The 61,952-nt window shown below is 50.6% G+C and overlaps 3 protein-coding genes, 1 long non-coding RNA gene and 1 pseudogene across 11 annotated transcripts in view; 2 read left to right on the top strand and 3 right to left on the bottom strand.

Annotated features, from left to right (window-relative positions):
• Positions 1-812, bottom strand: part of LOC136317491 (uncharacterized) — a 6,360-nt gene extending 5,548 nt beyond the window's left edge. The window contains exon 1 of the long non-coding RNA XR_010727879.1: positions 360-812. This is a non-coding gene — a long non-coding RNA (uncharacterized lncRNA). The remainder of the gene's footprint in view (positions 1-359) is intronic.
• An 8,943-nt stretch (positions 813-9,755) lies between these two features.
• On the top strand, positions 9,756-10,681 carry LOC136316812 (parathymosin). The gene has a single exon (XM_066249031.1). It carries the CDS (start codon positions 9,895-9,897, stop codon positions 10,198-10,200), a length of 306 nt encoding a protein of 101 aa, XP_066105128.1. The 5' UTR covers positions 9,756-9,894; the 3' UTR covers positions 10,201-10,681.
• Positions 10,682-12,872: 2,191 nt separating this feature from the next.
• Positions 12,873-14,323, bottom strand: LOC136317144 (dual specificity mitogen-activated protein kinase kinase 7-like; annotated as a pseudogene).
• Positions 14,324-25,025: 10,702 nt separating this feature from the next.
• On the bottom strand, positions 25,026-42,349 carry IKBKG (inhibitor of nuclear factor kappa B kinase regulatory subunit gamma). 7 transcript variants are annotated; one of them, XM_066250238.1, is made up of 11 exons: positions 42,171-42,349; positions 41,146-41,260; positions 37,798-37,999; positions 32,835-33,046; positions 31,516-31,634; positions 28,766-28,918; positions 27,737-27,833; positions 26,538-26,681; positions 26,124-26,266; positions 25,857-25,918; positions 25,026-25,635 (listed from the first exon to the last, which is right to left on the bottom strand). In XM_066250238.1, the coding sequence occupies exons 3-11, from the start codon at positions 37,982-37,984 to the stop codon at positions 25,496-25,498; spliced, it is 1,257 nt and encodes a 418-aa protein (XP_066106335.1). In that variant the 5' UTR covers positions 37,985-37,999; positions 41,146-41,260; positions 42,171-42,349; the 3' UTR covers positions 25,026-25,495. The 7 variants fall into 7 exon arrangements, with proteins under 7 accessions (XP_066106335.1, XP_066106334.1, XP_066106330.1 ...); XM_066250237.1 differs by having other exon boundaries at positions 41,116-41,260; XM_066250233.1 differs by lacking the exon at positions 42,171-42,349 and adding an exon at positions 41,680-42,161 and having other exon boundaries at positions 31,516-31,631; positions 41,116-41,260.
• A 320-nt stretch (positions 42,350-42,669) lies between these two features.
• Positions 42,670-60,156, top strand: G6PD (glucose-6-phosphate dehydrogenase). 2 transcript variants are annotated; one of them, XM_066250231.1, is made up of 13 exons: positions 42,670-42,861; positions 43,756-43,883; positions 55,443-55,480; positions 55,571-55,679; positions 56,439-56,656; positions 57,150-57,308; positions 57,441-57,566; positions 57,929-58,022; positions 58,320-58,506; positions 58,784-59,019; positions 59,094-59,170; positions 59,277-59,369; positions 59,459-60,156. In XM_066250231.1, exons 2-13 carry the CDS (start codon positions 43,764-43,766, stop codon positions 59,547-59,549), a joined length of 1,548 nt encoding a protein of 515 aa, XP_066106328.1. In that variant the 5' UTR covers positions 42,670-42,861; positions 43,756-43,763; the 3' UTR covers positions 59,550-60,156. The 2 variants fall into 2 exon arrangements, with proteins under 2 accessions (XP_066106328.1, XP_066106327.1); XM_066250230.1 differs by lacking the exon at positions 42,670-42,861 and adding an exon at positions 42,948-43,152.
• Positions 60,157-61,952: the final 1,796 nt, after the last annotated feature.

Here is a 61,952-nt window from a genome sequence, read left to right on the forward strand (position 1 = left end):
GATTTGGGCAGATGGCAGAGGAAATACAGAGCCAGAAAGCGGTGGGCCATTCTCATTTAATAGATTCTCAGAATGGCAGACAAGCAAACAGGCAGGGGAAAACTGCTTCTCATGGCAGCAGGCAAACAAACAGTAAAATGGCTCCTCACAGTGGCAGGCAAGTGATCAGCCAAACACCGCCCTGAGAGCAAGCACATACACTATACACACATGGGTCAGCCAAGTGCTCATGCACTAATCCTGCAAAGTGCGCGCAAGCAAGCCTATCACAGCTGTTTTCCCTACATTTCACCCCTTTAGGGTTGCTTGTCTCCCAGGCTGTGGTTGCCCCGAGCGACTCTTTGCTGCTAGGATTTTACCTTCTTGGCAACCACCGGCCCGGCTCTGAGTCTGCAGACCGCAGTTGCAACCTGAGCCTCCCCTTCAGAGGCAGAGGAGTTGGAAATGCCTGCTCCCACCAAATCAGAGCCACTCCACATGCAGGAACGCAGCTCTGTCTTCCATGACCGCTTCAGCTCCAGCAGCTGCTGGCTCTCGACCTGAAGCTGACTCTCAAGCCCCTGAACCTGCAGTTGTTTCTCCAACAGCTGTCACTGCAAACGTTCAGCTTCCAAGGCAAAGTGCAACTCGTGAACCCGCAATTTCTTCTCCAGGGACCACTCCAGTTCCAGGCGCCACTGGCACTCAGCCTGAATCTCACACCGCAGCTCTCAGACCTGGTCAGCCTCCCTTTCCAGCACTCGCTCCGTTCACGCAGTCACTGCTCAGTATGCAGCTCATTCTGAAGCTTTTGACCTCACTCAGCTTCTTGCACAGAGCTCTTGGTTTCTTCTTGCAGGATTGTAAAGAAAACACCCAGCCCGTGGTCCCCAACAGGAGAGCCACCGGGAACAGCCACTCCTCTATTCCACCCCTCAAGGGTGTCGGCGGCTCCATACCGATCTGCTCCAAATCCTGCCCGCTATGCCAAATGTAATGCCGGTGGCCAAGGCCAGGCAGGCCCACACTGGATTCAGGCAGATGGTAGAGAAACTACGGAGCCAGAAAGCGTTGGGCCATTCTGTTTAATAAAGTCTCACAATGGCAGAAAAGGACACAGGAGGAGAAAAACCTCTTCGCTGGCACACAAGCAGCAAAAATGGCCCCTCACAGTGGCGGTCAGACAACCTGCACCCCACCGCCTGGCACACGTGCCTCTGCCACGTGCTTATGCACTAATCAAGCAAAGTGCTTGCAGCTGGTATACCAGGAAGCAAGCCTAACACAGCTGCCCCACAGTTCATGAGGGTGAAAGTCAGCTGAGCTGGTGGACCCCTGGGGCCCAAGATCTGGTGTACACTCTGTGTAACCTACACAGTAGGTTCGAGCAAACACAGAACTTTAAAGATGACAGGCTTGCCAGAACCAGCCCCTCCCTAACCAGGGGTGTCCACCTGGGCACCCATTCATTGAGTCCCGGGCTTAGTATATTGAGGTCTGTGAGCTTGGTCACAGGAGTCAGTTGCTCAGAGCCAGACTAACCTTACCCGAGTGCCTCAGACACAACCTGACTCAGGACCTGGCACAAAGTAACACCAGGCCATGGGTCCCAGTGACTTCACCATGTATTCCCTCCCCACATGCCCTGTCAGGGCTCCTCCCAGACTTGTGGCAAGCTTTGCCCCAATGTAATACCGGTGGCCGAGGCCAGACAGGTTCACACTGGATTTGGGTAGACAGTAGAAAAACTGCGGAGCCGCAAAGCGTTGGACCATTTCGTTTAATAAAGTCTCACAACAGCAAACAAGCACACAGGCAGGGGAAACTGCCTCTCAGGCAAAGAAACAGAAAAATGGCCCCTCAGAGTGGCGGGCAGACAATCCGCACATCCGCAACCCCCCTGAGCACGGGCACCCATAGCCTTATACAGGCCATACGCACGGGTGCTACCACGTGCTCACGCACTAATCAGGCAAAGGGCTTGCAGCCGGTAAACCAGCAAGCAAGCCTAACACAGCTGCCCCACACCCAGCCTCCGTCCATTCCACCCTGTGCTTTTCACACGCTGCTGGCAGGGCCTAATTGCTGAGATACAGGCCTGGAGGCTCATCCTTCGCATACCCTATCCAGGGCTCCTCCTCCAAGGTCACCTGGAAGGCCCAGCTCAGCCAGCTCTGCACAGGGCACAAGACCGCTCCTGCTCCCAGCCCTGGCATGCCAGGACAGACTCCAGAGACCCCCAACACGCCACAGAAGACAAGGGCTAGTTCAGTAGCCCATGGCATACTCATGGGCTTCTGTCTTCAGTGCCAACCCTACCCTGCTCCTCTGTCAGGGAATTGGTTTTGCTCAGCCCCCAGTCCCTGAGGAAACACTGACTGGCATTTTCAGTGCAAGTTAAAGCAGCTGCACAGAAGCTTTCTTTCTTTAGCTTCCTTCCCAAGCTTCTCATGCTTGTGCCTAGAGTCTCCTGTTCTTGCAGCCCCTACCCAACCTGTAAGTCTCTCTCCTACAGTAACCCAGGAAGGGGCTACTGTCCTACTCAAATAAATCCCTTTTTTTTTTCTTCATTTTTTCGAAGCTCGAAATGGGGAGGCAGTGAGACAGACTCCCGCATGCGCCCGACAGGGATCCACCCGGCACACCCACCAGGGGGCGATGCTCTGCCCCTCTGGGGCGTCGCTCTGTTGCATCCAGAGCCATCCTAGCGCCTGAGGCAGAGGCCACAGAGCCATCCTCAGCGCCCAGGCCAACTTTGCTCCAATGGAGCCTCAGCTGCGGGAGGGGAAGAGAGAGACAGAGAGGGAGGAGAGGGGGAGGGGTGGAGAAGCAGATGGACGCTTCTCCTATGTGCCCTGGCTGGGAATCAAACCTGGGACTCCTGCACGCCAGGCCGACGCTCTACCACTGAGCCAACCAGCCAGGGCCTCAAATAAATCCCTTTTAATTCTCATCAACCACTGGGGTGGAAAGCAATCCACCCACTCTTAGCCAGATCACTCATCTACTGTTCTCACACACAGTTCTCTGTATGCTTGAAAACTCACCTGGAAGCTGCTAGCATGCAACAAAGGCCGGGGTCCAAGCCACCCTTGTCTCTTGCCTGGATACCCGTTTCCTCATTTCTGCCTTGCACAATCTCAGATCATTCTCAACATGGGAGGCACTGGGATTCTGTTAAGATATAAGGTGGAGGCCCTGGCCGGTTGGCTCAGCGGTAGAGCGTCGGCCTGGCGTGCGGGGGACCCGGGTTCGATTCCCGGCCAGGGCACATAGGAGAAGCGCCCATTTGCTTCTCCACCCTCCCTTCCTCTCTGTCTCTCTCTTCCCCTCCCGCAGCCAAGGCTCCATTGGAGCAAAGATGGCCCGGGTGCTGGGGATGGCTCCTTGGCCTCTGCCCCAGGCACTGGAGTGGCTCTGGTCGCGGCAGAGCGACGCCCCGGAGGGGCAGAGCATCGCCCCCTGGTGGGCAGAGCATCGCCCCCTGGTGGGCGTGCCAGGTGGATCCCGGTCGGGCGCATGCGGGAGTCTGTCTGACTGTCTCTCCCCATTTCCAGCTTCAGAAAAATACAAAAAAAAAAAAAAGATATAAGGTGGAGGCCCTGGCCGGTTGGCTCACTGGTAGAGCATCGGCCTGGCGTGCAGGAGTCCCGGGTTCGATTCCCGGCCAGGGCACACAGGAGATGCACCCATCTGCTTCTCCACCCCTCCCCTTCTCCTTCCTCTCTGTCTCTCTCTTCCCCTCCCACAGCCAAGGCTCCATTGGAGCAAAGATGACCCGGGCGCTGAGGATGGCTCTGTGGCCTCTGCTTCAGGTGCTAGGATGGCTCTGGATGCAACAGAGCGACGCCCCAGAGGGGCAGAGCATCGCCCCCTAGTGGGTGTGCCGGGTGGATCCCGGTCGGGCGCATGCGGGAGTCTGTCTGACTGCCTCCCCGTTTCCAGCTTTGGAAAAATAAAAAAATAAAAAAAGGATATACCCTGGCCGGTTGGCTCAGCGGTAGAGCGTCGGCCTAGCGTGCGGAGGACCCGGGTTCGATTCCCGGCCAGGGCACATAGGAGAAGCGCCCATTTGCTTCTCCACCCCTCCGCCGCGCTTTCCTCTCTGTCTCTCTCTTCCCCTCCCGCAGCCAAGGCTCCATTGGAGCAAAGATGGCCCGGGTGCTGGGGATGGCTCTGTGGCCTCTGCCTCAGGCGCTAGAGTGGCTCTGGTCGCAACATGGTGACGCCCAGGATGGGCAGAGCATCGTCCCCTGGTGGGCAGAGCATCGCCCCATGGTGGGTGTGCCAGGTGGATCCCGGTAGGGCGCATGCGGGAGTCTGTCTGACTGTCTCTCCCTGTTTCCAGCTTCAGAAAAATGCAAAAAAAAAAAAAAAAAAAAAAAAAAGGATATAAGGGGGATCTTGTTCTGCTCTGTTCAGAACCCTCCAGTGGCTTCATTGCACCCAAACTCCTTCATATCTGACAACTCCTTGCTGCCCTAGTTGTATCACAGTCATTGTACACCTACCTACCACTTGTTCCCCATTGGTTAAAGAAGAGGGAAGGAGAGACATGGGCAGGCCAAGAGTGTTCTGGACCAAAAGAACGACATTAGACAAGACCAGGGTGAAAGGTCATGGTCTAATTAAAGACAGCGAGTATTTGTGACTATTCTGTGCCAGGTAGGCATGATTCCAAGAGCTGGGAATATTGCAGGAGTAGTAAGTAATGCAGGGAGTAGGAGAGGCAGGGTGAAACTTTAAATATTGTGGCCAGGAAATCGTGTCTGAGAGCATTTGAGGACCTGAAGGAAGTCGGGAAGTGAGTCAGGTGGAACCCCAGCACAAGAGAAGTCCAGACAGGTAAGAGTCAGTGCAAAGACCCTGAGGCAGGAAAGAGCCTGGCATTCTAGAAAGGGTGAGAAGGCCGGTGTGGCTGAATCCAGAATGAGCAAGTGGAAGAGTAGGAGTGGATAGAACCGGAGAGGAAAGCAAGCCCGATCACGCTGGGCTTTTCATGTCTTTGGCTTTATCTCTGAGTAAGAGTCCCCTTTGGAGATTTTTTTTAACAGAAGAATTAAATGATCTGACCTATGTTTTAAGGCAGGGATCCCCAAACTTTTTACACAGGGGGCCAGTTCACTGTCGCTCAGACCGTTTGAGGGCCAGACTATAAAAAAAACTATGAACAAATCCCTATGCACACTGCACATATCTTATTTTAAAGTAAAAAAGCAAAACAGGAACAAATACAATATTTAAAATAAAGAACAGCCTGACCTGTGGTGGCGCAGTGGATAAAGCGTCGACCTGGAAATGCTGAGGTCGCCGGTTCGAAACCCTGGGCTTGCCTGGTCAAGGCACATATGGGAGTTGATGCTTCCAGCTCCTCCCCCCTTCTCTCTCTCTCTCTCTTTCTCTCTCCTCTCCCTCTCTCTCCTTTCTATAAATGAATAAATAAAATAAAATAAATTAAAAAATATTAAAAAAAAACTTATAAAAAAAAAATAAAAAAAATAAAGAACAAGTAAATTTAAATCAACAAACTGACCAGTATTTCAATGGGAACTATGCTCCTCTCACTGACCACCAATGGAAGAGGTACCCCTTCCGGAAGTGCAGTGGGGGCCGGATAAATGGCCTCAGGGGGCTGCATGCGGCCAGCGGGCCGTAGTTTGGGGACCCCTGTTTTATTTTATTTATTTTTTTTTTTTGTATTTTTCTGAAGCTGGAAACGGGGAGAGACAGACAGACTCCCACATGCGCCTGACCGGGACCCACCCGGCACGCCCACCAGGGGCGAAGCTCTGCCCCTCTAGGGCGTCGCTCTGCCGCGACCAGAGCCACTCTAGCGCCTGGGGCAGAGGCCAAGGAGCCATCCCCAGCGTCCGGGCCATCTTTGCTCCAATGGAGCCTTGGCTGCGGGAGGGGAAGAGAGAGACAGAGAGGAAGGGGGGGTGGAGAAGCAAATGGGCGCTTCTCCTATGTGCCCTGGCCGGGAATCGAACCCGGGTCCCCCACATCGCAACCGGCCAGGGCTGGGGACCCCTGTTTTAAAGCAACCTAGCAGCTTCAGCAGTTCATCTGTCAGGCCAAAGGACTGGACTGATTCTGGCCTTTGCCACATGAGGAAGGAAGACCAGTCTGAAGTCAGGGCTCTAAAGCCCAGTGTACTGAAGATCAAGAGCTGAAGGCAGAGAGGACCCAGGAGCTCTGCACAAGGTTTCCCTCGAGTATTCAGGAGAACACTGATCAACACAGGCACGTGAAGAAACTACCCTATGTCTGAGAAACGGCTTCCAGAAAGGATTATAGGTAACTCGGCTCATTGCTCAAGCTGAACCTGGGTGAGCATCTTCCCCTACTTGCCAGAATAGAAGCCTCTTAATTCAGAAGATGTTAGGGAGGGACTGAGGCACTCAAAAGGATCTTGCCTCAGTAGTGTGGAAAATAATAATCCTTCACTAAAAGCTGCTCTGGTCTTACATAGCAAATCTTAAAAGCAAGACTCTAAAGAATCTAGCTGTTTCCAAATAACTACAGCAGTTGAGGGCCAAGTTCAGGAATGTGTTTAGTAATGCAAAAACATATAGCATGCAAGGCAAAATATCCAATGTCAGTTATCCAATCAAAAATCACTTGGCATGCAAACATTCAGTAAAATCCAATTCATTATAACGGGATAAATCCATCAATAAAAGGCATCCAGGGACCTGAAAACTATTATGCTAAGTCAAATAAGCCAGGCAAAGAAAGAAAAATACCATATGACCTCACTCATTTGAGGAATCCAATGAACAATGTGAACTGAGCAATGGAACAGAGGCAGAGGCGGGATCAAAGGGACCAGAGTGAAAGCGGTCAGAGGGAAAGTACAGTGTATCTGTAAAGTCATGGTGCACTTTTGACCAGTCACAGGAAAGCAACAAAAGACAATAGAAATGTGAAATCTGCACCAAATAAAAAAAACCCTCCCGGTTTCTGTAGGATGAGGTGGCAGCATGTGCGCATGCGCAGATGATGATATAACACTGTGTACAGAGGAGCAGCCCACGGCCATGCCAGTCGAGATGGAGATGTGGACGGTACAGAGGAAAGTTCAGTGTGTTCTGTGGCTCACTAAATTCGAATCCATGACCAAATGCAATGTGAATATCAGCGTGTTTATAACGAAGAGCCACCACATAGGAATAACATTACTCGGTGGGATAAGCAGTTGAAGGAAACCGGCAGTTTGGTGGAGAAACCCCGTTCTGGTAGGCCATCAGTGAGTGACGAGTCTGTAGACGCTATACGGAATAGCTACCTAAGGAACCCTAAAAAGTCTGTGTGTGAGCCCACTTCGAACTGCACTGAATAGGTATGAAACTGGGAGAGTTTTCCTTTTATTTGGTGCAGATTTCACATTTCTATCGTCTTTTGTTGCTTTCCTGTGACTGGTCAAAAGTGCACCATGACTTTACAGACACACTGTAGAAGAGAAGATGGGATCAGAGAAGGGAAAGAGATTAATGAAATTATATATACATAACATAGCATTATAGAGAACAGGACGGCAAATCCTGGAAGGAAGTGGGGAAGGCACTGGGGGGAGGGGGCATGGGGGGCTGAGGGGGAATAAGGGGGTGGGAGAAGATATATTCGGTGGGATACTTGAATCTATGTAAACACAAATTAAAATCATAAATAAATTTTTTTTAAAAGGCATCCAGGTAGAAAAGGAAGAAGTAAAACATCCTTTATACATATATAACATGATCATCTATGGAGAAAATCCAATGGAATCTTAGCGAGTGATTAGAACTAATTAGTGAGTTTGCAACATTGTAGGACACTTTAGATGGATTGTCCCATTTTTCATTATAAAATGTCCATCTTTATCTCATTATCATTTTTTTATTTTAAAATCAATTTTGTATTGGCTCTGGCCAGTTGGCTCAGTGGTAGACCGTCAGCCTGGTGTGTGGAAGTCCCAAGTTCGATTCCCGATCAGGGCACACAGGAGAAGCACCCATCTGCTTCTCCACCCCTCCCGCTTGCTTCTCTCTCTCTCTCACACTCTCTCTCCTCCCCTCCTGCAGCCATGACTCAATTACAGCGAGTTGGCCCCAGGTGCTGAGGATGACTACATGGCCTCCACCTCAGGTGCTAAAAAAATGGCTCTGGTTGCAATAGAGCAGCAGCTCCTGGTGGGCAGAGCATCGCCCTCTAGTGGGCTTGCCAGGTGGATCCCAGTCCAGGCACATGTGGAATTCTGTCTCTGTCTCCTCTCCTCTCACTAAAAAAATAAATAAATAAATAAATAAAAATAAAAAATTTAAATCAGTTTTGTATGATGTAACTTCAGCTACACCCGATTTTCTCTGGATGACATTTTCTTGGAGAATTGTCTTCCACCCCTTCCTTTGAGCCCATGTTTGTCTTGAGAGCTCAGATGAGTCTCCTGAAGGCAGCATATAGTTGGGTCTACTTTTTTTATTATTTAATTTTTATTTAATTTTTTGACAAAGAATCAGAGAGAGGGACAGACAGGCAGGGAGAGAGATGAGAAGCATCACTTCTTTGTTGCAGCACCTTAGTTGTTCAGTGATTTCTTTCTCACATATACCTTGACTGGGGGGCTGCAGCAGACCGAGTGACCCCTTGCTCAAGCCAGCAACCATGGGCTTCAAGCCAGTGACCTTTGGGCTAAACTAACTACCATGGGGTCTTGTCTATGATCCCACACTCAAGCCAGTGATCCAGGGCCACGGACCAGCATGGCTAGTAATTCTGGGTCCTGAGGGAGAACAGTGCAGAATTAAGAAAATAGACTTACCGAGAATAGAAGATGGGACAGGAGGCCTCTTCAATGCTGATGGCAATATCTGAGCACCATAGCCTTCAGTTTGCTTTATTATATAGCCATATGCAAATAAGGAAGTCTTTGATACAAAATCACACATCTGAGGCAAAAACAGGGATCCATTTAAGGCGTAAACAGGAATCCCCCTACCATGCATAAGTGAAATCAACCAACATCTGAACAAACAAAAGGTGAGAGGAAGGGCATGTAAATTGCTTCCAGCAACTTAAGCAAGCAAGTGAAGTGGAGCTATGGGATAAGTGCAAATACTCAGCTTCATAGCCAATATGGAGGTGGGGGAGAGAACTTAGCCTTTTGCTAAGCCTCAAATTTACAAAGGCTTTTTGCCACTTGCAGTCTACCACAACCCAGCACCCAGGCTGTTGTGGCCGTGTCTATGATCCCATGCTCAAGCCAGCAACCTGACACTCAAGCCAGCGACTTGGCACTCAAGCCGGATGAGCCCATGCTCAGGCCAGCGACCTCGGGCTTTCAAACCTGGGTCCTCCACATCCCAGTCCGATGCTCTATCCACTGCACTACCGCCTGGTCAGGCAGTTGGGTCTTGTTTTTTAATCTTTCCTGATATTCTGTGCCTTTTGATTGGTGAGTTCAGTCTATTTACATTTAGAGTGATTATTGATATAAGAGAACTTACTACAGCTTTTTCTTTTGGAAGAAAAGGGAGGGGTTTTAGTCTCAAGTGTCTAAGGATTTATAAACAAGAGTGTTTGATTTTAAAAAGGGAAGGGGCCAGCGGCTGGTCGGCGGCAGCTCTGCGGGGGCGGGGGCGGCGAACGGAGGACTAAACAACAGCGGCCGGAGCGCGCGGGCCACCGCCCGCACCGCCCTTCCGCCCGCTCTCTGGACGGCCGCAGCCCTGCGGGTCTCCACCCCAGACCTAACCCCCGCCCCACCCCGCGCACCTCTGCCACCTCTTCCAGAGACCCAGCGTGCTGAGCGGCTGCCACTGCCGCTGTCGCCGCCGCCACCGCGCCAGGTTTTGGCTGCGGCCACCTTCCGCCGTCCAGGGCCCCTCCGTCCCGGCCCCGGGACCCCGGCTCCCCGCTAGCCCCGGCCCCAGCCCCATGTCGGAGAAGAGTGTGGAGGCAGCGGCCGAGCTGAGCGCCAAGGACTTGAAGGAGAAGAAAGAGAAGGTGGAGGAGAAAGCGAGCCGGAAAGAGCGGAAGAAAGAAGTGGAGGAGGAGGAGAATGGAGCTGAGGAGGAAGAAGAAGAAACTGCTGAGGATGGAGAGGAGGAGGATGAAGGGGAAGAAGAAGATGAGGAAGAAGAAGATGATGACGACGAAGGGCCCGCGCTGAAGAGAGCTGCTGAAGAGGAGGATGAAGCTGATCCCAAGCGGCAGAAGACAGAAAATGGGGCATCGGCATGAGCCCCCCTGCCAATGGGCTGGGGTGGGAGGTCCCTTAGGGCCTGGAGATGGGGGCAGGAACCATGAGTGCAGCCACTCTTCACCTGGCTCCTTACTCTGGGCCCTGTACCAGAGCTGCCACGCTCTTTCTCCCCAGCCTCCTCATGTCCACCTCTCCAGACGCTGCCCCCCCCCCATTCTTCTACTTCCTGACCTGTTCCATCTGAGTTTCCCAGCTGGTTCCCAATTGCCCCTCTCCCTCTTTTTCTCTCTTCCTCCCTCCCACCACCCCCAACCCTCCTCTGTTAGCCTTTCTTTCCTAATCACTGCATCCTAGCCTCTTGTCCTGTCCATCCCTACCCTGCCTGATACCTGGGTCCCCCTCACATCCCCTTCTCTCAGACAGCGCCAGGCCAGGGTGGGGCCAGGGTCGGGACCGAACCCCACAGCAGCCCTCCTCACCTCCCCTTTTTGTATAATTTAATAAAGAAATGGTCGCGCTTCTGTTTAAAAAAAAAAAAAAAAAGGGAAGGGGCGCCTGACCAGGCAGTGGCGCAGTGGATAGAGTGTCGGACTGGGATGTGGAGGACTCAGGTTCGAGACCCCAAGGTCGCCAGTTTGAGCGCAGGTTCATCTGGTCTGAGCAAAGCTCACCAGCTTAGACCCAAGGTCGCTGGCTTGAGCAAGGGGTCACTCGCTCTGCTGTAGCCCCACGGTCAAGGCACATATGAGAAAGCAATCAGTGAACAACTAAGGTGTCCCAACGAAAAACTGATGATTGATGCTTCTCATCTCTCTCCGTTCCTGTCTTCTGTCCTTATCTGTCCCTCTCTCTGACTCTCACTCTGTCTCTGTAAAAATAATTAAATTAAATTTTAAAAAGGGAAGGGGCAATAGTAGTGGCCTGTGAAAGGGTCGTGGGCTGGTGGGCTGGACCTAGTTCCCCCGGCCCCTGACAGCCCACCTGCTCAATCCTCTGTCTGGTTGAGAAGCATGGCTGGTGACTGGAGACAGAGGTAGAAACAGGGGAGAGACAGAGGGGAAGAGAGGCTCCCCCAGGGCTCTCAATTAACACTGAAGGGGAGGGGCATGCAGATACACACTCATGAAACTAAATAAAGTTAAATGAAAATAAACCTGAGCAGCCAGCCTCTGGGTAGAGAGAAAACAAGGACTTTAAACATGCGGCCTTTTGTGACTATGTTAAGAGTAACAAGAGTCAGTAAGATAGAGAGAGGTTACAGTGAGGACTATGCTGAGTCTAGATTGCTCCGGCTACATCCAGGGAGGTTTCTTACCTTCGGTGTTGGTTGGTGTGTGTGTGTGTGCATGTGTGTGTGTGCTTTGTCAACTGATTTGCATGCATCACCACCAAAAAAGGAAAAACACCCTCCTTCTCTGACTGCTGCAGATGGCTGGGTGGAGGGGGTCCCATGGCCCAGCCTCAAGGTGGGCTGAAGGCTGGCCAGCCCTGGGGGCTGTGAGGGGTGTTCAGGTGCACTGTAAAGGCTTGACTGCCTTCACATATCCAGTCCTCAGCCTTCCCCACCTCTGTCCCTGTCACACATCCTTGAACCTCCACATCCATTCCCTGTACCCTCGATCCCTGCCTCCCTGGGCCCTGTGGTCCCCATTCTTGTCATCTATTTCCTTCTCCGTGCCACACCAGCATTTGCTGCCTCCCGCCATGCCCTGTACCCACCTTCCTTGGGGGCCACCCTGGGTGGCCACATCCTCATGGCTCCGTCTGCACCCCCTGAGGTCTTCAACTCACCCTAAGCTGTAGCTAGTGTCCAACCCCAAGGGAGGAGGAGCCCTTGCCCCCAGCACTGACCTTTGGGACTAGTCTTTCCAGGTCAGGCTGACAAGGCATAGTGGTCCAGGCCCCTGCCCGGCCCCTGGCTCCGGCACTGCCAGTGCCCACTGGCAGTCAAGGGCTACACCACAAGCAGCTAAACACATGACTCTGATAAAAGTTTCTGAAAGTTCTGACAAACCCCATGAGAACAAGCTCTTCTTCCACCATCCCTCAAACACCCCACCAAGTACAACAAAACACAATAAACTCAGAAAGAGAGAGAAGAGAGAGTACAGTCCAGATCAGCTTCCTGGGACAAGGGTCCATCTAAGAGACTTATTATTTGCTACAGATCTAAGTGGACCAAGGGGTCCTGTTGTGGGTGGCAGAGCCTGAGCGTGGGCCGGGAGAGACAGAGGCAGGAAGGGAGACAGGGAAGACCAGAGAGCCATTGAGGGGGGTGACAGAGGGAAATGGAGACAGGGAGCATATGTACCATGGAAGGAGGAAGGGACAGCATGGGGCAGGTGTAGGAGTATGCAGGACTGGTGATTCTCTCCTGGCCCCTGGTGGCCACCCCAGCCCAGAGGTTACAACTGAATAAAAAGCAAGTCAGCTCACACCCTGCTGTCTTCTGTTAACAGTGTCTGTTGAGGACTGGTACATCAAGCTGACCCCAGAACTGGAAGGGCTAAGGCCTGGTGGGCCCATCTGTCCGTGGCTGCTGGGTAGGGAGTTGGGGTTGGGTTGGCATCCTCTACTTTCTGTCCTTAGCCCTCAGAGGCCATCCAGGTCCCTTGGCGGGCAATTGGGTAGCTGAGTAAGGAAAAGGGGGCCTGTGGCTACATTCCTGCCCCCCGCCCCCCCCCCCCGGGGGCTGGCTGTCACCACACAACTACCTGAAGAAGGGCAAATGATGCAGGCTTAGGACTCCACCAGCCCTAGGTGACTTGGTCTTTGCCAGGATGCCACATCCACCTCCAGCTTCTTATAGCATTTGATGAAGCTTTGTTCAAATAGCTTATTATACTTTGGTCTCTTTCTGTGATCTTTAGTAAGGCAGTCTTTGACAAAGGACTGAAAGTCCCCAGAGAAGCCCATGTGACTGAGCAGGAGCAGGGCTCTTCCTGCAGGACCTTAGTGAGGACCTCAAAGTTCATCTTAAACAGCTCTTTATTAGGAAACCGTCCTGTTGCCATCTTGACCTCAAAGTTCATCTTAAACAGCTCTTTATTAGGAAACCGTCCTGTTGCCATCTTCACCAGGCAGATTCCCAGGCTCCACAAATCGGCCCAGATGTCATGGTCTGGCCAAGGGGGAGGGGCTGTCAATGCACTCAGATGTCACATAGGCGGTGCCACCAGCACTCTGCATTTTGGCCTTGGAGTCTACAACCAGGCAGCCGCTGACACTGAAGTTGCAGAGCTTGGTCTGGCCCTGTTCGTCCAACGTATGTTGGAGGGCTTGACATCCTGGTGGATCATGCTTCTCCTTCAGTATCGCCACCATCATCTTGCCCAGGATCCCTTCAGAGATGAGGCCCTGCATCTGCTTCTTCAGGTTCTCTGCACAGGTGCCCAAGCTCCATGGCAACGAAGACATCCGTGTTGGTGATGGAGGTCCCGGAAGCACTGCACAATGAAGGGGAAGTCGTGGCTCTTCAGTACCACATCCAGGTCCATGAGGATCCATTTGCTCTCTTCCTAGTTTCCTGAGGGTCGCATTTGTTTGACGAAGATAATGTGGCCCACCTTCCATACCTGGCCACATGTGCCTCTGCTTCTCTCCCCCAAATTGCCCAGGTCGTTGATTTCCTCCTGGTAGCACTGGCTCCCAATAATCAGGTAGCCTGTCTGTTTCATGATCTCCTGCAGCTTCTGGTCAATATTGATACTCGCCACACTTGCAGGGGTCGTCAAACTTTTTATAAAAACCGCCCACTTTTGCAGTGCTGGTCAACCTGGTCCCTACCGTGCAACCAAACAGCGCTGCGATTGGCCCATCATGAAAGCTGGAACGCCCACTAGTGGGCGTTCCAGACCAGGTCGACCAGCACTGCAAAAGTGGGCGGTTTTTATAAAAAGTTTGACGACCCCTGCGAGTGGCAAGGTGGATGGGAGCTCCAACATGTGGCAGGGTCCAGTGTGGAGCATGGGTTGCTGCTGGGAGCTCTGTGAGGATGGTGAGCAGCTGCCGCCACCTTTGGCCAGCAGGAACTGCAAGGTGGGCCTCGGCTGCTGGATATCCAGGTTGAGGTCGATCCTCCTCCAACAGGCCTCAGGGTTCTACTGCTTCTGATTTAATTCTAGGCAAGGGCAGCTTCTGCTCCAAGGAGGGCGCCGCCATCTTTCCTGCTGCTGCTGCCATCACAGCACACCTGCTAGTCGCCCATCAACTCAGCAAACACTGCACTGCCTACTACAGTTATTTTATCTTTGTTTTCTGATTTCTCTTTGTCTCCATTGTTTCTTTTCCCTTGTGTTTCTGTCTGCTATTTTAGTTGAGAAGTTTTCATGGTTTTTCTCCATTTCCTTTTTTTTTTTTTAATATTTCATGTCCTCCGCTCTGGATTTTTATTTTTGGTTACCATTAGGTTCGTATAAAATGTCTCACAGATACAATAGTCCTCTTGCTTCTGATTACATCTTATCTTCATTCACCTATACAAGTTCGGTCCCTTTCCTCCTCCTCTTTTATGCTTGTAATGGCAAATGATCCCTTCGGTTGTGCATTTGTTACCAATTTATAGTTATTTTTAATGCCTTTTCCCCTTTAACCTTTACATAATAAGTGTTTAATACCCTATTCAGAGGTAGAGTTGCAATTTCCTGCTTGATTCTGTCAATTTTGAATTCTTTTGTCCTTTTGTTTTAGGTAGAAGAGCTCCTTTTAGCCTGACCTGTGGTGATGCAGCAGATAGAGCACTGACCTGGAACACTGAGGTCACAGGTTTGAAACTTCAGGCTTGTCCGATCAAGGCACGTACAAGAAGCAACTATGAGTTGATGCTTCCCGCTTCTCCCCTACTTCTCTCTCCTCTCTCTCTGTCTCTCTCCTCTCTTAAAAAGAAATAAATTAATAATCTAAAAAAAAACAAATAAGAGCTCCTTTTAATTTTTCTTATAATGCAGGGTTGTTAGATTCCTCAGCTTTTTCTTTTTTGTCTGAGAAAGCCCTTATTTTTTTTTTTCCTTTTAGTGTGTGTGTGTGAGAGAGAGAGAGGAACAGACAGGGACAGACAGACAGGAAGGGAGAGAGATGAGAAGCATCAACTCATAGTTGCAGCACTTTAGTTGTTCATTGATGCTTTCTCATACGTGCCTTAACCAAGGAGCTCCAGCTGAGCCAGTGACCTTGGGCTTCAAGCCAGCAACCTCTGAGCTCAAGCCAGAGACCATGGGGTCATGTCTATGACCCCATGCTCAAGCTGGTGAGCCCGCGCTTAAGCTGGATAAGCCTGTGCTCAAACCAACGACCTCAGAGTTTTTAACCTGGGTCCTCTATATTCTATCCACTGCTCTACCACATGGTCAGGCAAAAGCCTTTATTTTTCATATCTAAAGGATAACTTTGTTGGATATATTATTCTTGGCTAGTGGTTCTTCTCTTTCAATACTTTTAGTATATCATTCCATTCTCTCCTGTCTTGTAGGGCTTCTTACTGAAAATTCTGAAGGCGTTTCCTTGGTAGATTACTGTTTTGTTTTTGTTTTTTTCCTGACTGCCTTGAGACTTGTCATTAATTTTTGACAGTTTTAATGTACTGTGTCTTGGAAAAGGTCTCTTTGTGTTGAGATAATTAGGTGTTTTTACAACTTCTTGTATTTGAATGTCTAGCTCATCCCATAGGTTTGGGAAGAAGTTCCCATTAATTATTTCCTTTTTTTTTTAAGTTTCATCAATTATTTCTTTGAATAGGCTCTCTGCTCCCTTCTTTCTCTCCTCTCCTTCTGGGAAACCCATTATCCTCATGTTGCTCTTTCTAATGGAGTCAGATAGTTCTCATAGAATTCATTCATTTTTAAAAAAATGTTCTCTTCTTCCACCTGAAACATTTCTAGATTTCTGTCGTTAAGCTCACTAATTCTCTTCCATGTGGTCTCCTTCCTCTATTTCAATGCTTTCTAATGCTATTTCCAAAGCTTCATCTCATTTATTGGGTTCCTGAACTCCAGAATTTCTGTTTGGTTCTCTTTTATAGTTTAATTTTCTTTGGTAAAAGTACTCCTTTTATTAATTTTGTTGCTGAGTTCACTGAACTGCCTTTCTACGTTTTTCTTGTATCTGGTTGAGTTTCTTCATAACTGCAATCTTGAATTCTCGTCATTTAAATGAGTCTTCCATGACTTGGAGTTTGGTTTCTGAAGAACTTTTATTTTCTCTTGGCGCTACCATGTTACCTTTGTTTTTCATAGTACTTGGTGAATTGTCTCTCTGCCCGTGCATTTGAGGGAGTGAACTCTTTTCTCATTTACTGTTTTGCTCATAATAATTCAGCAGATTGATAAGTAGAAGTCTTTTGTTTCCCAGCAGATGGTGACATAGAGCAAGTTTTGTTTTCTCTTACTTACGCCTCTTGGATCATGGTGTGGTGGCCTGGCTTTGGTTGTGGAAATCGCTGCATACCCACTGGGGTGGTTGGTGTCCCCTCTGTGTCCAGGTTGCCTCGGTTTGGGGCACCACCACTATGGTGGAGGCGGGGACAGGGTTTGTGAGCTCCCAGCACTGCCTCCTCGTTACTAATATCTACCAGCCCCACAGTTTCGTTTGCCATGTCTCTACTGCCTCTACTGAGGCTGCCTCAATGGACGAGGAAAGGGAGGCTTGTTCTCAAGTCCACAAACACTGCTTCCTTGTTGGTAATGGCTGTGGGCACCACTGTGCTGTTTGACACGTCTCAGCTGCTGCTACTGGGTTCTGCGGCAGTGGGGTGGCAGTTTATGAGGCAGGGACACTGCTTCTGCCCCTTTTACCATCCAGGCTATGGTGTGAGGGCTTCAGCCCAACTCCTCCACCATGAATTACCACACTGGCTAGGGCCATGGCGGGTGCGAACTGCATCTGCAGCAGACACCATCTCTGTCTCTCCCCCATCCCACCTCCACTACTGGTTGCAATACCCTCACCTTTGGATGTAGCACTGCATGAATCTCATGGGCATGTTTGTGTGTTGAGCAGAGGTATCTTTGTTGAACTATAGTTATCTGACTTACAAACTTAAGGGGAGATACAAAGGGGTCTTCTCACTCTGCCATGATGCTGACATCACCTTCTCTGACCATATTTTAAATGTGTGTAAGGAGCTTATTCATTTTGCTAAGAATAGCAAATGAATTGATAGTAGGGGCTACAGTCTCATTGGTAGTAGGGGCTACAGTCTCTATTTTGTAACTGAGAAAACAAGTATAGAGAAATTGAAGAGATGTATGCATGGCCTTAGAAGTCAGTAGTAGAAGCTGGAATTAAACAACAGATAAGGTATTTCTATTCTAATCTTATTAGAATAGATTCTGCATGAGTTTTAATCAAAACTTTATATTATAATTTACATGTCAATATATGTGAAGCCTCTAAGAGGATACCACATACTGTACAAAATGAAATATGTTTGTGGTTTATGATTTTCTGGGCTCAGCACTTGCCTGATAAAAACATTATACATTATGCACAGAATCAGAAAAAGACCAGGTGACTTAAAACCTAAACTTTCACCATTAAAACAAATAGGAAAACATCTGGTATATTAAATGACATAAGAGCCACACAGTACCTTGCTCAGTGCCACCAAAGCCATCAATTTCATAGTACTGGGTCAAGGACTGAATTTCAGGCAGTGCCATTCAGGTAAATTGTGGAAGATTTACATATTTCTGAAGGAAAAGCATTTCATAAAACAGGAACAAAGATTTATGGAATGCCTTACAAATATTATTTTGGTGCATCCTCAAAATTCTTTGTAGGAAAGGAATTGGCTAACACAAATAAAAATGTGCCAAGTAACAATGAGGTAAAATAGGCATGACTTACTGCAGTCTTCACTTCTGCAATTACACATACAGCTGCATGTTTGTTTTTTCCTTGATGGTTAGTCAGGTATAGCCATCAGAGGGGACATAGGACAGACACAGGTAAAAAAAACAACAAAAAAAAAAAACAAGAAACGATTATACTACAGATCCAGAGAGACAGAGTGACTGCATTGCATGCCAAGGAGTGACATAGGAGGGAACACCAAGTGAGTGGGCTCAACCAAGCCAGTGGGGAACAGAGAGGAATAGAGGACCAGTGGGCAAGCAACTTTACTGGGAGTCAGGGTGTCGTACACAACAAAAAGCTCAAGGGGATTTCATTGGTGTGTTTGAATGCTACTAGGTTACATAAGGTAAGGGGCAGGTAGGAAAAGAAATTTATGGCAGGGGCCAACCTTATCCTACTGGTACACCTGGTTGCCTTGGGAGATGCCCATGTGTTGTTTGTGTGGGTGTTGAAACAGCAGGAAATATAAGGTTTTAAAATTTGCGATACACCATAGTTGATATTTTCCTCCATTATCCAATCCATGTAGTTTGTCCTCAGCCCACATTTCAGCTGATTATGATTCCTTATCAGATAAGGTGACCTAAGTTGGCTCAGTGGTAGAGCGTCGGCCTGGCATGCAGAAGTCCCGGGTTCGATTCCCGGCCAGGGCACACAGGAGAGGCGCCCATCTGCTTCTCCACCCCTCCCCTTCTCCTTCCTCCCTGTCTCTCTCTTCCCCTCCCGCAGCCAAGGCTCCATTGGAGCAAAGATGGCCCGGGCGCTGGGGATGGCTCCTCGGCCTCTGCCCCAGGCGCTGGAGTGGCTCTGGTCGCAGCAGAGTGACGCCCCGGAGGGGCAGAGCATCGCCCCCTGGTGGGCAGAGCGTTGCCCCCTGGTGGGTGTGCCGGGTGGATCCCAGTCGGGCGTATGTGGGAGTCTGTCTGTCTCTCCCCGTTTCCAGCTTCAGAAAAATACAAAAAAAAAAAAAAAAAACCACCATGGTGGTGAGGAGGGCAGACACATATACAGGAAAAGCGTCTATTCCACAGAGGAAAACAGGCTGCCTGCCGCAGGTTGGGAAATAAGCTGACTGCCATTTACAGAGCTGCTCATCTTTTCCAGCTGATTACTGAAAGCCTCTTCTGTGGTGGATACACGCTGATGAACATTCATAAGGATGCTCATTTCCACACTCCATGGGCCCATTCTGGGAAGTCCATTAATATACTCCTCCCCTAGACTGCCTTTCTAGCAATCCTCCAGTGTTGTTTCTCCCAAGTTCTAACTACCTGAACTATCGTACACGCCTCATTAACCAGAGTAAACACTTTTACCCACGTCCCTCCAAGATGAACAGTAAAATGCACTTCTTTAAGTTACACCCATAGACAGAATTATGAAAACTTGTTGAATGTGATTTAAGTGGTTCTGAGAGGGGAATTTAAAGTTTTGAAGCCTTAAATAAGTAAACAATCAAACAATGAGTAAAAAGAAATGAGCTAAGCCTCCAAGTCTATATACATTATAAAAAGAGCTGACTAAAGCCAGAAAAATTAGATAAAACAGGTATTTTTAAAATGAGACTTGCCTGACCTGTGGTAGCGCAGTGGATAAAGTGTTGACCTGGAATGCTGAGGTCACCAGTTCAAAACCCTGGGCTTGCCCAGTCAAGGCACATACGAGAAGCAACTATTACTATGAGTTGATGCTTCCCACTCCTCCCCCACACCTCTCTAAATTTAATTTAGAGAAAAAGAAATAAAAGTGAGAATTAAAAAAATTAATATAGAAATTACGGAACATTTTTAAAAGGATTCCCCAGACATGTTTGAAAAGAGAAGAAAACTAGGCAAACACCTGGAGAGATTAATTTTTTTAAGTTAGACATTATGAATAGAAATGCCAGGAGTAAAAAATATATAATACAAGTATAGCCGAGATCTTTAAGTGACAATAAATTTATTGCAGTAAATTTGAAAAGTGATTAACTGAATATTGTGCTAGGAAAGTATAACTTAAGAAATAAAAATACTCCTGACCAGATGTTGGTGCAGTGGATAGAGCATCGGCCTGGGATGCTGAAGACCCAGGTTCAAAATCCAAGATTGCCACCTTGAGTGTGGGCTCATCTATTTTGAGCGTGGGATCACCAGCTTGAGCACAGGGTCACCAGCTTGAGTGTGGGACCATAGACATGACCCCCTGGTCGCTGGCTTGAGCCCAAAGGTCGCTGGCTTGAAGCCCAAGTTTGCTTGAGCCCAAGGTTGCTTGCTTGAGTAAGGCATCACTGGCTCAGCTGGAGCCCCCCTGTCAAGGCACATATAAGAAAGCAGTGAATAAACAAGGTACCACAACAGTTGATGCTTCTCATCTCTCCCTTCCTGTCTGTCTGTCTCTCTCTCTCATGCACTAAAAATTAAAAAATAATAATAATAATAATAATAATAATAAATTAAATAAATAAAAATACTGAGAACTAAAATGAATTTCAAGGAAAACTGAATCAGTGGTTTAAAATCTACTCTTACCCACATGAAATCCATTAAGTCTAAGCAGTTTTACCAAGAATTCAAAGAGCAGATACTCCTAATGTTAAACAAACCTTTATATTAAAAAAATTGTGAATGCTCTCATAGCTCACTTAATAAAGCATCATACAATTTCATACATAAATACTGCAGTTTGTAATCCTAAGAGAAAAGGTGTTTTTCTTTGGAAAGTACAATGACAATATCATTTTCCCACCCAAATGGTAGCAGGGTATGCATCAGCAGTTTTTACTTTTTTTTTTTTATTATTTATTCATTTTAGAGAGGAGAGAGAGAGAGGAGAGAGAGAGAGAGAAGGGGGGAGGAGCTGGAAGCATCAACTCCCATATGTGCCTTGACCAGGCAAGCCCAGGGTTTCGAACCGGCAACCTCAGCATTTCCAGGTCGACGCTTTATCCACTGTGCCACCACAGGTCAGGAGTTTTTACTTTTTTACTACAGTCATATCTTATACATTTTTTTTTTTTTACAAGAGACAGACGGGAAGGGAGAGATGAGAAACATCAACTCATAGCTGTGGCACTTTCATTGTTCACTGATTGCTTCTCACACGTGCCTTATCCGCGGGGCTCCAGCCAAGCCAGTGACCCCTTGCTCAATCATGCGACCTTGGGCTTCAAGCCAGTGACTTTGGGCTCAAGCCAGCAACCATGGGGTCATGTCTATGATCCCACACTCAAGCCGAATAAGACCACACTCAAGGCAGCAACCTCAGGTTTCTACCTGGGTCCTCAGTGTCCCAGGTTGACACACTATCCACTGTGCAACCACCTGGCCAGGCCCTTATACATAATTTTGTCTACTGGCTTTTTCACACCAACATGCTACAGTGTGTTCCATATTTCAAGATGTTCACCCCCATGGCTGCACAGGCCCATGTGGTCCAGAAGTGTAGCCTCTTCTTTCACAACTTCCCGTGGCTACAAACGACGGTGCAGTGAGTGCCTCTACAACGCCAGTCACTGTGTGTACCTGTCTCTTCCACAGGCTGAGGATGCTTCCCAGAGCTTGTTCCATCCTGCCAAACCAGTCCACACAAGAGTGGCATCACAGACCTGTGCCCTGCACCTTGTCAGCAAGGCATTGGAGTCATCATTTCTTGTACTTTGAAATTAATTTTTGGCCCTGGCCGGTTGGCTCAGTGGATAGTGTGTCAGCCTGGCATATAGACATCCTGGGTTCATTTCCCAGTCAGGGCACATAAAAGAAGCAACCATCTGCTTCTCTTCCCTACCCTCTCGCCCTTCTCTCCCTCTTCCCCTCCCACAGCCAGTAGCTCAACTGGCTTGAGGGTTGGCCCCGGACCCTGAGGGTAGCTCCGTTGGTCCAAGTGTGTCAGCCTCAGGTGCTAAAAATAGTTCAATTGATTTAAGCATCAGCCCAAGACAGGGGTTGCCAGGTAGATCCTTGTCAGGGCATACATGGGAGTCTATCTCCCCGCCCTTCGCACTTAAAAAAATATTTATTTTTGTTTAGCTGGAGTCTGTGTTGTTTTAGTTACTAGTGAAAGAGAAATGCTTTCTTATTGTGCTTATTTTACTGGCCATCTGGATTTTTCTTGAGGATCAAGCAGCCGGTAACAGAGGGGGTGCCTTTGTGAGCAACGGGGAACAGGTTCTGGCAGGATATGCTTCATGCTTCTAGCTATCTATCTCTACCTCCCAAACCCACAGGCACGGAAAGCCAGGGGCCATAGCTAACAGGCAGGCAGGTACTTCTCTCACAGGAGAAATCCCACCCCTTGTCCCAAAAGCCCAACCTAAGTAAAGCCGGAAAGAAGAAAGCAGAATCCCTCTCTACTGAGCAAACAGCCTGCTTTAAAATCTCTGGTGTGGAATGTAGAGTTGGCCCTAAGGAAGGAAGGAGGCAGAAGAGAAGGCTCAAAGAGCAGTGGTCCCCAGCCACTGCCCAGTGCCACACCCAGACGCTGACTCAGGTGGTCCAGGGTCCAGGCAGGAACACTTATAAAGTTCCCTGCCGCTGCCGCTGCTGTGTAGCCCACATGGGTGCCACCACCAGAGCCTGAGGGAAAAGTTCCCCAGGAACAGAGTGTCTCTCACCTTTCTTTCAAGCCCTTTTCAACAGAGACAGCTGGTCAGAGAAGGGTTCCTACAGACCTGTTTACCCTCTTCGAAGCGGAAAGCGCATCCCTAGACAGCCAGGAGCCCACCCAGGGCACAGGCGGCCCAACAGCTCCATCGCACTGCAGCCAACCCCTTTCCCCACCCACATCTGCTGGTTCCAGCAGCGGCGACCTGCTGGACACAAGAGTCCTGAAGAACAACAGTCCCCATGCCTGCAACAGCCTGCCCACACCACTCCGGCTTTCCCCGTCACAGAGCACCCTGCGCCTCTGCGGCCTGGTGGCACCATCGCCCTGGGGAACATGCCCTCTAACATAGCAGCAGGTCCTGGAGATGCCTGCCTGTGACTGCACTTGTCCTAACCTGCAGACTCCAGAAGACGCCCCCATATTCGGTTGAATGGTGGCCCCAAAAGATATGCACACATCCTGACTCCCAGAACTTGTGAATGTGACCTTATCTGAACAAATGGTCTTTGTGAATGTAATGAAGGATCTTGAGATGAGATCCTCCTGGATGGTAGAGGTTAGTCCTAAATCCAATGACTTGTGTCCTTATAAGAGATGGAAGAGAAGACATGGTCAGTCAAAGAAGCCATGTAACCATGGAGACAGGGAATATAGGGACACATCTACCAGCCCGTGAACACTAAGGGCTGCCACCAGAAGCTAGGAGAAAGCCCTGGAACTGATTCTTCAGAAGGAACCAACCCTGCCCAGAATGGATTTCAGATTTCTGGCCTCCAGAACTGGAAGAATAAATTCCTGGTGTTCAAGCCACCGAGTTTGTGGTTATTTGTTACAGAAGCCATGAGAAGCTAATACATCACCCAAAACTAAAAGTGCTCTTGAGAAAAACTGCAGGATTAGGATTTAAGTGCAGCACCCATGGGTGGAGAAGTTGACTGCTCCTTTAATTTTTTTTCCCTAAGTAGTACACTTAGACACCTAGACTTCAGGAAATGGAAGTCACTCCCACCCCTGGAGAGGCCAGGAAACACCCCAGCCCAGGCTTGTATTCAGAATGGGCTGCTGGCCATCTTCCAGCACCAGACTTGCATCCTACTTCTGGTCAGCTACTGTCAAGTAGCAGAAAACCCTGAAAGCCCAGGGAAGGACTTGCAGCACCCCCTTCCTCCCCAGAGAGCTTGGAGGAAGGCAAGATCAAGGGCCAGGGCAGCCAGAAATAAATGATGCACATTCTTCCTCCATTTCCAATGTCTTTTTATAACATTGCAGGTTAACACCCATGGCTTTGACATCCTAAGAAATACATCTTGCTAAGCAACAAGCAGGAGTCTTCTGGTGTTCATAATCTGCCAGTCACTGCCAAGTGGCTTCCATTCACAAAGCCAGGGCATTTGGGGCTGGTGCAAGGACAGCACCACAAACTTCTGGAATGGGATGAACACCACCACCACCACTCACGCTGGGTGGCAATGCTCTTGGGGAGAATAAGAGCATGCCTCAGTGTTGGGAAAGGGAAAGTTTACTTGTGGGAAGCATCCCCCGTCACCACGAGGTGGCCACAACTTCAAACCCAAAGCAGTGAAGTGAAGGTGGGTAAATGTGACTTCACAAAGATAACAAACTTTAAGTCCAAAACACACTAGTATGAAGTCACAGTAGGAAAAGATTGTTGCAATTTCCATCACACGGAAGAGCTGATCCCACTAGTGACCAAAGAGGTCCTACAAACAGAGAAACAAAAGACTAGCAGCCCAAGAGAAAAAAGGGCAAAAAATACAAACAAGCCATTCACGCCAGGAGTGAAAGGACCTCTGAAACTCTGAAAGATGTTCAAGCTCATTCCTTTGTGTGTGTGTGTGACAGAAGAGAGACAGAGAGGGGGACAGACAGAGACAGACAGGCTGGATGGGAAAGAGATAAGAAGCACCAAGTCTTCGTTGCAGCATCTTAGTTCATTGATTGCTTTCTCGCATGTGCTTTGACCAAGGGGCTCCAGCAGAGTGAGTGACCCCTTGCACAAGCCAGCGGCCTTTGGGCTCAAGCCAGCGGCCTTTGGGCTCAAGCCAGCAACCACGGGGTCATGTCTATGATCCCACACTCAAGCCAGCAACCCCGCACTCAAGCTGGATGAGCCCATGCTCAAGCAGCGACCTCAGGGTTTCGAACCTGGGTCCTCCACGTCTCAGTCCAACACACTATCCACTGTACCACTGCCTAGTGAGGCTCAAGCTCATTCTTAATAGAATACATGCCCGGCAGGTGGCAAAAGCCCACAGGCTGACACTCGTCACTGAGGCGAGGCGATGGGGAATGAGAGAGCAGGAAACCACATCAGGGGCACCAGCACCATCTACCCCATTTGCTGATGATGCTCAGTGCAGCTGTTTCTAAGAACCTGACCCAAAGACACACAAGATTGATGCACATGGATATTTCACTACAGCATTATTTATGACAATAAAAAAGACTGGCGACAACCCAAATGCCATGGTGCAGCCTCCCAATGGAATAGCATACGACCCACGCGTGTGCCAGCACCACAGTGTGCTGGAGCTGGGCCAGAAGGAAGGGCCCCTCCCGTCTCAGGCTGGGAAGCAGTTCTCTCTGACAGGCCTGGCCTTAGTTCTTGACTTCCCCAGTGGAGGAGGAAGAAGAGGGAGCCCCAGAGGCAAGCAGACAGAATGAACAAAAAGAGCAGAGCATCGGGTCTAGCTGGGACTCTATGTACCCTAAAAGAGGCAAACCAGCAGACGGAGAGCTGAAGCGTAAAGTCCCTGCAGCCAGCTCTTGGGGCTCAAAGTGTCCTGTTCTTTGTCACCTAGCCTGTAACTCAGGACTAGGCAGGCAGGAGAGGAAAGCACAGATTGCACTGTCCTGTGCTGGTCACTGCAGGCTGCCCTACTGAATGCACTCCATGACATGTATCTGTAGGGTGTCCATATCAGGAGCCTGATACTGGCACTTGGGACAACAGAAGTCAGGTGGTTCCTCTGGGGGGCTTCGCCTCTGGCTGGGCAAGGCCAGGTGAAAGGACTGAGCTGCAAAGAGAACAGGCACCAGTTATAGCACAGACTGCAGGGAGGGAAGCGGACATGAAGTACTGAGACTTGATGGGACCATCAGATGCTACGACCAGGGTCACCACCACGAGCACCTTCCCTTTAGAACCCCCCCAGCCCGGGGGGGGGGACGGAGACGAGGGGCAGTCACTGCACGCTCCCACCGCCCAGGCCCCACGCAGTGCCTGCAGCTCACTCACTTTGGGCAGAGGCCAAGGGGGGCTGGGAGACCTCTACGTGCCGCTTCCTCATATCTTCAATCCTTCAAAAAGAGACACCATCCAATCAGTATGTGCAAGCTAAGCTCTGAGTGGTAGACAAAGCTGATGGGAAGACAGGGGCAGCAGGAGGGGAGGAGGGCCAGCTCGCTCTACCCTGACAAGCCAGGAGCACCGTCTCCTGTGCTTACTACTGCAGCCACCACAGCACCTGTCCCCTGTGCATGGGGCGTGCGCTCCAAGGCCTACCTGGCCGACTCCTGACAGCTGGCCTTCAACCTGCTATACTCCCGCTGCAGCTGCTCCAGCTGCTCCTGCAGGAGCTCCTTCTTCTCGGCCAGCTTCTCCCGGGCCTGCCTCTCAGCCTGGAAATCCGCCTTGTAGATATCCGCCTGGCAAAGCCACAGAGGGGGACATGGCCACCACCCATCAGCCTCGCACTGGACACTCCATGCTGGGTACCAGCAGGCGAGGCAGAGCCCACTCCCACCTTTCCAGAGCCCATGACACAGAGTCACCCCAAGTGCACTGAGAAGGAACAGCGCTAGGGGCTCAAAGAGCTTCCGATAAGGCACTGCAGAACGACACCAGAGACGCGCCAGATCCCAGCACCAGCGGGCCTCTTCTGCTCACCCGCACGTAGGCCACAGAGGGGAGCCTCACCTGGGCCTTCAGCACTGGAATGGTCTCCATCACAGTCTTGTGCTGCTCAGCCTCTTCTTTCAGCTTGTCGATCACTTCCTGCTTAGCCACCAGGGCCTCCTCGGCCTGCTGGAGCTGCTGCTTGAGATCTTCCAGCTGCATTCCCTAGGAATGGGCAAGGGAGAACTGACGAAGCCTAAGCTAGCCCAGGGCTGGGGTCATGCCACCTATGGGCTGGCTGCTACTTCAGATGAGAAGAACCAAGAGGAGCAAAAGATTGGACCCAGCTGGCCCGCCAACCACAAGATGTCAGTATATGCAGAGCACAGGAAAGGTGGAGGCTGAAGACATCTGAGATCATCAGCACAACCTTCCACCCAGGCCGGCATCCCCTTCCCAGAACCCCCAGTTACACAGCCATCCTCCAACCCTTCAAAAGACAGAGGCCACACTCCCTCCTGAAGCTGTCCACTCCCAAACTACCACTCCAATACATTCCCGCCAAGCCGAACCCCATCGAGGCTTCCACTTTGCCCTCTGATAAGTCTGCTAATCCCTCACAGACACCCCATACACAGATACACTCAACACACACACACAGGTGCACTCAGACACAGCACAAATACATGCGCGCGCGCACACGTACAGATAGACACATGTAAAGATGTACTCACACACACACACACAGATGCGCAAGCGCGCGCACGCGCACACACACACACACACACACACTCCCAGCCTTCCCCTCTGGAGATCAAAGGACCATCATTTTGTAATTAACACTTTGTAACAGGTTTCAGGCTCTACCGTTATCCTTTGGGTACTTTCATGTTTGACGAACTGCTTCTTAAAGTGTGATCACTAGAAAGTGATCCCGGTATAAGTCTAATAAGGACAAACTAGAAACGGGGCTCCCAGCCAACTTCAACACTGGGATGGAAACATTCCTGGGGAAACCCGAGCCAGGAGCCAAACTGGTAATGGCTAGCAAGATGACCCATCCCAGGCCACCATAAGCAGCAAGCAGTACAGCCCAAGTGTCCCCATTTCCCTGTGGCCTGCCGTGAGCCATCACACTGCAGCTCTGACAAAATTCTAGGACAAGTCGAGTATCCCTCCCAAAAGCCAATATCCTCGAATTTGGGAGAGCAGGCCCCACGGGAGAGGAACCAGGGCCAGCTTGGTCCCAGGCAGTCCCGGGTCGTCTCGGCCATACTCACTCGGTTTCGCTCACTGCTCATCATGCTGCTCTTGATGTGGTTGTCGTATTCTTGGAAGAGCTGATGATAGGCTACCTGTAGCTGGGCCAGCTTCCGCCTAAGAAAAAGGAGCTTTTGCTGGAGAAATCACGTCGTCCTGCTCCAGCCACAGCTTCTCCTACTTCCAACTCCACCCTCTCTTTCTTCCATAAACCAGAGGGGTGCTCCCAGGGGGCATGTGCTTCTTTAAAAAGGCCATCAGCTCCAACGCATGCTTGGCTAAATAATTATCATCATTTTCCTTAAAACTAACATTTCTTGAAGTATGAAAAAAATTTTTTATAATAAAATGGACCAGCCCTTAGATCAGCGGTTCTCAACCTGTGGGTCGCGACCCTGGCGGGGGTCGAACGACCAAAACACTGGGGTCGCCTAAAGCCATCGGAAAATACATATTTATTATACAATACATTTGAACGACCAAAACACAGGGGTCGCCTAAAGCCATCGGAAAATACATATTTATTATACAATACATTTTTAAATAAAATATGTATTTCCGATGGCTTTAGGCGACCCCTGTGTTTTGGTCGTTCGACCCCTGCCGGGGTCGCGAACCACAGGTTAAGAATCACTGCCCTAGATAGATAGATAGATAGATAGATAGATAGATAGATAGATAGATAGATAGATAGATGATAGATAGATAGACAGACAAAATGGAATAGTCCTGTATTCCTTTAAAGTCAACTTCATGAAAACACAGAAAAGCAGGATTAATCTAGACTAAAGGAGACTCCACAGGCACACCAAAAAAGGAATGAAGAATCCTAAAACAAATGCTATTAACATGTGGGCCAAACAGTGGAGTCTGAATGTGGACTGGAGAATGGAGAGTATTGTAGTTTCAAAGATGAGTCATTTGGGTGTGATAATCGTAAGGGACCGAATCGGCCCTCAGCCACAGACAGTCCCTAGAAGGACTCCAAGGGCAGAAAGCCACCGACAGCCCTCTGGTCTCCATCCCTCCCGTGACAGGCTCCCACTCACTTCTCCTCAGACGCGGCCTGGCGCTCCATGCGCAGGGCAGCCTCCATGCTCTGGTTCTGCATGCGCAACTGGTCCACCTGCACGCTGTGCTGCTGCTGCAGCGCCTCCCGCTCGCTCTCCAGCTGCCGGGCCTGCTCGCTGGCTGCCCGCGCCCTGGCACGGAGAACGGGAGGTCACAGCAGGGCCCGAGCAGGAGCAGGGGTATTCGCGGGATCCCTGCTCTGCTGAGGACTGCCAGCAGAAGGAAAGTGGGAGCCAGAGAGCACTAGCTCTGCAGTCCACAGGAAGAGGGTGGGCACTGGGAGCAGCACATGGGGAGAAATCGTAGTTCAAATATCCTGTCGATGCAGAGCCAAAACAGTGTGAGAGAGGGTGAGCCATTGTCACTGGACACAGGGACTAGGTAATGGCGACGTGTTTATGTCAACGCAGGGGCTTGGCCAGCAACCAAGTGCCGGTGGCACGGAGATCTGGGGCTCGGGTTCAGGCTGATGACATCCATTATAGAAGCTCCTTCAAAGGTGAAGGAGGTGGTCCCAGAAGAGAACGCTGCTGGGGCCAGGGTAGAGGAGCCCCCAGGAAACACCCGTTAGGTTTCAACAGGTGGATGCTGAGGGCCCTGGCCAGAGCAGTCTCAGTGAAGCGGTCCAGAGAGACTGGGAGGAGAGGAAGTGGAGGCAGCCAGCAAAGATAGGCCAATTCTAGAAGGTGAGGGGGAGTCTGACAAATGGGGCGGTGCAGCTGGAGGGGAGGCAGGCCAGTGTGCCCAGACACTTCCTTCCCTCCCAGTCACTGTTCTAGAAGTGGCAGGAGGTGGCTGGCCCACCTCAGTGGCTCACTTGGAGATCCAAATGTCCACACGTGTGGGGAAAGCCTCCCCCACCTGCTGGTGAGACGGCGAGAGCCTTGGCAGGGCATTCCTCTTTCCTCCATACTCGCACGGCAACAGCTCATCTGTTCTCCCCACGACCGGCCCACAGCCCTTAGTCTTATGATCCAGGCCCCATGTGCCCCCACAGCCCCCAGTCTCCCGTCCCCACTCTCCCCCCTAAACCTCCTGTTCCTGCTCCCAGCCGTGTGTGTCACCCTGCTGTCCTGAGGCCTTCCTCAGTCCCCACTGGGAAGGCAATGGTGAGTGTTTCCAGGTGGGGGGAGTAACTGGGAGTTTTCCCTGGTCTCTTTTTTCACACCTGACTAAATATATTAAACACACATTTCCACCTGTGATTGGATAGGTTAGGTGCTGTCATCATGACCAGAGGCAACTACTGCCTGCCAGGGGCCTGGAAACAGGGGGAGGGCCATTCCAATGTGACAGGCCAGGGGCTCAAGGGCAGCCATGTGTATAAAGTTTGAAGTCATTTAAATGGTCACACTGAATGATCTGAGATACAAGCAAGGCTTTGCAGTCTGAGCACCCCAGCTCAGCAATTCTATGTTCAGTGACATGGGGGAAGGACAGGAGGAGATGCTGCCTACGAGCCTACAACTGCCAGAACAAATGCCCTGCAGGGTGCTTTACTGACCCAAGTCAGCTGCAAAACTGCACTGACAGCATAAACCATCCAGCAGCTTCTTTTATGTACACAGAAAACGGTTAGGCAAGAAAGATTCCACACTGTCCTATAAACACCATGTGATTTTAGAAACATGGAAGTATAGCAGAGTATACAGGAGAAAACATCAGAATGTAACCAGCCAGAGACAGTGAGGCTCAGCCTTCCGACGCCTTTTCTCGCACTGATTTCTAGATGGAAGCACGTTCATACTGCCCTCCACTTCGCTCTGATAATGGGAGGGGGGAACCCTTGACTGCTCCTCTTGCCTCTTTCGGGAAGGTGCCCCTGACATCACCCAAAGCACCCTGATCACCTACTGCCCTGGGAGAGCTGGGCCACCCGTCAGTGGGACATCCTTCTGGAGGGCAGCAGCTGGGAGGCATGGGAACCACAGAAACACCCGTGCCCTCTGACCCAATGACCGGCCATATGAGAAACACCCTTTGCAGAAAAGAGTGACAGGCAGGCCTGAGGAGGCCAGCTTCAGAAGAGTCACTGGCAAGGTTGGCCCTCAGGTGGCACCTGGGCAGTGGGCTGTGCAAGTCCCCTGGCCGACAGGACACTTTCCCTCCTGGTAACAGTGGGCCCTGTGCCCGGACCGTCTGCACAACAGCGTGATTTATGTGGAGCACCCGCTTTCCTCTGGGAGTCAGGAAATTTGGCCCGTGCCCAGCACAGGGGGCTCACATGACCAGCCCCCGATAAAACTCAGAGTGCTGGGTCTCAAGTGGGTTCCTTGGGTCTGCAGTGATGCACTTTTGCTGTCGAAGAGGGGCAAGTTCCCACAGAAAGAAGAGAGGGAGGGAGCCAAAGGGCTGGGGCTCTCCAGCTGTGTCTTCTGTCATGTCGTGTGCCCTTTCCCTGTAATAAATCTCAGCCTTGAGGGCAATGAGGGTGCTTCTAGAGGCTTACTGTGGATTACGGGGTGTGCTCTCGCCCCCAGCAAATGTCCTCTAGAGAAATAATTCAAACTCCAACAAAAGGTCAGAGAGCACAGAAGTGCTGCTGGGAGCCAGGTCCCAGACACCCGGTTCACAACTCAGGTCAGCACCTGCCACAGCGCCCCACACACGTGCTCGCCAAGTCCTCCGGTCTCCCCTCTCCCAGAGAAACCCCCAAGGTTCCTAAGGGCCTCATTCTGCTCGGGCACCCGGACAGCAGCCTCCAGGGTGAGCTCTCCCACCTGCTTACCTGCCCTCCAAAGCTTGCTGGTCCTTGGTAGCAGCCTCCAAGCGACTCTGGCTCTCTTGGAGCTCCCCGAGCAAGGATGTCACCTGGGCTTTCACCGAGGCCTTGTCCTCAGCCATCTGCTACATGAAAAAAAGTCACTTCCTGTCAGCAATGCTTTCTCGCCAGCTGCCCACCCCCGGAGGCTCCAAACCCTGTGGCAGCCTGTGAGTGCTAAGATGTGTCACCCTGAGGGCTCTCTCCTGCCTTTAGCACCCCTACTCATCTCTCCTCTCACCTCCAGAAGTTTCCCGACCCCAGCAAGATAACAGAGGCAGTGGAAAAGGATCAAGACCCATGAGCCCATACTCCCAAGCCCCTCTTCTTTCTATAGATGGCGCATTATGAGACCCAGGGACTGCAGAATACAGAGGGGCTTCAAGACTCATAAGGCTGATGACCAGGCCATGAGAGGGCTCAGCTCCCCAGGAGTCTCTCAGCCTCTCCTGAGACTCAATACCAAGGGAAACGAGACACAAAGACAGCAACAAAAGTATATGCTCAATTCCACAGGCCCAGGACCACTAAAGATGGACAAACACTGCTTCCAGAAAACTTCCACTAGCAACAACATTCAAAAGCTATCGCGTGACCAGTGGTGGTGCAGTGGATAGAGCATCGACCTGGGATGCTGAGGTCCCAGGCTTGAAACCCTGAGGGCACCAGCTTAAGTACGGGCTCATCCAGCTTGAGTGCAGGCTTGCCAGCTTGAGCACAGGGTTGCCGGCTTGAGCATGGGATTACAGACATGACCCCATGGTCGCTGGTTTGAGTTCAAAGGTCACTGGCTTGAAGCCCAAGATCACTAGCTTGAGCCCAAGGTCACTGGCTTGAGCAAGGAGTCACTGGCTCAGCTGGAGCCCCCACCCCAGTCAAGGCACATATGAGAAGCAATCAATGAACAACTAAAATGCCCCAACTATGAGTTGATACTTCCCATCTCTCTCCCTTCCTGTCTGCCTCTCTCTGTGTCCCTCCCCTCCCCTCTCTCTTAAAAAAATATTGCACTAACTCCCAATAGCCTGGTCTCCCTCATCAAGCTGTCCTGACCTATGTCCCCTGTGACTTCAGGCTGCTCCAGTCCAGGCTTGAAACTCAGTCCTCCCCATCCCTGACCCCTCTGCACCCCTGTAACCACCACTCCTGAGGGCGCTCTTGGGGACTCATATGGAAACACTGATGTCCCTGTGGGTTTTCAGAACGCTTGCGGCTGGTAGCACAGGTGGCCAGAACCCCTAGCTCACGCACTCCTGGGAGAGGGCCTGCCCTGCCCTCTCGGCTACCTGTTGGCAGCGCTTGAGGTGTTCCACCTCCTTCAGCGCCTGTTCCCTCTGCCTCTTCAGGTCAAGCTTCTCCAGATTCAGTTTCTCCACCAGCTTCCTGGCCTCCTGGAATTTCTGTACGAGGAACTCCTTCTCCTCCCTCTGGCTGCCTTGAAAACGCTGCAGCTCCTCACAGCAGTCCCGCAGCATCTGGTTGCTCTGCCGGATAGCATCTGGTGGCAGAGGGGACAGCAGAGGGGAGGTGAGCCAGCCCCTTCTGGGTCTGTCACGGTGCCCTCCCCATAATGCCATGCCGTCTCTCACACAGAGATGGCTTCAAGACACTTTTATTCCATGAAACACTTTCAAAGTCGATTACACTAATGACGTGCCCCTAAATTTCTCCAACAAAATACTGAACATATCAGCTTCAGTTAGAAGTGTAGAGCAAATGTCACTGTTTTGTGATTCTGGAACTCATTTGTATTCTGGTGGGGTCAGAGGCATGCCTGCCCTAGCATACTCTGCCACTCACTGTTTTGGGGATCAGGAGGGCCTAACCTACCTGCAGACTCAGGGGACGGCCACCAGGGCAAACTTCCCAGTGACACTGCTGACTGCAGCCTGGGAGGGCCAGAAAGATCGAAGTGGACTAATGACTCACCTCTCTGAGACTTACTGTCCTCATCTGTATGTTCAACGGAGACAACTGTACTCATCTCACAGGATGAGCAGGGTTAAACAGAAAAGCAGACAAAGTACCCAGTGCACAACACAAACCGGAGAAACAGCCAGGCCTGCTCTCACCCAGCTGAAGGCTGGGCATTTACAAACGCCAGACGATCAGCAGAGGTCATGGAAAAAAGAGCCACACGCGCAGGGGATACCCCAGGCAGCAGAAGACCGTGAGGGGTGACAAAACTGATCAGTGACGTGCAAAGGTTCTAGCAACTACAGAGCTATATTAAGATGGGGGCTAGCAGTAGCTTCATGTCACCCTCTGGTCAAAACCCATGACTACCTAACTAGTTCCTGCTTATGGGACAGTCTTTCACTGGAACTTCAGTGGCTTCTGAGCCTGGCTCCAAAGTTACATTCTGCACCCTACTGCCCCTGCGTGACTCGTCACCTGCAGGAGCTCAAAGCCCTCCTGCACCCAGCACACTGTTCCCGACCTGTCTCCAGCTATCACAATCCTGCCCAGCCCCCATCCGAGGCTCAGCTCATGTACAACTTCTTTTTTCACTGAGGTGAAATTCACAGAACATCAAATTCACTGTTTTAACAAACCCACTGTAAAGTACAGCTGATCCTTGACCCACACAGGTTTGAACTGCTCAAGTCCACTTCTATGTGGATTATTTTTTAGAGACAGACAGACAGACAGAAAGGGAGAGAGATGAGAAGCATCAAGTCATAGTTGCAGCACCTTAGTTGTTCATTGATTGCTTCTCATACGTGCCTTGACTGGGGACTCCAGCTGAGCCAGTGACCCTTTGCTCAAGCCAAGGACCTTGGGCTCAAATCAGCAACATAAGGCTTCAAGCCAGAGACCTATGGGTTCAAGCCAGTGACCTCAGGGTTTCGAACCTGGGTCCTCAGCATCCCAGATCGACATTCTATGCACTGCACTACCACCAGTCAAGCAGTACGTGGATTTCTTTCAGTAATTATAAAGTAAGCCCTCAGTACTCCTGGGTTTTGCATCCACAGATTCAACCAATCTCAGATTAAAATGGTGTTTTGGATCTGTGGCTGGAAATCTGTGGATGCAGAGAGCCTACTATATGCATTATTCTCTGCTTTTTTATATGGAGGAATTGAGTATCTGCAGATTTTAGCATGAGAGTGGGGAGAAGTCCTGTACCCAATCCCCCATGGATACAGAGGGAGAACTACAGCTAAGTTTTTGGTGAGTCAAGTAACACGCAGATTTTCAACTGCACAGGGATCAGTACCCCTAACTCCCATGCTGTTCAAGAGTCAACTACATACAGTCATTCAGTGGTTTTAATGTATCCACAATGCTGTGCACCCATCACCTCTATCTAGTTTCAGGACATCTGCATAACCTCCAAAAGAAACCCCCTACCCACTAGCAGTCACTTCCCCACTGCCCAGCCCTGGCAACTACTTCTGTTTCTCTCTCAGACTCACCTCTCCTGGACATGTCACATAAACGGACTCCTACACCAGGTACATACAACTTCCTCTATAAAGTTTCTCCCCAAACATTCCAATCAGTCTTTGTCCTCCTTCCTGCCCCCTCCTCCACAGACACAAGCATGGGCATTAAGGGGGGCAGACACCTTCAGGACCCCAGGGGTTTGGCCCAGGGCCTGACACACAATACCCATTTAGCAGAAACATGAGGAGCCAACCTACTGCACAAGCATAGGTCAGGTAGCACACGTGGAGCCAATGCAGCCATGAGGCCTCCGTCTGCCACTGGCACCGAAGCTCCCTGTGGAGGAGCTGGGGGTGCCACGATCCGGCGCTGATGGCCTGCCACACTCTCACCTGAGTGCCCCTCGCCAGAGTGTTCTCCTGGGGATGAGCAGAGGCCACGCACATAGCTCTGGAGAATGAGCTGTCTCCCCAAACAGCTCCTTGGGGGCAAGCTGACTACACTAGAGCCCTTCCATTCTGGAAGGAAAGGTGAGTCATCTTAACAGAAGAAAAGACATAGTCCAGGCACACGTTTAGTCCCTGACTGTAGGACCTCAACCAGGACCACTCTGAGGCTTACAGATCATGCAACTTGTCAGCACAAGGCCCCACGTAACATACCATCATACCAGGGGACACACTATCCCCCAAAAGAGGTGGGATAGTAGCCCTGTGACTGTGGTCTCCACTGGTTGTGTCACATGACAACCCACCAGTCCACTAGGACAGTGGATGGCTGATTGAAAACAACTGAGACACTGGCTTGGGGGCAATTACTCCAAGGGTGAGGCACCATCCGCCAGGATATGGTGTATACTGTGACTGTGACCTTCATAAGCCCTAAGTTCCCAACGTGAACCAAGGGATGAGCCAAAGGGGCCGTGTTCTCAGTCGCTCCCCATGACCCACCAGCAGAGTCCATGCTGCTCCTCCCTGCAGCTCCGGCCTCAGCAATCTAGAAGGTCCCACAGCAGAAACACAAGTCTCACTGAGCCTGTCCTGGCTGACCAGGCAGTGGCGTAGAGCAGTGATTTTCAACCTTTTTTTTTTTTCATGGCACAAACACACACTAATTACTAAGGTCAGTGCCCCTGACTAAATACAACCATTTTCATCTCATGGCACAAATAAATTAGTTACTAAGGAAGAAGAGGTCAGGGCCCCTTTTTCTTTAGTAATTAGTTTATGAGTGAGTGAGAAATAAAGGTTGAAAATCACTGGCATAGTGGATAGAACGTCAACCTGGGATGCTGACGTCCCAGGTTTGAACCCTGAGGTCACCAGCTTAAGCACAGACTCATCCAGCTTGAGCACAGGCTCGCCAGCTTAAGCGTGGGGTCCCCTACTTGAGCATGGGATCATCGACATGATCCCATGGTTGTTGGCTTGAAGCCCAAGGTCGCTGGCTTGAGCAAGAGGTCACTCAGTCTGCTGTAGCCCCCACGGTCAAGGCACATAAGAGAAAGTAATCAATGAACAACTAAGGTGCCACAATGAAGAACTGATGCTTCTCATCTCTCTCCCGTCCTGTTTGCCTATCTGTCTCCCTCTCCTTCTCCCTCTCCCGTGCGCACTTTAAAAAAAGTCTCATAAAAATGAGACTAAGAGACATGGACAAGAGTGTGGTGGTTACCTGGGGTGAGGGGGAGGGGGGGCGCGGGAGGGAAGGAGGAGAGGGGGAGGGGGAGGGGCACGAAGAAAACTAGATAAAAGGTGACGGAGGACAATCTGACTTTGGGTGATGGGTATGCAACATAATTGAATGACAAGATAATCTGGATATGTTTTCTTTGAATATATGTACCCTGATTTATTGATGTCACCCCATTAACATTAATAAAAATTTATAAAAAAAGAAAAAATAAATAAAAATAAAAAAATTTAAAAAAATAAAATAAAAAGTCTCATTGAATGAGAAGCTAGAGGTATCACCCATGCATCTGGGGCTACTCTAGTACCAAAGGAGCAGGGGACCAGATTTGGAGCCCCCAAGGCATGATCACAGTGGAGGAGGGTGTGGTCACATGTAGGTAGGGGAGATGTTCCTCACCCAAGGACAGCCAAGTCCCCTGAGGGGCACAGCACAACAGCCACCAGTACCTGGAGAAGCTGCCGCTGGTACAGGTGAGGATGTGGAGGGTAAGTGAGCCAAGCTGTGATGGAGACAGGGATGGGATGGCCAGAAAACAACTTGACCCAGCAGCCACTTACAGGGAGGGGGCTGCCGAAAGACAGCCTTCTGCTGAGGGCTCTTCACAGAGCTGCCTGGCACCTGGCCCAGGGACAGAAGACAAATACTCCTCCTTTTCCCAAAGCAGCCAACAGACCCTTCCTAGGGCAGGCCATGCCCCTTCCCAAGAGACCGATGCCATGCTCCTTCCCAGGACAGCTAGCCCCTAGTGACTAGTCAGTATGGAAACATAAAGGCCTGGCCACGCAGGCCTCACTTGGGACAACTCGGAAAAGTCACTCCAGCTGCAGAACTCCCTATGGGGCGGCCTGCACTGCAGTCCAGCTTCTCCCTCTGCCCACCCCTGCTTCTTTCCTGTCCTTCCCTTCCCTTCCCTTCCCTTCCCCCAGCACAGGTCCTCAAAGCATTCTAAAGAAACTTCCTGCACATTCATCTCCACCTCACAATATGCTTCCAAGGAATGCCCCCAAAACAAAGAGGGAGGGTGACTGAGCCTGAACCGCTAGCTGGCTCTCACACCCCCCGACCCAGTACACAAAGAGGCGCAGGTATGTAGAATAAGCCTTCCCCCGGGAGGGCTGCGTCTCCTGACTTTCTACTCCATCCACCCACTGTACTCCTCACCTCGGAGCTCTTGGTTCTCCTCCAGACAGCGCTGGAAGGTCTCAGGAGCACCCTGCTCTGAAGGCAGGTGGAGCATGGCCGGTTTCCCCAGAGAGGACTCTTCACCCATCATGTCCTGGTCCCCAGCAGGGCCACCGCTGGGCTGCACCATCTCACACAGCTGACTCTTCCAGGGGGGCCTGCTCATCCAACAAGTCAAGGTCTGGAAGAGAAAGGCAGCACAGGTATCACAGGAGACTGTGCAGAATTCTCTAATCCTGCAGGGCAGGGCAAGGAGTGTCATCTGTGCAGCAGTCTGGAACCATGCTTTAAGCAAAATGCCAAGCACATTGGCAAGTATAATAAGATGTTAAAATGGGCTTTTCTTCTCAGAGGTGCCACATACTCCCATTCCAAAGGGAGGTGCAAGCCCACACGTGACACTTAGAAAGGCCATGGTCCACTAGTGATAAACTCTTGTCTAGCACCTGTCTATGGACTGTAAGCTATTCACCAAAGGGGAGAGATTAGAGAGGATTACTTTTGGAGGGAAGTGTCAGTGTGCCAGACTCCTACCCCATGCACACATCTCCAAGCAGGAGTGGAGGGTGTTGGCCCCTTCCCTAGTATAGTAGTTGAAAGGTGCCCCCCAACAAGGTATGTCCATGTCCTGACCCCAAAACCTGTAGGGACGACCTTATTTGGATAAAGGGTCATTGCAGATATAATTAAGTGAAGGATTCGGAGAGATCATCCTGGATTAGGGTGGTTCCTAAATCCAATGACAAGTGCCTTATAAGAGAGAAAACAGAAGAAGACTCCGACACAGAGGAAAAGCCATGTGAAAGTGGAGGCAAAGAATGGAGTGCTGTGGCCACAAGCCACGAAACGCCTTGAGCCACCAAACTCTGGAAGAGGCAGGAAAGACCCTCCCCTGGAGCCCCCGGCGGGAGCATAGCCCTGCCAATACTTGATTTCACATGTCTGACCTTCAGAACTGGGAAAGGATAGATCTGTGTTATTTTAAGCCACCCAGCTTGTGGTCACCTCTTACAGCAGCCCTAGGAAATCAGTATACCTAGTAAGAGGGGCTTCAAGGAGACCAATCAGACCTGATGAGTGTTCCCCGGAAGTGAGGTGCCAAAGGGGACAGCTGGTATCTTATATGTGCTGAGAAATCTGAAAGTGGGGGCTGGGCTGACAGCCTAAGGCAGCGAGGCAGAGAGCCAGGCTGAGCTGTTCCCATTCCCCTGTTAACTAGAGTAGAGGTAGGCCATGTGGGACAGCACCAGCCTGGAGCACTTTTAAATCCTGCCCAAGACTGACAACCTAGAATAAGAGGTCAATCTCAGTATAAATTTCCAGGCCTGAGCTGAGGGGGGCTTTAACAGCAGATAAACTAACTTGGATATTTGTAATAACACTGAACACCCCGAACACCCCATTGACCTATCAGCAGTATCTGACCAATCGCTGATCCTTCCCTAAGCTTCTAGAACAGCCCACTCTCTTGGTTTTCCTTCTACCTCAGTAGCTGCTCATGCTCCATCTCTTTCACTTTTCACTGAATCTTCCTCCTCAACATACCCCTTCATGCTGTGGTGCCCCAGGGTTATGTTCTGGGATCTCTTCTCTATCTCCATTCACTCCACTATTAATTCCATCCAGTGCCAAAGCTTTAATTCCTACCTTAATGTTGACGATGCCTAAAATTAGACCTCTTTCCTGAACTCCAGACTTACATATTAAACTCAACATCTCCATCTGGAAACTAGTAGTCCTCTCAAACTTAATCTCTCTAAAACTGTACTCTTGACAGTCCCCAAAAGCCAGTTCCCCACAGCCTTCCTTATCTTCAATTGGAAAATCCATCCTCCAATTATCAAGACAATACCTTAGAGTCCTTTTTTTTTCTTTCTTTCTTTCTTTATTTTTTTTGTATTTTTCTGAAGTTGGAAACAGGGAGGCAGTCAGACAGACTCCTGCATGCGCCCGACCGAGATCCACCCGGCATGCCCACCAGGCAGGGGGCAATGCTCTGCCCATCTGGGGCATCGCTCTGTTGCGACCAGAGCCATTCTAGCACCTGAGGCAGAGGCCATAGAGCCATCCTCAGCGCCCGGGGCCAACTTTGCTCCAATGGAGCCTCGGCTGCAGGAGGGGAAGAGAGAGACAGAGAGGAAGGAGGGGGGGTGGAGAAGCAGATGGGCGCTTCTCCTGTGTGTCCTGGCCGGGAATCGAACCCAGGACTCCTGCACGCCAGGCCGACGCTCTACCACTGAGCCAACCGGCCAGGGCTCCTTAGAGTCCTTGATGCCTCTCTGTCTCTCACAGCTCACATATAACCCATCAGGAAATTCTATCAAAATGTATCCCAAATCTATTTGATGACACTAAGCAATTAATGTTAACTATTTTGGGTGTGATAGTGGTATGGTAGTTATGTTTTTTTTTCAAACTCCTTTCTTAGAGAAGCATACTGAGATATTTAGAAATATCTGAAATTCACTCCAAAATAATGGAGAACTTCTAGGTATATACTCAAAAGAAATGAAAACACATGTCTACACACAAATGTTCATGGCAACATTACTCATAACAGCCAAAAAGTGAAAACAATCCACTGTCCATCAAATGATGAATAAACAAAATCTAGCACACACATGCTTCAACATGGACAAATCTTGCAAACAGTATGCTAAGAAAAAAAAGCAACTCAAAAAGACTACATATTGTATGATCCTATTTATGTGAAATAAACAGAATAAGCAAATGTATAGACAGAAAACATTTGCGGATATTTAGAGGTGGGGTGATGGTGTTGGGGGTGATTGCTAAAGGATACAGGGTTTCTTTTTGTAATGATAAAAATGTTCTGGAATTACTGGTGATGGTGGTAAAGTTCAGTGAATATACTAAAAAGCAGTGAATTGTACACTTTAAATGAGTGATTTTTGACCTGGCTGGTTGACTCAATGGATACAGCGTCAGCCTGCCATGTGGATATCCCAGGTTCAATCCCCGGTAGGGGCACACAGAAAAAGCGACCATCTGTTTCCCTTCCCCGCCCTCTCTCCCTTCTCTTTCTCTTCTCCTCTCGCAGCCAATGGCTTGACTGCTTTGAGCATCAGCCCAGGCACTGAGGATAGTTCAGTTGATTCGAGCATCAGCCCCAGACTGGAGTAGCCAAGTGCATCCTAGTAGGGGCACATGCAGGAATCTATCTCCCCTCCTCTCACGTAAATAAATAAATAAGTAAATAAAAATAAATGGGTGAATTTTGTGATATGTGAATTATATCTCAATAAAGCTGTCATTGAAAATAATAATGGGCCTGACCTGTGGCAGCGCAGTGGATAAAGTGCTGACCTGGAATGCTGAGGTTGCCGGTCTGAAAGCCTGGGTTTGCCTCGTCAAGACACAGATGGAGTTGATGCTTCCTGCTCCTCCCCCTTCTCTCTCTTTCTCTCTCTGTCTCTCCTCTCTAAAATGAATAAAATCTTTTTTTTAAAAAAAAAGAAAATAATAATGAGAGAAGACTGTAAGAAGTATAAATTAAACAAAATTAGCCATGAGTGATAACAGATGAAGCTGGAAAATAGGTACATGTAATTTACTATACTATTCTACTTTCATGCGTCTTTGAAATTTTTCCTAACAAAATACTCAAAGCACCATCGTCACTCACTTGGATTACTATAATAACCTCCTAACAGATCACCCTGTTCCTAACCTTGCTCCCTACAGTCACCCAGAAAAATCAGCCTAAAATTAATTCAAATCACATCCCTCCTCTAATCAGACCCCTACCATGGCTCCCCACTGCCCTCCGTGTAAAAGCCAAGGTCCCTACAAGGGCCTACAAGATCCTGTACTGATATTCCACAGTTTCTCTACAAGTACCTCACTCTTGTCGAGCTATAGTGGCCTCCTTGCTGTTCTTCAAACATGCCAGGATAACCCGTTCATCCTCGTGTCACAGAAACGGTGTGAGGTCGAGTAGACATTAATCATTTTTGCCAAGTGAGCAAACTGAAGAACATAGGTAAGATAGCTGCCAAACTCTCCTGGAGCCTTTTTAAAGAATTTCCAGTAACTATCTCAAATGCCGTCAAGTTTGATAAACAGAAAATGTCTCCGTACTAGAAGAGTCACCCACGAACTAGGGGTGTGGTCAAACTCTGCGGAGGAGGGACAAGCAGAAACAGTCCCGCTCGCCGCCAAAGTAACCTGGGTCCTGCCTCGGCCCCGCCTGAGCCAGTGCTCTAGAAGCGGTGGTAGAAACGGACCAGGGCCCAACAGGAATAGGAAGCCTGGACGTCCGGGGAAATCTAGGAGGCGGAACGCCCACTGATGGTACCCTGTCTTCCCGTCTTTCGGGAAGAGGACCACACCTGTCCGCAGAATCGGTCCGACGTGAAAAGGGCGGGAGCAACGGGCAGTAAGCGCTCCACGGGGCCGTCGCTCCAAGAAAGTCCCGATTCCGTGGTAGTTCTTCCCTTCTCCCGCTGCTGAAATTCCCACTTCCTGCTTCCGGTATCGTAGCTGTGGGAGCCGGAAGTAAAACACGCAATCCCCGCCTCTACCCAGAAGTTTGGCAAGAGGCGTGAAGGAGGCTGTCCCAGTTGAAGCCTGAGCCCGTCAGCTTTGGCCAGCCTGCAGGATGGTCCCCAGTGATACGCACAACCCGCTACTTTTCCGGGTGTCAAATCTACACTTTCCCTTGTCTCTTCGGTGGCAGTTTACAGTCTTTGGGCGTTCTGCCGCGCCCACCCCCGCCAGAGGAGGAGCCACAAAGTGACAATTTAATAGGGCTGACTTGACCCCACCGGTCAGGACCAGGGGTGGAGCCGTGCAGTAAACAGGGGTCAGGGGGCGTGGCCACACTACCGGCGGATGTGGAGCCCTTCGTGAGGGCGCAGTGCCCAAAGCGCAGAGGAAAGCCAATTAGTAGGGGCGAGGCCAAGTCTGCGATGGATACGTGAGCGAAAGGCGCAGAGCTGCACGCGGACCGGCTAGGCGTCGGATACGCGGCACGGCGGCAGTGGGGACAGCAGGCTGTCTGCGGCATAGCGGACAGCGCAGGTGCCCAGGGGGCGGGGCGGGCCAGGGGAGGGGACTTTGCGCTAGGGGGAGGGGGGGGAAGAAAAAAAAAAAAAAAAAAATCAGCCTGGGATGCGCGCGCACCTGCTCGCGCCCTGCCCCCACGAGGGAGGAGTCCATGGAGGCCCCGCCCCCGCGCGTCGCCTGAGGCGGTCAGCTCAGCTCAGATGCCCGCCCCCTCTGGTTAAATGGACCGGCGGTTCTCAGTCCCCGGAAACGACCGGGAACTCCAGGGCTGCGAGCGCGATTGGCGACGGCTGCGGTGAGGCAAAGGTAACGAAGTGGGTGGGTGTCACTCTGACGGAAGGGCGTGCTGCGCCACGAGGCCCTTCGATGTGGGATGCTTGGGAGCTGGGCAAAATCAGAGTCTTGAAAAAGATATATATCAAAGAGTCTTAACCCATCCCATTGTCCCCATTGGACTTCTGAGGAGAAGGTGATCCTAAGAGGGACAGAGACTTGCCCAGGTCTCCCGGCTTGGCAGGAGGAGGGCTGGAGCTGCAGAGTCTAACGTACTCCAGCTCATTGTAAAGTTTCCACCGGATTTCCAGGGTGAGATGAACCTAGGCAGGTCCTGCGAGCTCCAGCGCGGTTTTATTCAGTCCCCAGAATTGTGGCACTAGTTGCAATCCACTAGTGCTTTGGGTAACTTTGTAAACACGCTGAAAAAAGGCTGCCTAGGGAGTATGGTGAGAGCCCAGAACCAGAAATTTCTAACACCACTCCCAACCGTCCTCTCTCTGCCCCTGCACTTCACAGCAAGTGGTTTCAATAATCAGATCTCAGCTGGGTTAGAGCCCAAAAATCCCCTCAAGAAAGGGGCCAACTTTTGAATGCTCTTCTGTTCTGCCTGTCAACAAGTCTTTTTTTCACCAGAGAGCATCATGGCAGAGCAGGTGGCCCTGAGCCGAACCCAGGTGTGCGGGATCCTGCGGGAAGAGCTGTACCAGGGTGATGCCTTCCATCAGTCCGAAACACATATCTTCATCATCATGGGTGCATCGGTGAGTCTCCCCCAGGCCCTGCATCTTAAAGTCCAAATTTAGAGTGTGATAGTGCTGAAGGTCTTTTCCTGCTGGGTGCCTGAGCTTTCCCGACTAACTGTCCTGCACCCACTCAGGCTCTGCTTAGGTAGGCTCTCCCCCTTGCTGCTGCCTGTGTGCCGCTATAACCCCAGCACCACCTGGTATACACTCTCTTCGAGGCCCTTCTGAAATCTATGCACAGAAGTTGACTGTAGACCTGTGTCCTAGAGCCGGGATGCCCTTGGGGACTGTATGATTGGACTTCCTCCTCCCTGGGGAGAGCTGAGATGCAAACGGGGGAGGCTATTCATTTTGTATCTATATTTTTCAAACCTGTTTGTGACCTCACAAATGTCACACAGTCAATTAGTTCCCGAGGCAGGTTCTGAGGTCCAATTTGTTTACGTTGGGGACAAAATTCAACCTTTCTTTAAACACTGTCTCTTTGACCCAAGACTTCCAAGGCCTGATAAAAAGCTATGACCCACTCCATTGCTTAGCCAGGGTCACTGCCATTTTTCTTTGATAGGAAATGCCATGGCTCCTACACTAAAGCTCCTCCCAGCATGAAGTATAGAAAGATCTACTGGGTGGCAAGATGTGTACAGGGGCTGGTGAAATGAGCTGCCAGGGCTTCATCTCAATGTAAAAGCAGCCTCTTCACACTTAACCCTAGACGTGACCAAGAATCTAGTTAGTATCACATGGCCAAGAAACTGCTAAGCATCGCGTGACCATTTTTGCCCATAACTTATTGTATAATTTTTTTTCGATTTTATTTATTCATTTTAGAGATGGGGGGGGGGGGGCAGGAAGCATCAACTCCTATATGTGCCTTGACCAGGCAAGCTCATGGTTTCGAACCGGCAACCTCAGCATTCCAGGTCGACACATTATCCACTGCACCACCACAGGCCAGAGCAACTTATTGTATAAATTTGAGCAAGAATTCTACCAAAACTAGTTAGCACTCGATAGAGTAGGCATTGTCTCACTGTGCCTTTCACATCATAGTCCCCTTGGCTCTGGAGGACCTTATTTCTCTGAGCATGTATCATAATGTGCCGCTGCCGTTTGCAGAGCCTACTCCATGCAGACTTGGAGACTCTGATCAGAACTTGGCAAAGGAGAGCCAGAATGCAAGGAAAGAAGGACTCTGCCTGTGAGAAGGAAGGGAGGTCCACCCTAAGCACTGTCCTTCGACGCACCATAAGCCCAAGTCTGGGGAGTACACAGGAGGAACACATGGAGAAGGCTTGGCCTCCACCCCGACACCAGCATGGTCCCCTTAGAGCAGCTATACCTGTGTTGGGCGCCAACCTTAACAGCTGGGACTCTGACTGTTAGGCCATTTTTCTAAGAAACAGGAGAAGAAAGGAACTCAGGTTCATTTCTCCCCCTTTTCTCATCTGTGTACCAGACTGTCACAGGATGCTCCAACAGAGCATCCCAGACCACAATAAACGGCTTACAACTCGAGGCCCTCAACTCTTAGACATTTCATTGAGAGCACTCAAGCTTGCTGTGTGACCTGGAGCAAGTATCTTCTTTTCTCTGAACCTGTGTTTCCACGTAGCAGCTGAGGGCCTTTGAAGCAAGTGCCAGGGGTCCTCAGGCTCTAGTGAGCCAATTCTATGACTCCTCACTGCCTTCACTTGTGGCTAGCCTGGGGTTGGGCAACTTCATTTCTTTGCAATCAGTAGGGTTCCCCTTTGCTTCCCTCTGCTGTGGGAGTGACAACCAGAGGCTTCCAGAGCAGAATTGGGAAGTGCTGCTCAAGGGTCAAGTTGGGGAGCCAAAGAAGAGCCTCCTTGTTTGTTTCTCCATTCTCTTGTTCAAAGGGGCTGGAACAGGTGGGCTGGCCTCCCGTGCCTATTCCTTCCATATAGAAGATAGGCGGGATGGCCCTGTAAAAAATCAGTGAGTTTTCTGTTCATTCATCCAACAAATAGCAATCAAATGCAGAGACACGGGCTCCACCCTCCTCCTGGGACCTGTGTGCTGGGGGACCAGGACCCAAGGTGAATCAGCAGTCCAATTAGAATTCAGAGCAGCGCGTGTGATAGGAGATACAAACAGGCCCTTGTGTCCCAGCGCCATCCCTTAGCACTCAGATCTCACGAGGGGGGACTGCAGAGTGAGGCCTGCAGAGCCAGGGCCAATGGAGCATTGCACACAAAGGGAAGAGCGGACACAGGGTCCTCGGTGACTGGTGGGCCCCAGGGCAGGCTGGGCCCGCGTGGCCGTCCTCTGCCCCTTCCTCCTTCCTCACCTGCTTACCCAACCCTCGCCCGCACACCACCCAGCTTCCTTCCTGGGGGCACCATGATGCTGGCTCACAGAGTTACCCAATGGGCTTATAACTGCTCTCTGTTCCCTCTGTTACGTAGCCACTTGCCCCCTTCTCAGGATCCCCCCCCCCCAGCAAGAAGGGAGTGGAGGTACATACTATCCCAGGCCAAAAGTTCTGGAATAAAAGAAAACAGTTCTCCTTACAGCATGAGGGGAAGAACCTTGGGCCTGGCAGATTACTTCTCCCCCGTCTGATAGGACCGTGGCCAGGCTGGAGTGACTTCTAGGGGATGAAGAGAGAAATGGGGGTAAGAGAAGAGATAAGACTGGGAGTCCACTCGGGCAAGATTGGCTTGCTGCATGGCCCTTAGTGAGTCCCTCTGGGCCTCACTCTCCCCAGCTGGACCACCAGGGCCATGAGTTCAGTGGGTACTCAGGACCCCTCCCAATGACAGGCCTGTGCAAGGGATGACCTGTCAACCCCGGCATCTCCCTTTCCTTGGAATGTTTCTGCACTGCCTTCCCCTTGGACCGATAAGATTCTTGCTGTGTCATGATGATATCGGCACACACCCCCAAAGTTCTGGTGATTCATGAGCCCCAGGGTGGAGGAGGAAGGCCCTTTTGTTGGCTTCGCAGCCAAGCCTACCTCAGCATCGCCCAGTTCTCTTGCCTCAGTGGCTAGGAGCCAGCTGGACCCCAGCCAAGGCTGGGGCTCCACCCTGGGAGCCCCAGCAGATCCTTGACCTGTGTAACCCTAGGAGGATGGGATGGCCCACCCCTGTTGGGCCTTCAGCTGGCAGCCAACTCCTGGAGCTCTCTGTCACACCTTCTGTCCTAAAACCCTCACAGACAGACATCAGCAGTGGTTTGCGCTCATAAGACAGGATACTTAAGTCAAACCGAGGCAGCACCAAGCAGGTGGTTGCCCAAGCTCCTTTACCCCAGCCTGACCAGACACTGGTAGTTGGAGATCCTAATCAGGTTCTGCTTCCGTCGCTAAGTCACCATGTTCCCAGGCAACTCCTTCCCCGCTGTGGTCCTCAAGCAGACTTCAGTGTCTAGGCAAGATTGCCGCATCTCACCAAGAGCCCCTGAATTGCTACACACCCACACATGGCATGCTTATATTTGGTCAATGTCTTCCCACATTCCTTCTTGCAGAGGAGTCCAGCCCAGGCCAGCAGGGAAGGCATGCCTACCCCAGCCCGAAGATAGCAGCTGCCAGGCCCCACGCTGCCCGCTGCCCTGGGTCCTATGTCACCTCTTCTTTGGGTGACTTGGAACCCAGCAGACCGCTGGTTGCAGGGGCTAAGCAGAACAAGACAAGCAGGTTCTATCCCTGATTAATCCCAAAGGGAACAGCAAGAACAAACAGCTTGGGGTGTGGGGCACTGTGACTCAGCAGACAGGAAACTAGTCCCCTGTCAATCCATTGCCTGTAGTCTGTCCTGATTCCTCACAGCCTCCTGGAATTTGATGGGAGCAAACATTTTCTGCCACAAGGAGGGCTGAGAGGAGTTTGCAGGCTGTGTTTCTGATTGTTTCTCCTGGGGGGGGGGGGCTAGTCTCCAGCCAGCTCTTTCTGGAACCAGCAGGGCCAACACTGAGCAAGGTGAGAGGAGCAGAGTCCCCATCCAGCCCCGCTGATGGGAGAGAAGCCAGAGGTGGGCACTGTTGATTCGCTATGAGCAGTGCCACTGTGGGGGCTATTGGGCACTGAGAGCCGTGGAGGGGAAGCTCGCAGCCCAGACTGGGGAGCACGGGACCTTGAAGGACCGGTGAGAGCAGCCATCTGATGAGGCTGTGGCAGTGCTTCTCCTGGAAGGTGGCAGTTACAGTAGGGGCCCCCCAGTGCCTTTTTAACTGCCTGTCTCCAGGGGAGTTTATAACCACTTTGGGTTCCAGTCTTACAGCCTACTTTTTTCTGCCTGGGGCAAATTCAGATCCACCCCAGCATAGCGTGTTCTCCCCTACCCCAATCCCATTGGTTGGAAGCACTCAGTGGAGTGTGGGTTGTGCCCCAGCCCATCCCATGCTCCAGTTACAGGGCAGGCAGATGAAAGGGTTCCCTGCTTTGTTCTCCAGGAGCCTGTGACCATCCTTGTCCCTTCCTCTTCTAGCTGGAAGGGAGAATTCAGTTGTCAGCTTACAAAATTCAAGCACATTGGAATGGCTACAGCAACTGGAGCTTGGGGAGAAGAAACTTTGTGATTCTTTCTAGTGAGTTTTCTGTCAAAGTTATAGAATTCACCATATTGCTGCTCACAGCTACCATGTGTCACACCCTTGCTTTTATGCTGGAAAATTTCACATGTACACAAAATCAACAAAATAGCTCTGTGAACGGCCATTGTCCGGCACCTACGATCTTGCTTTACCCGTTTCCTTTCCTCTGCTCAATTTCTGTTTTTTTCAGCCTTGTTCTTTTTTTTTTTTTTTTTTTACTGTACAATTGGTTACAAATCTTTATAGGACATTGCCATCTCCCCAGAAAATTCTTGGATGGCCTTCCTAGTCAACCCACCCCCTACTCCAGGCAACCACTGATATAATTTCTATCACAGTAGATTAGAGTAGTTTTTACCTGTTCTAGAGCTTCATTTGTCAGTGGTTTTCAACCTTTTTACACTTAGGGACTGGTGAAAAGAGAATTATTTGGGGGACCACTAAGAAGAAAATCATCCTGAGCTAAGCAAATTCAACTAAGATCATTGGGTCTGTAATCTTCATACAACACCAGTGATGAACTCTTTTGCAGACCGGATTTCTGGTGGACCAGTCCACGGACCAGCGGTTGAAAACCTCTGATTTAAGTGAACTCCTACAGTAATTTGGCTCAGCATAATGTTTTTTGAGATTTGCCTGTGTTTGGTGGGTGGATCACTAGCTCATTGCTTATTGTTACTGAGTAGTATCCCATTGAGTGAATATACAGCTTGTCCATCCACCTGTTGATTGATTTAAGCATTTGGGTTGTTTCCAGCTTGGAGATATTGTAAATTAAGGCTGCTATGAACATCCACGTCTGAGCATTTGGTCTACATCTTCTCCATCACTTGTCAGTCTTTCACAGTACAGCAAGTTCTAGTGGGTGTGAAGTGGTAATCTCATTAATTTGCCTTTTCCTGACAACTGATGATCTTGAACACTTGCTCACATGTTCATTAGCCATTTTTTTTTTTTCATTTTTTCTGAAGCTGGAAACAGGGAGAGACAGTCAGACAGACTCCCACATGCGCCCAACCGGGATCCACCCGGCACGCCCACCATGGGGCGACGCTCTGCCCACCAGGGGGCGATGCTCTGCCCATCCTGGGCGTCACCATGTCGTGACCAGAACCACTCTAGCGCCTGAGGCAGAGGCCACAGAACCATCCCCAGCGCCCGGGCCATCTTTGCTCCAATGGAGCCTTGGCTGCGGGAGGGGAAGAGAGAGACAGAGAGGAAAGCGCGGCAGAGGGGTGGAAAAGCAAATGGGTGCTTCTCCTGTGTGCCCTGGCCGGGAATCGAACCCGGGTCCTCCGCACGCTAGGCCGACGCTCTACCGCTGAGCCAACCAGCCAGGGCTCATTAGCCATTATTTTATCTCCCTTGTGAAGTATCTGATCAAGTCTTTTACTCATTTTCTTTTTTTTTTTACAGAGACAAAGAGTCAGAGAGAGGGATACATAGGGACAGACAGACAGGAACAGAGAGAGATGAGAAGCATCAATCATCAGTTTTTCGTTGCGACACCTTAGTTGTTCATTGATTGCTTTCTCATATGTGCCTTGACCGTGGGCCTTCAGCAGACCAAGTAACCCCTTGCTCGAACCAGTGACCTTGGGTCCAAACTGGTGAGCTTTGCTTAAACTAGATGAGCCCACGCTCAAGTTGGCGACCTGGGGGTCTTGAACCTGGGTCCTCCACATCCCAGTCCAATGCTCTATCCACTGCGCCACCGCCTGGTCAGGCGTTACCCATTTTTAATTGGGTTGTTTTCTTATTTTATTGCAGGAGTGGCTTATGTATTCCGGATATAGATAAAATTTGGTGAATATTTTCTCCGCCTATGGCTTGTCTATCTTTTTTTTTATATTTTATTTATTTTAGATAGAGGACAGAGAGGAGAAGGGTTAGGGAGAGGAGTGGGAAGCATCAACTTGTAGTAGTTGCTTCTCGTATGTGCCTTGACCGGGCAAGCCCAGAGTTTTGAACTGGCAACCTCAGCATTCCAGGTCAATGCTTTTATCCACTGCGCCACCACAGGTCAGGCACTATTCTTCTTCTTAATAGTGCCTTATGAACAGGAGTTTTTTATTTTGATGAATCCTTAATTTCTCAATTTTATTCTGGTTGGTTATTTCTGTATCCTATGTAAGAAACCTTTGCTTACTTTCATCTATTGATTTATTTAACCCAGCAACCTTGCTAAACTCTCATTAATTGTAATAGTTTACCTATAGGTTGGTTTGAGATGGTTTTCTTTCAGGAGACAGACTGTCAGCTACAAGTAACACCAGTTTTTCACTTCCTTTCTCATTCTATTTTTCTTTAATTAATTTTTTACTTTGAAATTAAATTTAATGGGGTGACATTGATCAATAAGAGTACATAGGTGTGCCCCAAGCAGTTGGCTCAGTGGCTAGAGCATCAGCCCAGCTTATGGACATCCTGGGTTCAATTCCCAGTCAGGGCACACAAGAGAAGTGACCATCTGCTTCTCTCTCCCTTTCTCTCCCCCCTTCTCTTCTTCTCCTCCCTGGCTAGATTGGTTTGAGCATCAGCCTGGGGTGCTGAGGATAGCTGTGTTGGTCCTAGCATAAGCCTCAGGAGCTAAAAATAGCTCAATTAATTCGAGCATTGGCCCCAGACAGGTTGCCGGGTGGATCCCAGTTGGGCACATGTGGAAGTCTGTCTCATTATTTCCCCTCCTCTCACTTAAAAAAAGAAAGAAAAGAAAAAGAGGGCCCTGATCGGTTGGCTCAGTGGTAGATCGTCGGCCTGGCATGCAGAAGTCCCAGGTTCAATTCCCGGCCAGGGCACACAGGAGAAGCGCCCATCTGCTTCTCCATCCCTCCCCCTCTCCTTCCTCTCTGTCTCTCTCTTCCCCTCCCGCAGCCGAGGCTCCATTGGAGCAAAGATGGCCCGGGCACTGGGGATGGCTCCTTGGCCTCTGCCCCAGGCGCTAGAGTGACTCTAGTCGCGACAGAGTGACGCCCCGGAGGGGCAGAGCATCGCCCCCTGGTGGGCAGAGCGTCACCCCTGGTGGGTGTGCCGGGTGGATCCCGGTCAGGCGCATGCGGGAGTCTGTCTGACTGTCTCTCCCCGTTTCCAGCTTCAGAAAAATAAAAAAATTTAAAAAGAAAAGAAAAAGAGTACATAGGTTTCAGGTAAACATCTCTATAGCATTTCAGCTGTTGATTGTGGTGTATGCTCATCACCCAAAGTGAAATCATTTTCTGTCACCTTATATTTGTCCCTCTTTACTCCCCTCCCACCCCCACCTCTGGGTCACCACTTCACTTTTATCTATGTCCATGAGTCTCAGTTTATATCCCACCTGTGTGAAATCATACAGTTCTTAGCTTTTTCTGATTTACTTATTTCACTTAGTATGATGTTCTTAAAGTCCATTCATGTTGTTGTAAATATCACTATGTCATCATTTCTTATGGCTGAGTAGTATTCCGTTGTATATATGTACCACATCTTCTTTATCCAGTCCTCCTATCAAGGGACACTTTGGTTGTTTCCATGTCTTGGCCACTGTGAATAATGCTGTGATGAACATGGGGGTGCATGTGTCTTTACATACCAGTGTTTTCGAGTTTTTTGGGCAGATACCCAGTAGAGGGATTGCTGGATCAGATGGTAGCTCTATTCTCAATTTTTTGAGGAACCACCATACTATCTTCCATAATGGCTGTACCAGTTTACATTCCCACCAGCAGTGATGAGGGTTCTTTTTTTCTCCACAGCCTCTCCAACACTTGTTATTACCTGTCTTGTTGATAATAGCCAATCTAACAGGTGTGAGGTGGTATCTCGTTGTAGTTTTGATTTGCATTTCTCTAATAGCTAGTGAAGATGAGCATCTTTTCATATATCTGTTGGGCATTTGTATGTTCTCTTGGGAGAAGTGTCCAGGTTCTCTCCACATTTTTTTAATTGTATTGTTTGCTTAGTTTTTGCTGATTTGGTTGTCAGTTTCTTTTGCTGTGCAGAAGCTTTTTAGTTTGATATAGTCCCATTCATTTATTTTTGCCTTTGCTTCCCTTGTCTTTGGGGTCAAATTCATAAAGTATTCTTTTCGGCCAAGGTCTATGAGTTCAAGGTCCATGAGTTTAGTACCTATGTTTCCTTCTATGTAATTTATTGTTTCAGATCTTATACTTAGGCCTGACCTGTGGTGGCGCAGTGGATAACGCCTCGACCTGGAAATGCTGAGGTCGCCGGTTTGAAACCCTGGGCTTGCCTGGTCAAGGCACATATGGGAGTTGATGCTTCCAGCTCCTCCCCGCTTCTCTCTCTCTGTCTCTCTCTCCCTCGCTCTCTCCTCTCTAAAAAATGAATAAAGAAAAAAAAAAAGATTTAAAAAAAAAAAAAAAAAGATCTTATACTTAGGACCTTTCTCATTCTTATACCTTTTTGTTTATATATATATATATATATATATATATATATATTTTTTTTTTTTTTTTTTTTTTTTTTTTACACAGAGACAGAGAGAAAGTCCGAGAGAGGGATAGATAGGGACAGACAGATAGAAACGGAGAGAGATGACAAACATCAATCATCAGTTTTTCATTACGACACCTGGTCAGGCGCTCCTGGTTGTTTAAAGGAGATAATCTCAACATTTTCACTGTGTCTGATGTTTCTGGGTTGGTTGGTTGGTTGGTTTTTTAAGTGAGAAGAGGGGAGATAGATTCCCGCATGCACCCTGACTGAAATCCACCCAGCAACCCCCGTCTGGGACTGATGCTCAAATCAACAGAGCTGTCCTCAGTGTCTGAGGCCAAAGCTTGAACCAATCAAGCCACTGGCTGCGAGAGGGGGAGAGAGAGAGAGAAGGGGGAGAAGGAGGGGGAGAGAAGCAGATGGTCACTCCTCATGTGTGCCCTAACTGGGGATCGAACCTGGATGTTCACATGCCGGGCCAATGCTCTATTCAGTGAGCCAACTAGCCGGAGTCGTTTGTGGGGTTTATCAAGTTAAGTAAGGAAATTCCCTTTTATTTCTAATTTGATGAGTTCTTATCATAGTAGGTGTTGAGTTCTCTAAAACAGTTGATCTACATTTGGTCAATTTAGCAAGATTCCTAGATTTTTTAAATCTATATATAGTAGACAGATTCTTTATAGCTTTCTCCTTTAATCTGTTAATGTGAATTTCAGTGGTTTTGCTGTTTAATATCAGACCAACCTTTTGTTTCCAGGATGCCCCCCCACACTTGGTTCTGACACATTACAATTTTAACATTACAGGATTGAGTTTGCTAATTTTTTTTTTTTTGCAGGATTTTGCATCTGCATCTGTGGATGTAAATGATTTGGACTGAGAGGTTCCTGTGTGCCGTTCTGAGAGGTCTCAGTGCCAGGCTTCTGCAGGCCCCATAAAGTGGCTTGACGAGTGCTCCCCATTAGCTTGCAGAGAGTTGGCCTCAGACCGGAGCTTTCTCTCCCTGGCAGTGTAGGACCCACTGGCGAGGATTCCTGTGCCGGGTCGGGGTTGGGTTTGTCTTGGCGGGAACAGTTAGTGAACACAGTCCTGTTTCCTTAATGATCATTGCCTAGTCAGGTGTCTCACTCCGTGTCAGTAGGTTGGCCTTAGCTAGAAATGTGTCGTTTTCATCTAAGTTGTCAAATGTGAAATAACGTTGTTCATAAAATCCCCTCTGTGTTGCCTGAATGTAATTTTGTCCCATTGTATTTCTAGTTCTTCGTACCTATTAAAAAGCAATCTTGCCGGAGAGTTGTCTATTTTTTATTAGTCTTTTTTAAATACCAGCTTTTGACTCTGTTCATCTTTTGGGTTGTTTTCCATTTTATTTATTTCTCCTGCCTTATAATTTGTTTGCCTTAAAAATTCTGTCTTTTTTCTGACTTTTTTTTGTGTGTGACAGAGACAGGGACAGACAGGACAGACAGTAAGGGAGAGAGATGAGAAGCATCAATTCTTCATTGTAACACCTTAGTTGTTCATTGATTGCTTTCTCATATGTGCCTTCACCGGGGGATTACAGCAGAGCTAGTAACCCCTTGCTCAAGCCAGCGACCTTGGGCTCAAGCTGGTGAGCCTTGCTCAAACCAAATGCGTCTGTGCTCAAGCTGGCGACCTTGGGATTTCAAACCTGGGTCCTCCGCATCCTAGTCCGACGTTCTATCCACTGTGCCATGCCTGGTCAGGCTTTTCTCACTTCTTAAATTGAATGCTTAGCTTATTAGTTTTGAACCTTTTTTTTTTTCTTTTCGAACATAAACATTTATGGCCACGTCTTCTCATATGTGCTACTTCCATTGCCATTTGATTCTAGTGAATGGAGTTTTTGGGTTTTCTTCTTTAGCCCATGAGCTGTTGTTTAGAATTTGGCTTTTTGGTGTGTTTGGTTCCACTTGCTTACACTAGAAGCAGAGATCATGGTCTGTGTGATTATAGGGTGGCCAGGTTGGTCTGGTACCTCCTGGCAAGCATAAGGTCTGTCTGCCTCAAGGTGGCTGCCGCAATTATGTGGGCGCTGTTAGTTCAGGGTCGGGGTAAAGGGCTAGCACAGGCTCTTACCGGCTCCCCTGACTATATACAGGAGCAAAACTGGTATGCTTGTGGATGAGAGGTGACCCCAGTGGGGAGATGATCTAGACCAGTGGTCCTCAATCTTTTTTGGGCCAAGGACCAGTTTAATGTCAAAATATTTTCACGGACCGGCCTTTAAGGTGGGATGGATAAATGCACAAAATAAAATTATGCGACCAGCATAAAAACTGTGGTATTTTTAAATGTAATTGTCAAACTTTTATGAGACAAGCGTCAAGAATGAGTCTTAGACAGATGTAACAGAGGGAATCTGATCATTTTTAAAAAATAAAACATCATTCAGACTCAAATATAAGTAAAACGGAAATAATGTAAGTTATTTATTCTTTCTCTGCAGACCGGTACCAAATGGCCCACGGACCAGTGCTGGTCCGGGGATTGGGCACCACTAATCTAGACCATGTCCTCAGCTTCTAACCATAACCATGCCTTTTCCCTCTGCCACAGGGTGACCTGGCCAAAAAGAAGATCTACCCCACCATCTGGTAAGCACCCCCCTCCACTGCCCCCTGCCCGTCGCCCTCTTTGCCTCCCCTGCCCTCCCCACCCTGGTTACAGCCGTGCTCTGCCCTCAGGTGGCTGTTCCGGGATGGCCTCCTGCCCGAAAACACCTTCATTGTGGGCTATGCCCGCTCTCGCCTCACAGTGCCTGACATCCGCAAGCAGAGCGAGCCCTTCTTCAAAGTGAGTGGTTTCTGGGGTCTCGGAAGGGGGCGTTCCCCCACCCCGCTGCACTATGCCCTCCCACTCCTGCCTGCCTCTCCCCACTGGGGCCCAGCCCTGCCATCCCGTGCTGGCAGAGGGTCAGGGCCATGTTAGTACAGTCGCCTGGGGCCATTCACGCCCAAGCACTTCTGATCCTTGCCCTCAAAACCACCCACACCACCCTGCCAAACTGGCACAGAAAACTGCTCACCTGGGCCTCCCACGGCCTTGATGACAAGAGAGGCACAGGTTGGGATGTAGGAACCCAGTGAGCCTGAGACCTCTGTTTCCCAGCTCCCCTTCATGTGGACTTGCTGTTCCCCAGGGCCAGGAGCTGAGAAAGCCTCCATGCCGTGGAAATTCTGCAGGTTCGGGTTTTCCCAACACACCGTAGTTTGGTGTAATGACTTTAGAGAAAGAGAGAGAGAGAGAGAGAGAGAGATCTTTCTCCAGTGTGATCCTCTCAGGTCAAACTTTCCTGAAGTCTGACTTCAGTCTTAGGGTTCAAGGTCCCCAAGGATGACTGGGCCCATCCCGGGCCTGGCCTGGGACTTTCTGGCCCCGTCTGCCGCAGTGATGCATGCTGCCGGCTGCCTTGGCCTCCCCCTTGGGAAGTGCAAAGCCGACGACACGGGAGTGGACCCAGCGTGCGGCTAGGATGGCAGACTTCCAGAGGAACCTACCCTGGCTGTGGGACTAGCGAGGAAGGGCTGACGCCCCTGTGTCGATCTTTCCCAGGCCACCCCAGAGGAACAGCGCAAGCTGGAGGAGTTCTTTGCCCGCAACTCCTACGTGGCTGGTCAGTACGACCAAGCAGCCTCCTATGAGCGCCTCAACAGCCACATGAATACCCTCTGCCAGGGGTCACAGGCCAACCGCCTCTTCTATCTGGCCCTGCCCCCCACTGTCTATGAGGCCGTCACCAAGAACATCCGAGAGACCTGCATGAGCCAGACGTAAGTCTTGTCTTTCGCCCTTTCTTTCTGCCTCCTTGGTCTGGTCGGCCTTGATCTGCTGTCCTTGATAGCACCACAAGAGGGCAGTATGGCCCCATGAAACTGCCCTTTGCTTCTCTGGCTTTTTGGTGTTTCCCAAAGTGCCTTGCACTCCCATGAGGCGATGATGGTGTTCTGGGAGAATCCCACAGCCTGGACTTGGGCATGCCGTCGTTGTTTTCCCAAGGCCATGACTATCTCTTTCACTTTGTCCTGGTTTTGAATACAGAATACCATGTTAACCCTCAGTGGGGACTAACAAAGAAAGAAACTTTTTCCCACTTTAAAATCCCCAGAGATAAGTGTAGCCCCTGCTGTCCCCTCTTCCTGCTCCCCAACTAGTGCCTGAGCCATTCCTGCCCCCACTCCCTGAAGAGAGGTTATTGGGGATGATGAGTTTCTGGCCCCCGCTCCCCAAGGAGGGTGTGGGAGTGACAGCTGTGGGCTCCTGCAGAGGCTGGAACCGCATCATTGTGGAGAAGCCCTTCGGGAGGGACCTGCAGAGCTCTGACCGGCTGTCCAACCACATCTCCTCCCTGTTCTCGGAGGATCAGATCTACCGCATTGACCACTACCTGGGCAAGGAGATGGTCCAGAACCTCATGGTGCTGAGGTACAGCTGGAGCCACGGCTGGGGGGGCGGGGCGGGCCACCAGGGCGGGGCGGGCACTGGGGGCCTCGACTGTCCTGCTGCTGCCCTGGCGAATGCAGCCCCGGCCTCTGCCCTGCCCCGCCCCTCCTGCAGGTTTGCCAACAGGATCTTCGGCCCCATCTGGAACCGGGACAACATCGCCTGTGTCATCCTCACCTTCAAGGAGCCCTTTGGTACTGAGGGCCGTGGGGGCTACTTTGATGAATTTGGGATCATTCGGTAAGAGCCTGTCTTCCTTCCTCGGTGGCCGGCATGGGCTCAATCCTGCCTCCCTGCAGGGTCACCCTCCTCGTTTTAGGGGGCTCTTCCTCTTCTACCCTAAAGTTCAAATTCTGCAGCAAAAGTGTCTGATTAGTCAGTGGTAGCTACGAAGGGAGGGGCACTGGCTCCTTCCTTGTCTTGACGGGACCTGGCAGACACTGAGGATCAGGAAGCGGGTCTTGTAACTTATTGCCCAAAAATCCTACTTGGAGCCCTAGCCCCCAGAACCTGGCTGATGGAGGGGCTGAGGCAGGCTCGTTCTTCGTGGCTGTCTTCCGACCTGGAAGCCCCTGACCGAGTTCTGCCTGCTTGCCTGCCAGGGACGTGATGCAGAACCACCTGCTGCAGATGCTGTGTCTGGTGGCCATGGAGAAGCCAGCCTCCACTGACTCCGATGACGTCCGCGATGAAAAGGTGGGGGAGATGCACCCGCTTGGTCCTCGCTGCCAGCCCCAGCAAGCAGCCCTGAGGCAGGGGTGCCCTGAGCTGGGAGTCAGAAGCGCAAGAGGTTATGTTTCAGGACTAACAGTGACTACTGTGTGGCCAAGGGCAGACCCATTGCCTGTCTGAACTTCAGCTGCTCCTTCAGAAAAAATGAGGGTGTTTCAGGGGGGGGGCGCTTTGGGACATGAGGCTCCCCCGCTCTGCCCCATGCCCAGGGCTGCTCTGTGTTTACCCAGGGGACCTCTCTGTCCCCCACTTCTATCCCAGGTCAAGGTGTTGAAATGTATCTCGGAGGCACAGGTGAAAAACGTGGTCTTGGGCCAGTACGTGGGGAATCCCAGCGGAGAGGGTGAGGCCACCAAAGCGTACCTGGACGACCCCACAGTTCCCCGTGGGTCCACCACTGCCACCTTCGCAACCGTCGTCCTCTATGTGGAGAACGAGAGGTGGGATGGTAGGTGATACCTTGGAGCATGGCAGGCAGGCTGGCAAACCCTGACGGAGCCCTTCTCCCTGGGGTCCGACCCGCTCGGCGGCGGTGGCAGTGGCCAGCCCACATGATATGCTGAAGGAAGAAGGCCAGCAGGGTGGGACCCAGCCGCCTTGGCACACACATGCATTCACACAGCTTCAGTCACACCCACCGTCGCTCACAGCCTCCCCCACATGCGCAGCATGTGGCCTGGGCTGCTAGCAGAGTGGTCCTGAGGCCAGCCTTCCTCCCCACCCAGGGGTGCCCTTCATCCTGCGCTGTGGCAAAGCCCTGAATGAGCGCAAGGCTGAGGTACGTTTGCAGTTCCGCGACGTGGCTGGAGACATCTTCCAGCAGCAGTGCAAGCGCAATGAGCTGGTGATCCGAGTGCAGCCCAACGAGGCCGTGTACACCAAGATGATGACCAAGAAGCCCGGCATGTTCTTCAATCCCGAGGAGTCAGAGCTGGACCTGACCTATGGCAACAGATACAAGGTGGGTACCCAGCGCAAGGGGATGGGCCGGGGGGCTCTGGCTATGCGGGCAGCCTCAGTGACACCCTCTTGCAGAACGTGAAGCTCCCCGATGCATATGAGCGCCTCATCCTGGATGTCTTCTGTGGAAGCCAGATGCACTTTGTGCGCAGGTAAGGGGGACCCCTGTGCCCATGTCCGGCAGTGGGGATGGCCAGCTCCCTCCCTCTCGCCCTCCATGTCCCCACATCCCCCCAAAGCCACAGTGTGTCCCCTCAGTGATGAGCTCCGTGAGGCCTGGCGGATCTTCACACCACTGCTGCACGAGATTGAGCGTGAGAAGCTCCAACCTATCCCCTACGTTTATGGCAGGTGAGGGGGTGGGCAGGGTGGACAGATGGGAGGAGGACACTGGGGCTGGGAGCTTCCTCACGTCTCCTCTCTGCCTGTCTCTCTCTCAGCCGAGGCCCAGCAGAAGCAGATGAGCTGATGAAGAGAGTGGGCTTCCAGTATGAGGGCACCTACAAGTGGGTGAACCCCCATAAGCTCTAAGCTCTGGGCTCCTCCCCACCCCCATCTGCCTCTGCCCTTCCCACCTTCCCAGTACCTAACCCCATGTCAGGAAGACTTCGGGACCATAGGCCTCAGCCTCACATTCCTGGCCCCAGGCCTAGCTACATTCCTCAGTTACACTCAACACTCATGCTGTGACTGTCCCCAGCCACCACTGGCCCTGCCTGAACCAGCTTCTGTCTAAGGAACTGAGCCTCAATGGAAGGAAGGAGAAGAGTGGCCCTTCCGTTTGTCCCAGGCTCCTCAGCCTAGGATAGGAGTTAGGGACGAGGGAGGGAATCAGTGCGTGGGCCTCAGTGGGTCAGTGGCCGACCCACAGCCCCACTGGCTGTGGGCAAGCTCCTCAGACCCTGGGGGCAGGGGCAGCATGTCTACACCAGCTTTGGGGCCACTCCACATTCCTGAACCCCTGCTAGAGGGGACTTCCATGCTGCCCAGCAATCTCCCGTGTCTTGGGGGCCCCCCAAATACCCGTCTGCCTCACCAGGCCGCCTCTACACTCCATGGCCCTCCTTGCTACTAGAAAAGCTGAAGCAGCAGTTGGGATTCCCCACCTCAGCCCCCCGCCATTAAATCCATGAACAGACCCACCCGTCCCGTTTGTTTCCTGCCTGCCACCTGTGACCATGAGGGAGGGTACCTGCACCTGGGCCAGCCTACCTTGGGGAGGGCCTCTGGCTCCCTGCATTTCTCAGGACCCATCCCTCACCCCGTCCCTGTCACGCGTTTTTCTCCACTGGCTGGGCCAGAAACCTGGATGTTCTTTAGCCTGACCCTGGGTCCCATCATGACCCAGGCCTGCATCCGTTACTTCCGGAGTCCCCCGTACCTCTACCTTCGTTCTGTCCCAGTCCATGGGAAACCAGGATAGATGGAGTTATTTTCAGCTTGCAGCTGAAGGCTTCGCCGAGCACGCTGCCCACATGGACCTACGCCCTGACAATGTTCCTGCCCTGGCCAGGTCACTTGAGAGGATGAGTGAGGGCCGTGTGCACATACTGCCAGTCCATGGAAGTGAGGGATAGTAGGAAGGAAAAGCAACAGGATGTTGAGACTAACGTCAGGTGCCAAAGGAGGGAATAGTCCATGAAGGCGCCACAGCATGACCACTGAGGCAGACAGCGCCGGTCCTAAGGCCATGGAGTCTCTGCTTGTATTTGTTTCCCAGGGCCACCCTAACAAAACAGTATACACTGGGGGTGAGGGGCTTAAGATCACTCATCCTGTCACAGTCGTGGAGGCCAGGTGTCTGCAGTCAAGGCACAGGGCTGCACTCCCTCAGAGCCTCCAGGGGAGGGTCTGCCCTTGCTAGTTTCTGGTAGTGACTGGCATTCCTTGGATTATAGATAAATTGGTATCTGCTCTTATCTTCATGCGGCCCTTGTCCCTGCATGTATCTATCCCCCTCTGTTTACTTATAAGGACACCAATTGTATTGGATGGATTACATGCCCATCATATTCCAGTGTGACCTCAACCTAACTTGATTGCCTCTACAAACACCTCTTTATTTTTCTTTCTTTTTTTTTTTTTTTTTTTTACAGAGACAGATAGGGACAGACAGGAACAGAGGGAGATGAGAAGCATCAATCATCAGTTTTTTGTTGAGACACCTTAGTTCATTGGTTGCTTTCTCATATGTGCCTTGACCGTGGGGCTATAGCAGACTGAGTAACCCCTTGTTCAAGTCAGCGACCTTGGGTCCAAGCTGGTGAGCTTTTGCTCAAACCAGATGAGCCCGCGCTCAAGCTGGCGACCTCAGGGTCTCGAACCTGGGTCCTCCAAAACCCAGTCCGACACTGTATCCATTGCGCCACCACCTGGTCAGGCCAACACCCTATTTTTTAATAAGGCCACATTCCAAAGTTCCAGGTCGACATGGATTTGAGAGGGGACCTTGTTCAACCGAGGATACTCCCAACAAAGGCAGCACCCCTTGAGTGTCCCTCCCTGGTTCCTCTCAGCTGAGCACTGGAGAGATGGCAGGAACTGGGACTGTGATCCCTGCAGCCATTGGCCTGGGTTCTGTTAGATGCAGCCAACCAGGAACAAAAAGAGCAGATAAAATGATCAGATGGTGGGTGGTATGTTTCCTGGAGGGAACAAACCAGGAAATGACCAGGGGAGGAAAGCAGCACTTCCAGGGAAGTGAGGATGCTGCGGTGGCGCTGGCTCGGTGTTCCAGGATGGAGAAGGCCCTCAGGCTATTAGCAAGAGCTTAGCCACAGGGGCTCCTCCCTCCAGCCTAGCCTATGGTCCTGTCCCCTATCCCTGCTTGCCAAGGCAGTTGCCCAGGGATTCTTCCTCCAACCATCCTTGGCCCGCCATTGAGAAAGCCAGCTGTTCTTGCTCCTTGGTCTCCCTGGGCTGGGATGACAACAG

This window comes from Saccopteryx bilineata, chromosome X, assembly GCF_036850765.1.
Source record: "Saccopteryx bilineata isolate mSacBil1 chromosome X, mSacBil1_pri_phased_curated, whole genome shotgun sequence".
Taxonomy (NCBI): domain Eukaryota; kingdom Metazoa; phylum Chordata; class Mammalia; order Chiroptera; family Emballonuridae; genus Saccopteryx; species Saccopteryx bilineata.

Coding starts and splice junctions, on each gene's coding strand:
- G6PD (XM_066250231.1), top strand. CDS start 43,764: ATGGCAGAGCAGGTGGCCCTGAGCCGAACCCAGGTGTGCGGGATCCTG. Junction 55,481..55,570: donor AAGATCTACCCCACCATCTG/GTAAGCACCCCC, acceptor CTCTGCCCTCAG/GTGGCTGTTCCGGGATGGCC. Junction 56,657..57,149: donor GAGACCTGCATGAGCCAGAC/GTAAGTCTTGTC, acceptor GGGCTCCTGCAG/AGGCTGGAACCGCATCATTG.
- IKBKG (XM_066250232.1), bottom strand. CDS start 41,726: ATGTTTGAAGAACAGCAAGGAGGCCACTATAGCTCGACAAGAGTGAG. Junction 26,267..26,537: donor TTCCAGTGCTGAAGGCCCAG/GTGAGGCTCCCC, acceptor TGGCTTTGCCAG/GCGGATATCTACAAGGCGGA. Junction 25,636..25,856: donor CCCCTTGGCCTCTGCCCAAA/GTGAGTGAGCTG, acceptor TTCTCTTTGCAG/CTCAGTCCTTTCACCTGGCC.
- LOC136316812 (XM_066249031.1), top strand. CDS start 9,895: ATGTCGGAGAAGAGTGTGGAGGCAGCGGCCGAGCTGAGCGCCAAGGAC.